Consider the following 72,089-nt stretch of genomic DNA (forward strand, 5'->3'; position numbering starts at 1 on the left):
CATGTAAAGCATCAATATTTTAACCTTGATATCTCCAATGTCTCGCCGCTGACTTGCCAACTATCGATTTTGGTATAGCTACATTACACCATTACTACGTTGTGGATACCCATAAAAAATTAGCATTAAACATTTCGACTTTTTTTGAGGAAACATAGCTAAATTTTAACCCTGACACAAGACCCCTCATTCTATCAGCCATTTGGTGACTTGAGTGCTACAGACAGATCTTGGTCAAATACAAATGGCACCCTGACTAGTCATATACTTTTTTGGCCAATTTGATTGTTACCCTACCCGACAAAATCACATTTAACATAGAAACCATTTTATATGAAAAATCTAATTGGCGGGAATAGTATATGGTTGTGATATTATTTGAGAAGACACTGCCTCATTTATGTATGAAAATTAAGGGCTTAAAGCATACATACTGACACACACACACACACACACACACACGATTTAAACACTGCTGTTGGTCTTACTTTTCTTATTTCCTTCAGCAGCATACTGTACCACTTCTATATAAAAATAAAATTTCATAAATAATAATAAATAATTTTATCTGGTCTGGCTTTTCAGTCCTCAGTTACTCATTAGTTTTGAGAAGAAAAATTTAAATAATTTTTGTTTAATTATACTACAAGGTTCACACGTTTTTTCATTACCTTGAGGCCAGGAGTGGTTTATTTACTTAGCTTGACCATAAGGTTAATTCAATGGACTGGAATGATAGAGCTCTTGGGAGTGAAATATTTGTGACAATGTTGTAATGAAGGTTAAAACTGTTGTGCTTTGTCAAGTGACTGATGGCCTTCACGGCTTTTTATTGAAAACTCTGCCTTGTTAAATTAGTGCAGAAAGCACTGTATTGAAACCAATCTCCAATCATTTTCTACAGGAAATATGAAGGTTCCTAAACAGGTTAAATAGCTGCTAAATCCAAACGCCTTGACAACCGAAAATATCCAATAACAATAAATAAATAAATAAAAAAAACTTAATAAGATATTATTATATAAACAGGCACTTCTCGCACAGAAAAGATGGTGGACAGTTTCTTCTTTTTTTCATACATTGTTGTATAACAACACAATACCTTTTGTTCAATACCACAATCTCATTCCAAGCAGTATAGTAAAACTGTATAGACATGCATGTAAAACAATTGAGTTGGACTCATAGATCAAAACTGAACCCTTGTCTTATTCTTTTTTGCATAATGCACGTTTGGTTAACAGTGGTATGCAGAATAGCATTTACATCATTCATGTCAAAACAGTTTAGGCGTACGCAAGGTCAAAATGGGAACCAGATTTACATCTGAATCCAAAACACACTTGACAGCCTCTAGCAATAAGCAATTAAATAATGACGGCTTTTACTGTCTGAAATACACCACAAACCCAAACAAACCACAGAGATGCATGTGGAGGAAAGGGAGAAATACAGTTTCATGTTGTCAACAGTGAACATGTTGTATTTATTAGTGCATTCACTGCACTGGAAGTGACCATGTGACCTTACTGAATCCCTGCTAGATCTAATCCCAGCCAAAATGTTTGACAAAACATTTTTAATTCTTTAAAAAAAAAGGCTTCCGGATCTCCGTATTGGGTTGGGCTACTGTGTACTGCCAGAGGACGCCTCCTATTAGTGAATCCACAGACTTTTCTTTGAGAGCACTATTTGCTATTGGTTAAACAGTCTGTGGACAGTCCATCGCTCAACCCAGATTATGATTCATGAAGCCCCATTTTCTACCACTACAAAAGCATCTTATATTTGAGTAGAGATAAGAATACCCACTGCAACGTGTCAGTTTCAGTCAAGACTACTGTTTTAAAGAAAGAAAAAAAAAAGTTTACTGGCCCATGTGCAGCTCAGTGGAGCACAACAAGGGCTGATCCATTTAAGGATTTTGTGCCAACTGCTGCTCTTAATTATTTCATTAGCTCAATCATATCTTGATCTGACGTTTGTATAAACACCAGCCACAGCTGTAGACTGCATGTGTATCCTAAAGATTTTACTGCGCTCAAGTACGGGAATGGACCAGTATAGTTTATAGATCTGTCAGAAAGCTAAAACTAAGGTAATTGCGTTGAACGAAAACCAGTATGTAGACCTAAAAAAAATGTTTTAAATTGCAACACAAAGTGGGAGTCACTTATCGAGAGAAGTTCTAGGCAGATGACTAAGTGGTAAAAGAGGAAATAACCAGCTGATGACACACTAGATGCTAGACGAGGGTCATGGAGGCCTTCAAATTTATATTCATTGCACACACACTGGGTTAAAATAATATTGAACCACTTAATACACAGGCTTTCATTTACTTTAAATACTACAATTTTATAGAAATCATTAAAAAATGAAATATGAATTAAGAGGAAAAAAAGGGGTGAGTTGAAACAGGTGTTATTAGAAAAACACTCGGTGGAGTGTATTGGTTTCACCTTGGCTAAATTAATCAGCCATGCTTTACCAGCGGAACATAATTCAAAATGGGTCCATTACCTCACATTTCTAAAATAACGGAGAAGGCAGAGCCTTTGCTATTTTCTAACAGCCAAATCATGTTGTAAATTATCTTTTCTCATCATAATATGGGCAGGAGATATGTCACTAGAGGCCTGTCAAATCGTTAAATAGACGCATTACAAAATACTACACTTGCATTTAATTCATTTAGCAGGAGTTCCTATCCAGAGTGACTTACAACAGAACGGTAACACATGTGCATTCACCTGGTTAGCATGAGCAATAGTTCCAGATGTGTCTAACAACATTCCCCGCGTAAATTCAGGAAACACTTCTTGCTTCATTCCTACGGCATATCTGTTTCGATATATCTGAATTAATATGCTTTATTTTCCACTTAGTGGCCGTCAAAGTTGCGACAATGTGTGGAAATAAAATAAATGGTTAAATCTAGTGGAAATTACCTTGTTAGCACACGGGCAATTGTGTCTGTGGAAAATATCATCATGTGTCCATAATGTAAACATTATGAGAATTTAAATGCCTGCTCACTGCTAAGCAACACATGCATTTTTAGCATTTCTCTTGCCTCAACATGCGATGTTTTCTCATTAGACAATGTCCACAGGGTCACCCAATATATGCAGTATGCAGACTGTGCCATTTTATTTCGGTATCATGCACATGGATCCAGCTATGTGGACAGGTTTATGTGTCAGAGGCTGTGGAGCATGACTTCCGTGCTGCTGGTGTAATTAAAAGGCTGGAACTGAAGACATGTCTCATGTATTGAATTTGTTTTATAAGAGAGAGAGGCGAATAAGAGAACAGATATAAAAAGTATAAGTTGCAAGTCAAAACCATATCTCTTTATTGCCATTCATTCATAATCAAAGCATAAATCAGGTGTCATATAAATAAAAAAACTAAATAAAATAAGATAAAAACAGAAAGGAAGGGAGGTTTGGGAGGGAGAACAGAAAGTAGGTAACTTTATCAATCAAATGTTCCTCCAGTGAGGCCCTGAGACCTTAGAAGAGATAATAAACTTCTGGATTGAGAAACATCATTTCCCATTTACATCTGGACTGATCATACATCAGCCTCAGCTGCGGTTGCTTGTAGTGAGGAATTAACTTTTCATGCCACAGCATCTCCTAGGATTTGGGTGGGGGAAGCTGCGGAAGAGAAGGAGGAGTGCTCCTCTCTGTTCTCTTCTACCACAACCACTAGTTTTAGAGGTACATGTGGCTGTGCCGCTGCTGACAAATAGCACCAATTTTTTTTCTTCCAAATTCTTCCAAATATCCTTTCACCTAAGTAACTTTATTTCCTAAACATTAAAATGAGGATGGTGCTTCAATTGGCTTTAACATCAGACACAGGTAACATGTTTTGCATCAGCACTCAATCTTATCTGTCATGGTCCTGTGTTCCTGTCTGTGTTTCCCTTGTTGGGCCGCCAGATGGCGGCACTTCTGTTTTGTGTCCTGCTCCCCCCCTGTTAATTGTATGATTGTTTCAATTGTCTCGTTATCCCATCATGGTTCCCACCTGTGTCTTGTTATCCCCTCCTTCTGGTTTGATTGTTTTTTGACTTCACCTGTGTCTTGTTACCCCTTGTCTATTTAAGTTCTCTGTTCCCTTGACTCGGGTGCTGGTTCCTTGCGTTTGTTCTGCCTTGTGTGTGTTGCCTATGAATGTTCAGACCATTGTACCTGCCTGTGTTTTTTACCTGTTTGTGTTTGTTTCCTGACTGTATTATACCTGCCTGTTTTGTTTGACCTGCCCTTGTGCTCTGTTTGACCTGCCCTTGTCCTCTACCTGCCTGTGTTCTGCCCTGCCCATGTTTGTGAGTTCCTCTTGTTTTCTGTTTTATTTAGATATTTTTTGAGTTTGTGTTTTTGCCCTTCGTGTCTTTTTCTGTTCCCTGTTTGTTTGCCTTTCTGTAAGTAAAGTCTTTGTTAATTTTCTCCCTTTTGAGTTTCGTGTTTTTTTTTCACTCTGCGCCTGGGTCCCAGCACCCGAACCGTCACAGAAGGAACCAGCCAGTTTGGGACCCAGCAGAGGTTTTTTTTTTTTTTTTTTTTTTTTTTTTTTTTTTTTTTTTTTTTTTTTTTTTTTTTGTTTAAAATGCCATCGGGGTGGTGGGAGCTTGAACCTCCCAGTGCCCGGGGCGGGCGGTCGCGGAGGCGCCGTGGTCGGGCTGCCTCCCGGTCGGCCAGACCTCCAGCTGATCAGCCGGCGGATCCTGACCCTTTTGAGGGGTCTCGGCTTGCGATCTTCCCAGGGTCCGGCCCGCGGGGGTCCCGCCGGTCCCGTCCGGCTGCCCAGCCGGGTTCCCTACAGCTGTGGTCTGTGTTCCTGTCCCCTGCCCAGCCCAGATGGCAGGGCCCTCGGCCTGCTCCACCCCAAGTCCCAGAGGGACCTTCACGGCCTGCTCTGCCCCGAGTGCCGGAGGGACCTTCACGGCCTGCTCTGCCCCGAGTGCCGGAGGGACCTTCACGGCCTGCTCTGCCCCGAGTGCCGGAGGGACCTTCACGGCCTGCTCTGCCCCGAGTGCCGGAGGGACCTTCACGGCCTGCTCTGCCCCGAGTGCCAGAGGGGCCTTCACGGCCTGCTCTGCCTCAAGTCCCGGAGCGGCCTTCACGGCCTGCTCTGCCTCAAGTCCCGGAGCGGCCTTCACGGCCTGCTCTGCCTCAAGTCCCGGAGCGGCCTTCACGGCCTGCTCTGCCTCAAGTCCCGGAGCGGCCTTCACGACCTGCTCTGCCTCAAGTCCCGGAGCGGCCTTCACGGCCTGCTCTGCCTCAAGTCCCGGAGCGGCCATCACGGCCTGCTCTGCCTCAAGTCCCGGAGGGGCCCCCAGATCCACCTCGAGCCCCGGAGAGGCTCCCAGATCCGCCTCGAGCCCCGGAGAGGCTCCCAGATCCGCCTCGAGCCCCGGAGAGGCTCCCAGATCCGCCTCGAGCCCCGGAGAGGCTCCCAGATCCGCCTCGAGCCCCGGAGAGGCCCCCAGAGCCGCCTCGAGCCCCGGAGAGGCCCCCAGAGCCGCCTCCAGCCCCGGAGAGGCCCCCAGAGCCGCCTCCAGCCCCGGAGAGGCCCCCAGAGCCGCCTCCAGCCCCGGAGGCCTCGTCTGCTCTGACCCTTCCGCGGAGGCCGCCTGCTACACCCAAGTTTCGGGCTGTACTTGTGCCTCGAGCCCCGGGGGGGCCTCCGGAGCCGCCTCAAGCCCCAGGGGAGCCTCCGCAGCTGCCTCGAGTCCCGGGGGGGCCTCCAGAGCCGTCCAGAGCTCCGGAGAGGCCTCCAGAGCCGTCCAGAGCCCCGGAGAGGACAACGGTCTCATCTGTTGTCCCGCAGGGGCCGCCGCAGACTGCTCTGGCCGCCCCGCAGGCTAAGCCGCCTGCCTTGCCCCCTAGCGTTCGTGCTCCCCCTGGCGTTCGTGCTCCCCCTGGCGTTCGTTCTCCCCCTAGCGTTCGTGCTCCCCCTAGTGTTCTCGCGCCCCCCAGTGTCCGTTCTTCCCCTAGTGTTCTTGCTCTCCCTAGTGTCCACACCTTGCCCCCTGGCATTCGTGCTCCCCCTAGTGTTCTCGCGCCCCCCAGTGTCCGTTCTTTCCCTAGTGTTCTCGCTCCCCCTAGTGTCCACACCTTGCCCCCTGGCGTTCGTGCTTCCCCTGGCGTTCGTGCTTCCCCTGGCGTTCGTGCTTCCCCTGGCATTCGTGCTCCCCCTGGCGTTTGTGCTTCCCCTAGTGTTCTCACGCCCCCCAGTGTCCGTTCTTTCCCTAGTGTTCTCGCTCCCCCTAGTGTCCACACCTTGCCCCCTGGCGTTCGTGCTTCCCCTGGCGTTCGTGCTTCCCCTAGTGTTCTCGCTCCCCCTAGTGGTCGCCCCTCCCCCGGTGTCGTCGCTTCCCCCAGTGGTCGCCTCTTCCCCGGAGTCCGTCCTCCCCCCAGTGGTCGTCCCTCCCCCGGTCTCCTCGCTCCCCCTGGTGTCCATTCTCCCTTTGGTGTTCGTCCTCCCAACCGTGTGTCCGTGTGTTCCCCGGCCCCCCTGTCTAATTGTCTGCCCGCCTGTTTGTCTGTTAGTCTACCCGTAGGTGTGTCAGCCAGTTTGTTGGCCTGTTTGTCTGCCCCCCAAGCCGTCAGCCCATCGGCCAACGTGTTTTCCCGCCTGTCTGCCTGTCTGTCAGTGTGCCAGTCCGCGTGTGTTTTGTCTTGTTTGCCTGTGTGTCAGTCGCTATGTCAGTTGTTGGGCTCCCCCCTCGCCTTCCCTGTCTGCCTGTCCCTTTGTGTGTCCATCGGTGTCGCCGTGTGCCTCCCCGCCTGCTTGTCCCTGTGTCTGTCCTTGTAGGTCTCCCGATTGTGCCAGTATCTGGCAGTCTGTTTCCCCCTCAGTCTTGTCCAACCCAGTCCGGTGTTGTCGTGCCCCGTCTCAGTCCTGTCCTGTATGTCTGCCTTGCCCCTGTCCAAGTCCCCCCTGGTTTCCTGAGTCCCCCCTGGTTTCCTGAGTCCCCCCTGGTTTCCTGAGTCCCCGTGTCGCCCGAGTGCGGGCCCTGAATTTCCCCGTGTCGCCCGGAGTGCGGGCCCTGAATTTCCCCGTGTCGCCCGATGTGCGGGCCCTGAGTTTCCCCCGTGTCGCCCGATGTGCGGGCCCTGAGTTTCCCCCGTGTCGCCCGATGTGCGGGCCCTGAGTTTCCCCCGTGTCGCCCGATGTGCGGGCCCTGAGTTTCCCCCGTGTCGCCCGATGTGCGGGCCCTGAGTTTCCCCCGTGTCGCCCGATGTGCTGGCCCTGAGTTTCCCCGAGTCCTGCCCAGCCCTGAGTCTCCCCGTGTCGCCCGAGTCCTGCCCAGCCCTGAGTCTCCCCTGTCGCCCGGGTCCTGCCCAACCCTGAGTCTCCCCGTGTTGCCCGGGTCCTGCCCAGTCCCGAGTCCTGTTCCCCCGTCCGAGTCCAGTCCCGAGTCCTGTTCCCCCGTCCGAGTCCAGTCCCGAGTCCTGTTCCCCCGTCCGAGTCCAGTCCCGAGTCCTGTTCCCCCGTCCGAGTCCAGTCCCGAGTCCCGCTCCGTTCCTGTCCAGTCCAGCCCCGAGTCTTGTCTTGTTCCGTTCCTGTCCAGTCCAGCCCCGAGTCTTGTCTTGTTCCGTTCCTGTCCAGTCCAGCCCCGAGTCTTGTCCTGTTCCGTTCCTGTCCAGTCCAGCCCCGAGTCTTGTCCTGTCCTGTTCCTGTCCTGTTCCTGCCCCAGTTCTGTGTCCAGTCTCTGTTCCTGTCTGAGTCCTGTTCCCCTGTCAGAGTCCGGTCCAGAGTCTTGTTCCTGTGTTCTGTCCCTGTTCTTGTCTCGTCCAGTCCTGAATCCGGTCTCCAGCCCCACCCTCTGTTGACTCCCTCCCCGGGTCGGCCTCCTGGGACGTCAGGAGCCGTCCCTTGGGGGGGGGGTACTGTCATGGTCCTGTGTTCCTGTCTGTGTTTCCCTTGTTGGGCCGCCAGATGGCGGCACTTCTGTTTTGTGTCCTGCTCCCCCCCTGTTAATTGTATGATTGTTTCAATTGTCTCGTTATCCCATCATGGTTCCCACCTGTGTCTTGTTATCCCCTCCTTCTGGTTTGATTGTTTTTTGACTTCACCTGTGTCTTGTTACCCCTTGTCTATTTAAGTTCTCTGTTCCCTTGACTCGGGTGCTGGTTCCTTGCGTTTGTTCTGCCTTGTGTGTGTTGCCTATGAATGTTCAGACCATTGTACCTGCCTGTGTTTTTTACCTGTTTGTGTTTGTTTCCTGACTGTATTATACCTGCCTGTTTTGTTTGACCTGCCCTTGTGCTCTGTTTGACCTGCCCTTGTCCTCTACCTGCCTGTGTTCTGCCCTGCCCATGTTTGTGAGTTCCTCTTGTTTTCTGTTTTATTTAGATATTTTTTGAGTTTGTGTTTTTGCCCTTCGTGTCTTTTTCTGTTCCCTGTTTGTTTGCCTTTCTGTAAGTAAAGTCTTTGTTAATTTTCTCCCTTTTGAGTTTCGTGTTTTTTTTTCACTCTGCGCCTGGGTCCCAGCACCCGAACCGTCACACTTATCTATTTGAAAAATGAAAGCAATTTGAAAATAACCAAAAAAATATAATATTAAATTCCAACATTCGTAAAGGTTTTAACCGATAAACAGCAGCCAACTAAAACAATTTAATAAAAATGAATTAGAATTATTGAAAGAAAAAAAAAAAACTAAAACTAAAACAAAGACAAATATGCAAAACAAGCATCAGTTCACCTGAAGAACAAGGCAATCTAATATTATCCTAAGCTTTGAATTTAATTCACTGACCGTGCATAGTTCAGGAACAATATTGGAAATGACATGTTTGTATTACAGTTGTTAATCATGTCTTATTGAGTGCAAGCCTGATGTGGGTGCACGGGCTCGGAAGACAAAGGGAAACCTAATGTGTGTCAATAAGGCACATCTTTTGCTGGATGGAAAGCAATTTTACATCCCGTGCCCAAACTACCCCATTAATCTCATGCCTCTTTCAATGCATTCCTTTCTGAAGAGGGCAGATCATATTTCTCCCAGGCAATGTATGGGTTCCTTTTGTCTTTAAATAAATGCATGTTCTGCATGATGATGATGATGATGATGATGACGATCAGATAATGTGGTTTGTTTTGTACAGAGGGGAGACCACCTTTCTTCTTGATTCTGCATTCTGCAAATCTTGATTGATATTTATTGCACCAGACGAATAATGTTTACAGAATTCAGCGAATTTTCTTTTTCAAAAGTTGGTGGATTGATTTGTATATACCAAGTAAGTGAAAATAAGATACATTTTATGCATTTATCCTACCATACAACAAAGATGGACATAAGCAGGAAATTATTTGAATTTCCCTCTGAATAACCTCTAGCCCTTCCAGAATTAAAATAACTTTCTCAAATATAATCTTGCAACGTTCCCTGATGGTAATCCCTAATGGTGTCCATGATACATGTCACAAATAGTATTGCCTGTTATTTTAAATGGTTACTGTATTGTCCGGTGTAACTTGAATGAAGATTTGTTTTTCGCTACACTAAATAAACTTACTTTGGAACAAACCATGCAAGGAATTTAAATCAGTCACTGTGACAACAATGCAAAATGAAAACCTTTGCATTTTGTTTTCCTCAAAGTATTTTGACCCCAGTTCCCACTCTGAAAAATAATACAGCCGACATATTTTTATAGAATCTTATTCTCCCAGTGTATGAATTGCATCAGAAATCTAAAACGAAGGCATTTCCATGTAAGTCCAGCAATACGCTTCCTTCAGTCCCCTCCACCGCAAGATGATGCATTAGTTTAACAAATTATCAGGGCTGGCTTTTCTTTTGCGAGTCCACGAATACCCCTGAATCCTATTTACCTGGGAGCGGGATTTATTTGTTCCCCCAAACGGAATTTTAAATTGCGTGTGAAACCTCCGCACTAAGTCTCGGAGGTCTGTGAAGCGTCACCCGAGTGCTGAAGTGCTCCATTTTATGCATGCAGAGCTGTCCTCTCCGCAGCTCTCTCAGGCCCTTCCGCAGGAAAGGGGGGGTGGTGGGGGGTCTGGGAGGTATTCACACCCGTCCCCCTTTCCCTCTCCTCTTCCTCTGCCGAAGGCCCCGAGGCGTACGGGGCCGCGGGCGTCGTGGCGACCGACGCGCGCCTTCCTCCGTTCCCGGGTCCCCGAAGCCCCGCCGGCGAGGTCCCCCATTTGTCACCGGTGAGGCACGTTGCGCGCGGGGGGCTGCGCTCGGTACGGAAAGGGGAGGCGGGGAGCGCTGTAACACCGGTGTGCTGGGATGCCGCGCGCGGCGTTTTTTTTTTTTTTTTTTTTTACCCCTTCCAGATGCTACCCCGCATGGCTGGGGTCGACGGCAACGGCGAGGCTACCCTGGGAAATGACCGAACGGCCAATCCTCGTCCGAGTTTTGCGAGGAGGGCCACCGCCGAGGGGCAGGTTCCACACACCGCGGCGTCGTACGAGCGGGGGGTGTTTTACGAGCACAGCTGTTGACACCTTCCCCCCCCGCACACCCTGAGCAACCTAAGAAAACTCCCGATGCATTTTAAAAATGGTTTTAAACACCCCTTGCTTGATAAGTGCTGATGAATGGGCTTGGCTCGCAGCAGGCTGGGAAGCGGGGTTGAAATTACAGTGCGGATTGATTGATCTCCACAGCTCCGCCACGCAGCGGGGGCTACAGGTTAATCGGATGAATGAAGATTTGTGCGCCGGGGGTGTGGCTGAAGGACGACGCCGTGATTGTCTGCTGATATGACCTTCCGAGGCTCCTGATTGGCTGAGCTGGCACTCCATAGGCAGCAGTAAGCAAGGAGTAAATTTAAATTTAAATTTATGAGTGTGTGTATATATATATATATATATATATATATATATATGTATATATATATATATATATATACATTAAGAGCTATATACACAGTGCTTTTTTACTGAGTAAATTACTCAGTATTTTGATGATGTCTGTAAGCGGATTCATTGTGATATATATATATATATATATATATATATGTTTTTTAACATTTGCACAATTGAACCTCCTTTTGAGGTCTCGGAAAATGTTATGACTGTGAGCCTCACAACAGAAAGGAAATTTATGGATTCATGATTCTGAGGTAAATACACTGAACAGCAGCAGTGGAAGCCACCGGATGTCTGGCAGGCAGGAGCACATGAGGTCAGGGCAGCCTGCTGCATGGGCTAGGGAGGAAGCCAGTCCTTACTCCAGCATCTGGCAACCTTGTCCCTCCGGGCCCTTATTTAAACACAGACACTTATTTGACAATATTTATTAAGCAAGGTTGCCAAATACCATGCTTCCGTATGAGAGCTGAGGATTATGGGATTAATTGGCTCCGATGTTAAAAAAAAACTAAACAAAAATGAAGGAGCAATCCTATTGGTTCACAGACTTGGTACTGCACAAGGCCTTACACAGGTGTTGGAGCTCCAAAGATCCGGGCCCCATCTGTCACATGCCATCCTATATTGAACTGGCACCGAAATCATTACTCAAGAGGGAGAGTCTCTCATGGGTGATTTAACTCAAATGTTATTGTATCCATTATTCCAATCAGATGCCATCAGCATGTCATTACGTATTCATCCCGGTGCTAACCTTGCACTTTTTCGAATAGATGATGCAATGACTTTTTTTTGTTTGTTTCTCCCCCTGTGTTTCTCGAGTTGCGCCTTAAAGAAGGCGCTCTGCAGAAACTGAGGTGTCCCCTTGTGGAGGGAAGTGGCATGTACACAAAGGCGGGAGAGAGGAGCAGATGACCTCCAACCGCAATTTTCCGTGAGCCCACTTTCAGAAGAGCCTCGCAGTGTTCGCAAACCAACACAACATGTGTTCATACAAGCACGCACACGCACACACACACACACACACACACACACACACACACGCACACACGCACACACACACACACACACACACACACACACACGCACACACACACGCACACACGCACACATGCACACACACACACACACACACGCACACACACACGCACACACACACACACACACATGCACACACACATGCACACGCACACACACACATTTATGATCATCTCCTTGATGAAAAGACTTTTTTTCTTGATTTGGCTCTGTACTTCACAATTTTAGATTTGTAATCAAACAAACAGATCATCAGCGATTTAGAAATCACAGCAATTTTACATATACAGTATATATATATATATATATATATATATATATATAGGGCCCCCCAATTTCAGGGAACCATAACGTTTGGGTCCAATAGCTTCACAGGTGTTTCTGATTAGTCAAGTGTGTTCAATTGCCCTCCTTAGAGCAGTTATAAGAGAGCGTTCGGTAGTGCCTCTGGAGTCTGCTCGTGGTGCATGTTAACGTGATGACCGGAGTAGTACCAGTGACAATCAAGGAAGCCATTATGAGGGTGAGAAATAAGAAACCATGCAAACCACTAGTAAGCCAGGAAGAGCAGGATGGCCAGGTTACGGTTTGCTAAGAAGTACCTAGAAGAGCCTGCTGAGTGCTAGAAAGGGGATGGATGAGACCAAGATTCACTTCGAGTGAATCGAGTGACGGCAAGAGCAAAGCGTGGATGCCAAAAGGAACTGCGCCCCCTGTAACCCCCTAATCTATGAAACACTGTAGGGGTGTCATGGTTTGGGTATGTATGGCTGCCACAGGTACTGGCTCACTTGTCTTCAGTGATAATGTAACTGCTGATAGCAGCAGCAGAATGAATTGTACAGAAATATCTTATCTGCCCAATTTCTAGCAAATGCCTCCAGACTCACTGGGTGGCACTTCATCCTACAGCAAGCAAAACAGTGATCCCAAACCTGCTGCTGAAGAAACAAAGGGGTTTTTCAAAGCCAAAAATGCATGATGAAATGCATGCAGATATTTTATGCTTCAGCCCGATGGTCAAGAACCTGCCTCCCTCCTTTGCATATTCACTTGACCCAGTAATGACTTGCGTCCCTACGAACCACTCAGTTGCCTGGGTGAACAGGTACAGTCATAAATCTCACAGTTTGCCCCATGAGAAGTACACTGCAGCAGAAACGTTTGCCGTCAAAAAACAGGTGCACCGAATAATTCGCAAATGGCATATTGACTTTCATTTCTGTTTGTGGTAATTAGCAATAGAAACCGGCAATAAAAAAAGAGCAAAACAGGACAGTTTTTTTTACATTCTGGAATCGACGTTTGTCATTTAAGGCAAAAACCAAAAGCGATAATTGCAATCAACAGCCACCGGGTAACAGCAGTGGGTACAATTACGCGCCATTACACAGCCTTGGCGTGGAGTATCTTGAAAGCAAGTGTTCCGTTTAATGATTCCGGCGAGCGCGGCCCACCTCTCAAAAAACTTCAAAACGGCCTTTATAAGGCCGCCGCTTTTTTTTTAACCCGCGTGGCAACCTGATAGGCTGGTGTCGGGGAAGCATTAGCTTTCATCCGCTCTTCAGAGGTAGGCCGATTTACATAATGATTAAACCAGCGGCAGATGACCTTCCACTTCTGTTCTCTGAATAACATTACGGTGCAGCTGTTGCTCTATGCAAAAAGGGGGCCTCTGCGGAGACGAGACAAAAGGATGAGAGACGCTGCTGCCGTCTCCCGCTCGTCATCTTCAACCTCAGGACCCACCTTCTGCAGCGCTGCAGCGTCCGCGCCCTGGGAAATGCGTGTGCATGCGTGTGCATGCGCATCTGCCTTTTCAATTCTATCGCCAATAAGCGCTGCCTTTTTTTTTTCTTCTTTTTTTCTTTTTTTTTTTTTCTCAAAAAAATAAAAGTACAACCGTAACATAGATTGTGGAAATATAATCGAAAAAGGTTAACAGTCAGTAACAAGTATGAAGCTTGAAAAATGTACCTTTTCCTTTTAAACGTGTCACACAAACGATTTCTTCATGATTATATATAATCAAATTAAACCCTCTTTCAAACTTTGTAATGAATAAGAAAATGAAAGGGCAGAAATAAACTTGATCATGCCATTTTAAAAAATATATTCTGTTATAACAGCACCACTGTTGACTCAGCCTCACCAATGTGATTTTGTTCTTTCTCAACGGAGTGTCCTTTGTATCTACAGGACTACCTCTGTGACACATGTGCTCACATCTAGTAATTAATTGATTTAATTGATTTAATTTTATGTAATAATAGTTTATGAGTTACACACATATGGGGCGAGAAATTGAAATTCAGTGGAATCGATATAGAAGCTTCCATTATAATCCATTCGCAACAAAGTAATAAAAGGCCTATTATCCAGAGTAATAATGTCTTCTGTATCAATGCTGAAATATTAAAGGGACAACTCTGATAATTGTAACAGGCATGGTCTAATGTATTGCTTTCTTTCGATGTCTGTGGAACAACATTTAGTATACAGTGGCCTGGGAGAGTAACAATGTTACAAATGTATTTACTTACTATTGCTGTTGTATCCAAGCAGCCTCTCATGTCTTGTGAGTGCTGGTAAGGGTGACCTTATTTCTCTCTCTCTCTCTCTCACTCACTCATTCACTCACTCACCACACCCCCCCCCAAATGAAACAAAAACAAAACCATAAAAAAAATTCTATGTGGAGTAGTATGTGTGGAGCATATCTTGCAAATGGGGGCTTGCTGGTTCAAATCCCTGAAATGGGCATGTACTTAGACAGCTGAACTGAGCACTTCTTTTGAAATGCATCAGTGCATTTCCAGCTGTGTCGATGGGTAATAATTAGAACATAAGCTATTGTCTGTAAGTATGCCCTGGATAATGAAGGCTATAATTACTTTTTTTCTAATCGACTGCAGAAGTATTTTGACTGTCATAAGTGTGTTTTTTTTTTCAGATTTAGCAGCAGCAATTTACTGTTTTTGTTCTTTTTTGTGCAATGATTTTCAGTCATGCACAGAATCTCACGCAATTGTATCAAGGGAACTTGGTTTTGACAATGCAACAAATCTTCCAGAAATCTAACAAATTTAGTGCTATCAAGATAAAACATTCACCCAATACATTTGTGTCACGAATATTTGGACTTCTTATGCTACATGTAGACCAGTGTTTCTCAACCCTGATCCTGGGGACCCACTGCCCTGCATGTTTTAGATGTTTCCCTGCTCCAACACACCTGATTTAAATGAATGGATCGTCATCAAGCTCTGCAGAAGACTGATAACGACCCATTCATTTGAATCAGGTGTGTTGCAGCAGGGAGACATCTAAAACATGCAGGGCAGTGAGTTCCCTGGACCAGGGTTGAGAAACACTGATGTAGACTGTCATGATTATCTGACAAAGATCAAAACAAAACCCTTTTTTCACCCAATGTGTAAATGACTAAATAAAGAAATTAATTAATTCATAATATTTCAACTGTTATTAATTTTCAATTTTCTGGGTGTGCACTGTGTGTGAAAACATACATATTTCCATTCGAGTGCTTTTTTCGCGTCACTGAGTATGTCTTCTCATGTTGTGCACATGTGCTGAATGCACAAGCCTACGTACTCCCAAGTCACAAGTGAAATTGATAGTAGAGTTATACAAAAACATCAGATTTGAGAAAAAAAGGAAAGATTTAACTGAGCCAGACATGCAATAGATATGCAATAGTCTTAATGTAGTCTTAACAACGTGTCCTTATCTTTGACTCTTTGTGTTTTCTTCACAAGCCCAATCTGGGGAATTCAGTACCCAGAGGAACATTTCCCTGCTCAAAGTTTACTTTTCTATGGCTTTCCTATGTTTCTCCTAAAATTCACTTGGAAGAAAAAGAGTACACAAAGAAGAGACATAAGACAACGAGCAAAAGGAGTCATATTTGAGATTTAAGCTTTGAGACAAACAAGAAACGAAGGAGAACTCATGTCAGTTAAATCCAATTAAAGTCTTAATTTTTCTCCTGTGGGAACATAATGGAGCAATACAACCGCTCCTATGGAGCACCATGGTAGTCTCAAGCGATCGTAGTCTCCCCCCCCCCCCCCCCCCACCCCCCAATTCTCAAGTCCCTACTTGCTCAGCGACTCAGCAGGTACAAGGGTACATGGCAGAATGCCAGCTGGTGGTAGTCCGGTTGGTAAGTCCTGCTATGACATACAACGTTTGAGGCAAAATGCACACTTGCGAAAAACATTTAACTAGCATTGCTAGTTGGTCTTTATTTCGTGAATCAATTGTTCTGAAGTCCTCTCTGGCAGTCCATTGAAAACCGTCTGAAGGCTAATTAAAAGAGCTTTATTAGCACTGAAGAACAAAAAGGTATGAATATACACACAAATGTTCCTTCAGTATACAGTATCTCATATACTGACACATTTGGTACATGCATATATTTCCAAACGTGCATTGGAAATACACAACATATGTTTCAAATACTGCAGAGAAACAAAAGGTTGAAAGATTGACATAATATTAAAAGTATAGTCTCAGAATTTAAGTGGAGACTAGCAACTGGTCCAAATAATTGCTGTGACAGCGATTAAGAGTTTAGAGAACTTATTTTTATGAGAATGTATTTATTTATTTTTTTACTCGCTTACTTATTTGTTTCTTTGTTTATTTATTTTCAATAGGAATCAATACTGCATTAGCACACACAGTAACCCTAACCACTTAGACTTCCTGGCTTTCTTGGAAGGGTGTGTGAACTGGATATCATCTCAAAGAGAGAGAGACATCATTCTAACCTAACAGTTGACGGAGTGTAAGTCCATTACAGCCATCTTATTATGCAGTGCTCGCATTGGCATCGCATGGAGGAAGATCATTACGACGTTATGTCACACACAGGAGGTTAGGAACGCGTTCGAGCTCCCTCGTCCCTCGACGGACCTCCACCCACGATCTCCACGCGCCGCGTACATATCTTACCGCTCCGCTACTTCCTCGTCTCAATCTACATATTTATGTCTGTGAGTATGATCGATGGGGCAATCCGAGCGGGTTCTGCTTAGGGGGACAGTGCCTCAAAAGAGACAGGCTAAGATAAAGAGGCTGAAATCCACACATTCATTTTCTTTTTATTCCCCTCCCATTTAGATTCCCATGAATCTCTGCAGTGGCTCCCTCAGGACTGAAGATTTGTAGGAGAGGCAGCGATGCTCAACTTGGGCCCCCCCAAAAAAAAAAAAAAAAAAAGGGCCCACATCACATTTGCACTTGAGGCTTTCAGCAGGCAGTCTAATCCGCAGTAACTTACACACGGGTCGTATAGCCGGGTATTTACTGAAGTAAATCAGGTTAAGTGCCGCGCTTAAGGACAAGGCGGTGTCACATCTGGGAATCAGAACTCCAAACCATGGGTTATAAACCCAGTTAACGTAGCCATCGTGCTACACTGTTGCCTAGCATTGCATCCCACTGGTGCTCATTCACCACAAGCTTGTTACGCATGATAATGATCCTGCAATAGTGCTTGTCTTTCTGTGGCTGCTCAGCTTTCGTCGTATTATACCGTATGGTTACAAACAGTCTGAGACAGAGCATACTTGGGATTGCATTCGTCACATTCCGGCACATGTGCTTCTGAAACTGTTTACTGAGAGAGGTGCAATCATATTTGATTTCGCTTAAAAAATTGTAGACACTCCTTTCACACACACACACACACACACACACACACACACATATATACACATATATGTACATATATATAATTTTGTACACTTTTTTTTCTTTTATTCAGGCTGGTAAAAAGCAGTCAGAAAATGCCTTGGATTGATGACAGGTGGGTGGAGTCGCATATGGCTTGATGGTCTGCTGCACTACAGACTGTGGCAAATATCTCACAATAAAAATCTTTTTTTTTACAAACTAGGTAAATTGCATATGCAGTCCAAGAGAACTGCCGATCTAAACTCGATCAAGGAGTGATGCGTCTCGGAGAATGAATGCTTTAGTGCAGTAGATCTACTGCTGGTCCAGCGGCTGCATTATTGATTAGGCCCAATTTCCCACTTTTAAATGGCCAGGACTGTTAGCAGCAGGTGCTTTAACATTACCAGACAGACCTGGTCGGGGTGGGGAGACATTTTACAGAACCTTCACAAACCCACCTTCAGACCGCGTGACAGATAAGCGTGCTTTCCTCGATGTGTCAAACATCGTGACTCTAACACTGTTTATCAGCATCTTCATCTGAGCTAAGCTGATTTTCTTTAAAATATACAGAGAGCCTGGTATCGATCGAGCGGGTAATTCCTCAGACCCTCAGCGCTGACTGACAGAGACTGACAGTACGGAAGGAGCTATCAAATTAACTTCAGACTAGCATTGCTAAAAAATGAAAACGCATTCTCCATGGAAATGCTGGTGGTTCTCCAATACCTTTTATTGTAATTACAAAGGGTGCAATTGAATTGCAGCCATCACAGACATTTAGCTGAGACATTTTTCCAACCATTGTTTTTCTCGATTCGTTTTTAAGTTCTTTTTTATTAGTCGGTATTTGTGTTGTTTTGCGAGTGGATAGGCAAAATGAATGCTTTTCTTGTTTTGAGTTCTGAGAAATTTTGAGTTTCTGCCTAACATCACTATGATTATTTTAAATGATAACATGATTAAAAAATGAATTAATTAAAAATAAAAAATAAAAATAAAAAATAGATAGATTAATAAATAAATCAATCAATTTGAAAATCATGGTTTGAGGGGAGTAATTGTTTTTTCATTTTATAACGCAACGGAAATCATAAATTAAAATGTGTTTGTTATGACGGGCAGAAAGCTGTCAGGCACTTCAGTCCTAATGTTCCTTTTTGGCTGGTGGCATTTTTTTCCGCCGCTCACAGACCGACAGGATAAACAAACATGCGGAAACGCGTCTCCTGGCGGGAAACGCACCTTCCCATAAATCCTTTCATAAAGAGGTGCCATTCAGCCCGTATTGCATTCAGGCAAATGCGACGGCGCAGCTGCATTGTTCTGCTGAACTGCAGCGTGACTGAAACCCACTCCCCCTTCCCCTTCCCCATCCCCTTCCCCGCCACGCCAGGGGAGGAGAGCTGAGCCGACTCGCCGCCTGACAGTCAGACGGAACAGGAGCCGAATTTAATTTCTGGGCCAGCCTCCCCGTGTAATTACCTATTACGCCGCGCACAAAGGAGCTTCACATTGACATAGTTGCTCCTCTGCAGCGGGAGAAATAAACAGCCAGGATTCAACAGACTCATTGTTTAACCCCCCGCGGTTATCCGCGCTGCCTCTTCTCTGGAATAAAGCGTTCTGTCTGTTAACGGAACGCGGGCCTTCAGCCGGAGGAAAGTGTGTACAAAAAACACCGCTTCTGTTTCTAGTCCTTATTCGAGGGTTAAGTGCATAGCAGGACCGAATACAACGCAACACATTCTAGCTGCTCAATACAAAATGGAAATTTTTTTAAGCAATAAGAATTTAATCTGGACTGCCCTGAGTCTACTAAATAGCATTGTTGCATTTGATTATTTCCACAGTCAAAAATATTAGTATGTATGTGTGTATTTATATACTGTATGTATGGTGGCTTTATGAAAGTCTGGAGTGAAAGGACACAAATGCAATGTGTTGGTTCAAACAGTCCAAAGTGCACTTGGCATATGTATGTATGTATGTATGTATGCATTTATGAGTGCAGGCATACATGCACAAATATAGGTATGGTGGAATTATGAAAGCTCGGAGTGAAGGGGTAATGATGTGGTGCAGTGGGGTAGACCAGTCAAAATTGCACCTGAGATGTATGTATGTATAAATGTATGCATGTATGTATAAATGTATCTATGTATGTATGATTGGTATGTATGCTCATTTTCCCAGCATCTTCTGTCAGTACTGAAGGGCCACACACTAACATACGCATTGTCTGTCCATCCACCATCCACACTGCAGTTGGTGAGCCGTACAGCACTGTGCAGCTGGACCAGGCACACAGCAGGTGCCTGGTTACCAGAGCGATAGGGGGGAGTTACCCTGCCAACCAAAAACCCTGACACACTATACCTACTGGCAATTGGTTATGGTAAGCAGGGTTTTGGTCAGTTCTATTCCAAATTCAATCAATTCACTAACTAAATTGGAATCCGAATCATGATTCAAAAGCACCTCATAGACCATTCCGGGCATTTGTCAGTTTTCATTATTTTTTTTAATTGACTGATTTGAAATTGGAATTGACCCAGGCCCTGATGGCAAATTATTATGGAATTAAAATGGATTCTGTACACCTCACTGAACTGAAGTTATGGCTTTGTCAGGGATGGTGATCGGGAGCCAGTTCTGTTATATTTTGAAAAATATCTTGGGGGAACGGCCATTAACATGTATTGACACACACTGCGTAGTGTGTGGTTCTGTACATGGGAACGGCAAAATTCGCAGTTCCCAGATAATACAGGAAATCAACTTTTTCCTTGTAGGGTGGTTTACAGAAGTGCCCCTTATCAGACCCCCCAAAGGAGAACTGAGTGTGTTTACGGAGCTGACACGGAGTCAGTAAGGTTTGATGAAGAGACAGCGCTATTGCCCCAATAGCATTGCTGCAATCATTCTGCTGGCTCTGCGGAATGCTCCCACAACTACTGAATTGAAACAGCATTACTGTAAACCAGTGTAAACATGTTTGGTGTTGTTGGAAAGCCAATGCCATGGGCCGATGTCACGACAAGTTGGTGTCATTGATGGTGTGGTACAGTGGGCACTGAATAAAGAGATACAGATTGAAAAGTGAACAGTAGGTAATGAAAATTCAGCAGTCAACTGTGCTTACAGAGATTTAGGCAGCAGGGTCATTTTTGTTACTGCGCTTTTGTTGTGATTGTGTCTTTCCTCGATGAGTTGGAGTTTTTGTCTGGTCTTTGGGTGTGTAAGGGGAAAAGTGAAATGGTTCCAGGAAGCTGGTCAACATGATCTTGTGTGTGCCATTGGCATATAACCATTCCACCTCACTCACCTTTTGCACCATTGCATATTGCCATTGTTGTAAATACTGTATGATAAATTGCATTGACTGTAACCTGACATTCCTCTTTGACTCTTATCCACACAGACCTAGTGGTATTACGTCTCTAACATACACATAAAACTCAGGATATCTGCACCCTATCACTTATACACCGGTGTGGTCACAAGACACACAATGAATTTTTGTAGGGTACATAAGCCAGAAGCATGTCTGTGTCTACCACAATAGATAGCTGTTTAGAGCCACACTCCATTTTGGTTGCACCAAGTAAGACCTTCGCCACTCAGATACTTCCGCTGTTTGATGAGTCTGAGGGGAGACTTACAGCCTGACCTTGCTTTTATTTTTTTAGAAATAAAAGCAAGGTCATTTATTTTTGTATTTGACATATTATGATTGTGTACCATGGCTGCACATTTGTAACATCAGATACAAACTGATATAGGAAACTTGCCAGAGCTACTCAGTGGTGACACAGACATGGCAGTAGCAGGGATGTTCAAACACTGTAAAACTTTTAAATGTACAGTGGGCCAAGAAAACATTACATTTTCCTGAAAGATAACACCTGCTTACCCAATTGCGCTTACATTGGCCATAGCTTGTTATAGAGCTGGATTTCACGGAGGAGATAACAATTATCTCAGTGGTGAGAACGATTCAGGGTTAGTCCTAATTGCCACGGTAGATCATAGCCACCATTGGGGGAAATGAACAGCTATGTTAAACCTGTAACTTCATAATTCTGCCTGCATTAAAAAGGTCCCTTCTGACCAGGTTGAGCAACATTTTATCTGGAAGAAAAAAAGAAAAATGCTAAAAAACATTTGAGAGAGAAAGAGATAGACAGAGAGAGAGAGAGACCTTTATAGAAACATAAACAGTGAATACTGCTTATATTGATAATATGCAAATGTTTTTTTTTCTTCTAAACACAATAAATATATTTCACAGCAGTAGGATATAATATCTGGAAGTGGCAGCAATTTGACTTTCTGCCCATATATTGTGAGTAGTGTCGCAATATCCGAATGATATATTTTATTTTAAAACATTTTCAGTATATTGCATTTCTGTAAGGGAAGAGCAGACAGAGGCACAAACATCCCTGTTCCAGCTTCGGCAGTTTGTGTGCCAGCGTGAGCAGACTACCCACGAATCCCCCGCAGGAGCGGGTTGGACCCCTGGGACGGAAAACCTGGCTCCAGACTGCCATCTAACCGGTGAACAGCTGTGGGAGCCATCTGCTTGCACTTTATGGTAGATACCTGAAAGAAGCGTGGTGCCTTTTCCCATTTACCCTGGGCAGCAGCAGCCAGTCTGGGCTCTGATGCTTCCGTGTTTGCTGCTGTACCCTAATGGCAGCTCCTTAATGAATCTGTTATTCTGTACCCCGCTTCATTCCAGTGGTTCATCAGCCACTAATCCAACCGAGATACTCATCATCCATGCAGATTCAATGCCCTGACTGTTGCAAAGCATCTGAAATATTTCCGTTCACACACTGTTCTATTATATTTATAGCTTTTCTGTAAATGTTACATATAAACCATTCACTCATTTCCTGCTAGGCATGGTGGCTCGCAGGTCTTGATTAAGCAAACAACACTGATTTGTCTTGCATAACAAGAGCAAATGTATTTATATATATATACTTGTGATGAGAACTTGAAAACCCCCCAGTCTAAGTGTCATGTCTGATATTTTTCAAAAAGACAAATTAAAACATACATTTCTTTACACGCTGTTGGATGTCAAAATGAAATTGCGCAAAAAAATGAACACCTGCTCTTTTGAGGCGATGCACAGACTGATCTCCATTTATCAAAAGTTGCTGTGTCATTACCTACCCAAATGAGATGGTGTTAATTGCGATGCATTACAGTTGCTTTTGATGCATTAGTGCTGCTCCACCACACACAGCTGCTTGGATTTTTTGTAGCAGCGATTTGGTGCGATGCAGCAAATCTGATGGGGTTCCCTTCATGTTTCTCTGAAGGCATGCTTCGGGATTCTTGATTTAAAGGGATATGTAGGCTGTATTTATTTCTCTGGGTAGTGACATGATGGGTCACTCTGGCCTACTTTCAATCAAAATATAACCTTAATGTTGATGTAAAAATAAACTTGTGAAAATAAAAAAGTGTTTCACAAGAAAGTAAGACATTTCCAAAATGTATGCTATACAGAAAGGTCACAGTATGATAAGGTTCAATCATTGCATGTACAGAAAACCACACAGACTAGTTAGCTGATTGACTTAAATATGACTGAGCCTGCTCCTGACAAAAAAATGGAATCTAACTCGAGTTCATTATTCAAAGTAATTTAAGACAGACAGTCAGTCAGACAAAGGTTACAGACAGTCAGTTCAAAATATTCTCATTAAATTGTACAAAGTGGAGGGCAGATTTCTCTCTCCCTTATGATATTATGCATTTAGTCAATATACAAAAATAACTTTTCGCATTCTCATTGCAGAGTTTTCCATCAAATCCTGTGGCCAGCCGAAAATTGGTGTGAGGCAATCTTCCCTTCAAGCTGCCATCTACATGTATGCCAGCGCCTTTCCTTCTCCTCGCCTTTTAACCTGCTGAGTACGGCAGAGTCAGGAGTGGGGAAGCCATGGGCCCTTCAAGTAGACTTCTGATTTAGCTCCCCCGACCCAGAGGAAATTGAAGTCAAGAGTTTGCAACACCTAATACTTTTGGTGAGTGGGGGGGGGGGGGGGTAAATAAATAAATAAATAAGATTAAATTTAAGAAAAAAAAAACACTCTGGCTGAGCTTTGGCTTAAAGGGAAGTGAGGGGAAAGGTGTGTGGGGTGTGGGGTGTGGGGGGGGGGGGGGGGGGGGGGGGGGGGGGTGGGGGGAAGGGATTAACCTGTACATTTACTGCTAAATTAAAAACAATGATGAAGGAAGGGGTCAGAAATGGATCAAACCGGAATAACGGTAGAGGCTTTAGAGAAGGCCCACTTCCTCTTAATCCCATTAATCTCCCGCTAATGGCCTGTAATTCCTTAATCACAGTCTGCAGGTACGAGTGAGAGACGTGCCTGAACGTGTGAGCGGGCGTGAGGCGAATGTGCGCGCGCGTCTGTAACATCTCAGAGAAAAGCACCCTGTCTACGCCATCATCGCTCCCACTGTTCGCCTTGACGGAATGGTAGTGATATGTTTAAACGACTGTACTGCATGTGGTGAATGTTGGCGAGATGGATAATAAATAAATTGCCTCCCTTCTCTATAAAGCTAACTATAAAGACACTGCATTAAAATAATTATTTGTCATCATTGGCATATCTGCTGTATGTGGTAAATCGATGTCATGATGGGTTTGTGGACTTCTACATATTGGAATAGCCAAGTCAAAATCTGGACCTTATCCCTTGTCAAATGGTGTGAAAGCACCAGAAGGGAGTAGCTTGTGCAATGATGACAAAATTAAACAAACTGAAGCAGTTCTGTGAGGAAAAATGAGCCAAAATCAAAGCTGATGCAAGAGGATTGATGAGGACTGGTTCAAAGAGGTACTACTAGATACAAAATTCAAGGATTTGCATACTTTTTAAAATAAGGGTGCTTAATGTTGGATCATTTTTTAAGAACACAATTCAATTTATTCAAATTTAAATTAGTGTATAATAACATTGCTAAAGTCTAAAAAGTCCTAAGGGGGTTATAGTTAGTTTTTCGTGAAATTGCATACACCTACGTTAAAATGAAACTTAAAACATTTAAAACATCAGCCACGATTTTATAACCATTGTTCCAGTTTGTTGAAGAAAATTTTAATATAAATAACAGTTAATGCATTGGCTTGTGGTGATCCTATTTTTCTTTCTGAATGAAAACTCAGTAACCTTTCAAATGGATGAGCTAAGGAACAAATTTGTGCACGTTATATGTCCTTAGGCCAAGTGGGACGGGATCCATTGAACATTGCTCGTACGTTGCTCACACATTTGTTTAAAAAGCATAATTTCCAGTCATTACTCAAGGAACACAATGAACTAATGATAGTCTCACATAAATTGCCTACTTCAAAGAATGCCGGGGCGAGTTTAATTTCATTTCCGCGGACCGCTGTAATTGCTTGGATGTGCCCTTTGACCCCGGCAGAACGCTGAACCGAGGCAGCACCCGGAATCTTGATCTCTGGAGCTCGAAGAATTACCAAACCCTTAAAGCAGAGATCTCCATTAAAAAGGAGGTAATCATGGTTTTTCTCGTGATGATGTCAGCATCAGCAACTTTCAGGGCAAGGTTCATTTATTTATTTATTTCATTGCAGTTTAAGGGCCGTATTGGCCTTGACACTCTCAGTGCCACAAAGATAGTGATGAGTGTTACATTGTACAAGATGGTGCCATAATATATATTAAATGCACAAATATGTCAATCTTAATTACAAATGTACATATGTTAAGAAAGAGAGAGAGAGAGAGAGTGAGAGCGAGAGAGAGAGAGAGAGAGAGAGAGAGAGAGATGAATGTACATGTGAAATGTAATGTAATATCTGAGAAATGGCACAACAGGGCCCATTACTGTATGTGACATTTAATGGTTCCTATCTTACATGTACATTTTTAAACCGACACAATGAAAATATATTTGAAAGAAATATAGCACAGCTAACAGCTAATTAGAATAAATGCTGTATATATATATATATATATATATATATATATATATATATATATAAATATATGCAGTATATATGTATCTGCCATAACTTTGAATCCAGGAGCAGCAAGCCATGTCCCTACGGCAAACACATTTCCCCATTAAAACAAACTGAGGCAGGGTAGTTGACAGAAAAAAAAAACCCACTTGGAGAACATTGGCTTGCAGGCATCACCTGAGGAGTTACTACAGTAATGGAATGATTAAGGATACATCTCGGCCGATGTCAGCCACTTGAGTCAGTCACCAGATTTATTGAGCAAAGCCGTGCTTTCCTGAGCTTCAATTTGAAAAATCCATTTCATACCTTTTCCAGAATAATAGACTCTTGACATCCTCAGCACCCTGACACAACCTTGCTGTCTCTTCGCCTACTCCAAAGCCTCTTTTCCATATACAGAAAGTGTCAGAGAGAGAGAGAGGTAGAGAGAGAGAGAGAGAGAGAGAGAGAGAGAGAGAACTACTAACAGGGGCCAAAACTTTATGGTGTGTTCAGCTAGTGCATTTCTGCTGCCAAAGCAAATAGGACAGGGCTTGAGAGTAAATCATTTTCCTGAAAAATATTTGCTTCCATAAATTATAGCCTCCCATGGCTCATCTAAAAACTTGCGATAATATACTGGTCGTGACTTAGTTAAATGGCTGTTTCTGAGAATGCTTGAAGAAAGAGGATAGTACAATGTGAAATTGAAAATTTTGAAACACATGTTAATAGATATATTCCTACTCAATTGTCAAAGAGATTGCAGAGGCTTTTCTCTTTGCTCACCTGCAAAAATATTTACTGGGACATCGGTTCTGGAATGTTCTTGTAACCAAGGCAACAGACTGCATGCTCCATCTATGACCAGCCGCGGTGTCTGTGAGCATCCAGGTGAATTTCTGTCCTCCGGCTCCAGACTCATGTGGTACAGGATGTGCTAATACACCCTTCATCTCATCTCTCTGAACAATAACACAAACCCAGATGCTGGGTAGCATAGAGCATTCTAAGTAAAATGTTCTCTTTTTACTTATATGTGAGATTACTTACAGTGCTTTTATGTTCCCGTCGGCAGAGCAAGTGGATTTTTAAAAAAATTTATTGAAAAACTAAATGAAATAAAAAATCTTCATTTGATTATTTATTTGGCAGATGGTTCTATTCATTGGTACAACTCTGATCCTCATGTTGACAAATCACAGACAATCAAAAGCCTAGAATCAAGATTAGATGCTGAAAGCTGTCATACCTGAAGTAATGAAGCAACTGAACATACATGACTAATTAGAAACACCTGCAAACTCCTTTGTTTCAAAAATGATGGTGTCCTAAAATGGGGGGCCATGTATAAAAGTGCTGCGATTCCTACATAGGGAAACAAAAATGTATAAAAATACCTTTTATAAAAGCAGAGAACCTGCACTTTAACCATGTGTGAATTGTTTGATTAAAAATCAAAAACTGTGGAGCCCGTCTTTGTATACATTTTATATAGAAAAACCACTATTGTTTCGGGACTCAGTCCAACTGACAGATTACAGAAAAGGAATAAAGCAGGTGCAGCTCAGAGAGGCATTGTGGAAGGTGCCAGAGGTTTTCAGCAGGCAGCGGGTGAAATGATTGAGCATTTATCTGAGTACCATGGCTTCATTCTGTCACCTTGGCAACCTAATGAGTTCACCTTATAGAACAATTAGGGCCCCTGGCTACCTCAGCAGTCACCTTATTCTGTGCCCTGTCACTGACAAACAGTGATGTTGTCAACCTACCCAATACCTGCACTTTCAGTACATATTATTCTAAAAGGTGGCCAAATTGCTTCCTGTCGTGTTGATCTATTCAGCAAAATTTGCTTTTTATTTATTTGTAGTAAAAAGTCCTCTGCATATGTTGCCTCGTGTTGATTAGTTGTCCACATGATTGTTTGCTCTTGCAGACGTGGGTCACTTACCGAGCTTAAACATGGACAGTGTGGGTATTTTATACCAATTCCGCCCTGCTCAAAGGCACTAGGTGCCTTGCCTGGGGCTGAGGGTGTCACCTTCTGCTGACAGACATGAGAAACTATTTATTTATTTGTTTATCTCCCCCTCTTAGCAATTTTGACAGTCTGAAATCCCAAATTGTCAACTGTAACTCTGTTGCATTACTATATCCTCCACAAATGCAGTACAACAATTTTTTTTTCATATTTTCATTGGCCTTGGCACAAGCAATGAATGAAAAATGTAATGAAAACGAATATTTTTCCCCAGTCAAGTGCTTACTTAACATGCCTTTAACCCACCTACTCAGGAAAAATACTGAGGAAATCCTATGCTAAGTAACTACTGAGGAAACCCTTTGCTAAGTACATGTATTCCAGCCTGAGCCTTTCTGTGTGAATTTGCATGATGTCCCCATGTCCACACTCAGCTGCCATTGTGATGGCCAAAAAAAAATCAATTCTGACCAGTGACCAGGTTATGAGTTGTAACCGGTAATCAGACAATATGGCATCATGTACATGGAGAAGCAGAGCTGTCCCCTCAATATTTCCAGTATTGTGACTGTTGGAAAGAAATGGAATGTCAAAGCTTCTGGTCAAAGTGCGACCACGTTATATAAAGACATTCAAAGGGAGTTCACAGGCACAAAGACACTACCTTCAACCAAATAAAAGTAATCAGGAAGGCAACAATTATGTGGTAGTATCTACAATTATTGTTTCACGAACACGGTCAAGTGTCAAGTGTATTGTCTTCATGAAATATTAACTTTAAAACTAGCAAGCAGATTTCCAGCAAACTTAGGGTTGGGGGGAGAGGCTGATTCAATGACAAGGAATTTCAGATATTTTTAAGCCCGTCCATCAGTTTGACAAATTGAAATGTTTGTAAGCAGACATCCTGGGTTCCTGTACTAATAGCTGAGCGTGGAGCACAGATGCCTCCAGTGCATAGCAACAATCTTCTCAATAATCCTCAGGTTGAATGACATCGCAACTGTCACACAATGGTTTGACCAGTGAACCTTCCAGCCTGGTCACTTCAGTATGCGATTATCATTTCTGTTGCATTATATATATATATATATATAATGTATGTATAATGTATGTTATATAAGTATCTTAACTTACTTTTGCGCTGCTGAAAATGGGAGGACTCAACACAAACTATATACTAATGTAAATACCTTGAAATGGAAGCAGATTTTCAGAACTTGTCTCTCACATTCATATTTTGACCTCAAATCCAAGTGATTTAATTATCTAGTAAAATAGCGAGAAAAAAATAAATAAATCTCAAAATTCGCTCTACCATTGACATACTTTTGGAGGGCACTGTATTAAAAAAAAACGTGACACACGATTTACTGACCTTCGTGTGCTCTGGCTGCATGCAGTTTAGTATTTGTAAGAATGAAGAGTGTGATATGAAGCAGAAGGGCCTGATTTAGCACCCCGCAACACTGTTGTGCAACCACATCTGTGACATATATAACGTTGTCAGAGTAACAATGGTGGATCTGCTTCAGGTTTCGGAGCGCGGTGTCTGAAAAGCACAACGAGATAAGATTCACTTGTCAAGCTGAAGACCAGTGTCCCCCGCAAAGGACACTAATTGCGCTCTTTTTCTGCCTCTGAAAAACGGGGGGAGGGTGGGTTTACGCGTGAATCGGGGTGAATCGGGGTAATGTAATTCTGATAGATCAGGCTGGAGAAGGTTTTCTGGTTTTCTACATAATGTACCTGTCCTTTGTGCCATCACTTTTGATGTAGCACCCTTGAATTCTTGAGTGAGTCATATTTGAGAGGAAGTTCCAAAGGTACATATTCACTGTGCCTTAGTAATGCATATTGTGATGCACATTTTGTATAATATAGCAGGCTCTCTACAATTCAAGTGCACAAACAAGCTACAAGAAAACAGACGGCGTCATACTGTGCACAGTCTTTCAACTGGTTCAAAGAGATATGAACAAGACGACACAAAGCTCTTTGCATGCTTCCTACAATTTACAATTTATAGTTTAGTTACTTGACAGAATTCTTAGCCAAAGCAACTTACAAAAAGTACATTTTGGTAAGAAAACACCAGTAAAGCTAGAGATAAGCAAAGTTACAATCAAACAGTAAGTGCCAACATCAATGTGCATGCCTTAAGACCTGCAAAATAATGTTTATGCATAATAATGTTTAATTTCTATTCCGACCTGACTTAGTTAGTTGATTTAGTTCTTCCTCCACTTGTTTCTTCCTGTATTCAATCTAGTCCAGCTAGCAACTGCTTTTAGGTGAAACGGACTGACAGTATGTATTTGGAACCTCATGCTGTTCCTTGGTGGTTCCTAGTAGGCTAGGGAGAGCTACACTGGTTTGTAAGTGAGGCTTGTTTGATTTTATTCACACAAAAGAAAACATATTAAAGTGAAAACCCAATTATACTTATTGAAATCTATGGATCCCAACTTACTGTAATGACATAGTACATGCACACACGCATACACACACGCATACGCACACACACACACATGATCGGATATTTCAATTTAACAATTAGAAAATGTATGTCAATGATCCATAAATGTTTGTGATACTGAGAAATTAAAAGCGGAAGACCAGAATTTATAGCCATAGGACTGGGTGTGAGGGTCAACTGAGGGTGCCCCCACCGTCTGCAAATATTACAGGTCATTATAAGTGCACAACTAATGTTTCTAGCAATACTTCAGTCCAGCGCTTCGTATAAGCCATACTTCCTTCAACTTTCAGAGCACAGTGTAATAGGCCAAAGGGAAATCCTCCATTTCAAAATACTGCACTTTCTATTGGCTCTCTCAAAATACTGATTTCTTTATTCAGCTGCTATATCATTGATTAATCTATGCCTTCACATAACCATATGAATATGTTAATAGATATGAATTTATACCGACATTGCCACATGATTTACAGCAGTTTTATAGCTATAAAAATTATGTGAGATAAAGTTTAAATATCTGCAATCAAATCATTTAGCAACCATTTAGTTTTCAGATACTCCCGTCCTTTAGCACTGCATTGATGAAAAGCCCATTCACTCCTGTTTTTGTTTCTTACCTTCATTGAGTGATTAATTGAACTGCACAATTTGTACATTTGACTTTGAAAGAGCAACACATCAGTCAATAAATACATTGCAAATCCACTGTGTTGCAATAGCTAAGCACCAGCACATGATAGTATTATTTGAGTGGGCATCCGGAGGTTTGTCTACCCGCTGTGCCATTTTCTATACAGCGATGTCGTCTTTATCTGTTAACTTCTCTGCTTCTGAAAAAAAAACGAGAAGTGATCTGGTAAACAAGTGCAGTTTAGTGTGTGTGAGGCGCGGACATTGCAGCGGACAGCGGAGGGGTTCGGCCTCAGCTGCCAATCGCGCGGACTGAGAGCGTATCGAATGTGACAGGGAAGAAGCTTCGGTGTTGGTGGGCTGCCTGATTGCACCTCCCATCCTCCAGCCCCTCTTCACTCTGCTTATAGGGCTGCCTCCTATTTCCTGCAGAAATAAATTAAAAGTCAGGATTAATTTGCCTGATGGGGGATGCCGGTAGATTCCCCCCCCCCCCTCTTTTTTTCCATTGGTAACTTTCCGAATAAAAATTTTCCCAGCCTAGAAATGAATGGAACCCTGCACTGATGGGATATCAGGCAGAGAGGGAGGGGAGGGGGAGAGAGTGGCGATGCTTATTTTCTTGCCGTGACAGTTTTGTGGCACCAAAAAGCAGGAATCTGATTAAAGTGGACACACTGAGAGATTGAGGTCTTGTTCCACCAGCAGGTGGATCAAGGCCTCCTAATCCTATCTCTAACATTACGAAGATGAGCAATGCATATCGCTTCCCACACGCATCACCACAATCTTGGCTTGGATGAAATTTCTGAGAGGGTTGACGTGACATTGACAGGTAAATCTATTTTTAAATCTATATCTATTTTCTCTGAAATAGTACGGTGCAAACCACAAGGCAACTTAAAACTTTTGAACAAACGGTATCTACAGACAAAAAAGAAGAAAAAAAATCTGCCTTTTCTTTAGTTTCACTGTTTTAGACCAAAGGTTCTGGCTTCCTCTTAAGGTTTTCATACAGCACATGTGTATTGTGCCTGTAGAATATGAATGGCAGACATGCAACCTATTGCCTGAGAAAATATGTCTTATGATCTTGACAGCCCTTGTCATTCCGTGTCAACTGCTGCATGCTGGTGTTATAGAGAAATTCGGAAGACATGTTCAAATCTCCGTGACAGGTGTTTAGCCTGTTTGTCCACCTACTGCTGCCTCAGCTGTGCTTTTCACTTTGGACAGGCTTGGAATTCATAATGGTTCTGGGTTTGTGCAACTGCCAGGTGAGGCTGGGTAAGAGGGCAGCTGAATCCAGCATTTGTGGAAAATGACTCACAATTAACTGACACCAGGGATACTGACGCCTACTTAAATGAAATTACACGGATACCGTACATCATCACTCTCGTTTCATTCATGCATTGAATTGACATTCGGCCTTCAGCTGAAAGTAAGGCAGAAATGTGAAGAGGCAGCCATTTTCAGTCATCATTAAGAAATCCTTGGTAAGGTTTTATGCAATCTAGCCGATACAGTTGATTCTTTGCGTTGACATTTGAGCACAATTAAATAAGGGTTAGTTATGTGCTATATGTATACACCATTGGTGAAATGTAAGGAAAGCCATGGAAACTATTGTTGAAAGTGATGCTGTAATTCATTTAACATTATAGCATTATACTTACGGACAATGGAACAGTATTCTGCCCTGCATATGTCCCTTTCATACAGTCTGAAACCATGCATCATAATCAGCGCTACGTACATAATCAGTGTCACATCATAATCAGCGTGACATCACAATCAGCGTTACATCGCAATCAGATATCGTGCAGTCATCTTGATCTGTCAGTTCCAGCGGCTGCAAAGCTCACTGGAGCCAGTAGCATGTGGTCAGCAAACGCATTAGGGGCGTGACATTCCTGATAAAATATGACAAAGCATCCACAGGTTGATATACAGCCCTCCCTCCACACTCAGGGCCCGGTATTGAAAAATCACCATGGAAATGCATGAACAAAGGTGACCGGCAATAACAACAGTGGTCAAACATTAAGCCTAATTTTTAGAAGGGAAAACAGGGTCATCTTTTTTGTCTCGTGTCAAAAATAAGATTTGTGTGTAAGTCAGGATGTCAGGATTTTTTGTATAGTATTTTTTACCTTTCCCTCTAGACTTTGTGTGGTCTTCACTTTGCTAACTTTGCTGAATAAAAATTATTTGCGAAAGAAAATAAAATAAAGGCATAACAGTAAATATTTTTTGGCTAAACTTTCGATTTTTGTTTCCAGTGCGGCTTTGTACTGCTTGCCGTTTGCATTAGAATGGTTCCCTGTGAACCTTTCCCAGGGTCATTATTGAGAAATACTCCTGAACATCAATAATGTTTAATGTTTAATGTTTAATTTTTTTTTTCATGTTTATGTAAACAAGGGCAGTTGGTTTTGCCTCAAACCCGAGATCGTTCCTAGTGTTACAGTGGCAGGCTTTTGTTCGGGTGGCGCTGCTCACAGGTGAAGCTTGGGCCAGACTGAACCGCCCGGAGGCACATCCGATCTCAGTGATTAAAGGCCTGTCGGTGAAAAGCTTTGTATCATCGGCACTTAGAGACATCAAGTTCAAGCTTTCAAGCTTCATATTCAGGTGCCACTCAAGTTCACCCTGCAGGGGACTCAGGAGCTTCCTGTGATGTGCACCCCAGGCACTGTGACATCACCCCCTGCCCCCCCCCAAACACCCCAACCCCCCCCTACCCCCCCACACACGCCTCACTACAAAGCAGCCGACACGGAGGATGAAAATCACTCAAATCAGCCGTTAAATTTTATGAAAGCATTCCCCTCATTAAACCCCATGCGTTCGGACTGCTCTCACAAGATGAAGGTTAACTGTCCTAAAAAGTTGGCAACCAAATCTGCGGGGGTGAAAATGAAGATGAATCGCTCCAATTCTGTGGCTTTATAAACATCTGGCCCACCGATGTCTGTAAGCTGTTAAAGTCCCAGCATGCCGCATTACAGAACATTTCTGGGTGACGCCAACCTGGTATAAACCACTATTAATTGGCCAAAACATTTAAGTGGTGTTTCAGCTCGACCGTAACGTGCAACCGGTAAAAACTGATCCTAGTTTCGATGAAATTTGAGCCACTTTTCCTTCTCTGCTTATAGGTTTCGGGCCTTCTTTATTGCTTTATATCGTAATTTCACAAAATACAAGCAAAAAAAAGGCTCATAATTTCCTATCAGTGTTAATGGCAGTGTGTTCACATTCCCAGCACATTACCACTTCAGGGCCCATCCAGCCAGATCACCCTTGCTGGGAAGGAGACAGTGGAGGAGTGGAGCCCAGCTGCATGAGCACGTCTCCCTGGAGAGAGCGTCCAGCCGGGGCAGTCAAAGAGACAGCAAACGAGAGAGAGCCGTCGCCATAACAAGCTGTGCCACCCCCCCTCGGCGGGGAGGCGACGCGGAAAAGCGCGTTCCCCCAGGAGACCCGGCGAGCGTTCGCGCCGAACGAGCCGGCACGCGGCCCGGTGTCTCCGCATGGGTGTTATTAATGGCTGCTGTTGGGAACAAAATATTTCCGCTGTGTTTGTTAGCTGTAGAGCTAGCGTCCCCTTCTACGTACAAGCAAACACACGCGCACGTGCGCAGTGGCAGTGATTATTATCTTTTTTTTGTCTTTTTTTTTTGTAAAGATGTAGGGTCTGTCACTTGGATGGCTTGAAGAACTCTGTTCGGGGGTATATCGGCCTTGTTTGGGCTTTGATCAAACCCAATAATGTCAATTTCAGCGGAACTGCACTGAAGTATTACATGACGAAATTCTCTGAAAGGTATCTCTGCTCTGTGATTCATCTAAAAATAATCATCTGTCATCTTCTCCCTTTCAAGAATAAAATAAATTATATATATATATTTATATATATACTACATGGCCAAAAATATGTGGACACCTGACATCAAACATCTCTAAAATGATGGGTATGTATAAGGAGTTGGTCCACCCTTTGCACCTGTAACAACCTACTCTCTTCTGGGAAGCCTTTATACTAGATGTTGGAGCATTGCTGCAGGGATTTGCTTCCATTCAGCCATAAAAGCATTTGTGTGGTCGGGCACTGATTGGGCGATTAGGCCTGGCCCGCATTTGGCTTTCCAAATGCTCCCGACGGTGTTGGATGGGGTTGAGGTCGGGGCTCTGTGCAGGCCAGTCAAGTTCTTCCACACTGCTGTGGCCAATACCATTTCTGTATGGACCTTGCTGTGTGCCCAGGGGCATTGTCACGCTGTAAAGAAAAGGACCATCCCCAAACTGTTAGGGGAAAGGCTAAATCGTCTAGAATGTGACTGTATGCTGTAGCATTAAGATTTGCCTTCACTGGAACTAAGGGGCCTAGCCCAGACCATGAAAAACAGCCCCAGACCAAGGGGAGTCCAGACACTTTTTGGACATATTGTCTGTGTATATATATGCATTTAGATTTCTGCAAAGAATGACTGGAGCACACACAGCCCCCAGAGCAGATGCAATTTAGTCACACAAATCAAAATTTAAAGGATGTGAAATGACAGAGCCAGGTCAAAGGAAACTCAGCACCACAGGGTAAACACGTACCTGTGGCTTTTTAATCACGACTGAAATAAAACAAAGAGTCACAAAAGATTGTGTACTAATATGAGATTGAACCCATGAAGGGTGCATGTTCAGCATGATGTCAATCACTGAGTTATATAAAGCACTGATAAGACTTAGCTTGCGACAGGAAACTGTGATCACTTCAGAATATTGAATCATTCACCTCTGATATGGGAAACAGACCGCTTTAAAATAGAACACTTTTCATATGACACCCAGACAATGATTTCAATGAATCCACTGTTTTAAGTTCTATTCATGCATTGCATCCATGGTAAAGAATTCAGGCTGATTTTTATTTGTGTTTCCAGTGTGCCGAAGTACTGTATTCCTCAGCAAAAAAGACAGGAAACCTTTTCACCAGCTCAGTTCATATAGACCACGGATGGATTCCTTTAAAGACTGAGGCCTCAACTTAGCTCTTATTAATTTCAGTTTTAAATATTATAAAGAAGAATTGTCTGCATTATGGCCAAGATTAACGCCTTGTTAAATTACGTTGGCACAAACTCCAGCCAGTGTTGCAATAACCATCTTGTCAGCTATTTTAAGGATTATATTGCGCTTGTTTGTAGAATCACATTTACTGCAAGGGCATTTGTGTTTGAGTGCGTGTGCGAGTGTGTGTACAGAAAGGATGTTTTCAAGTCACGATAATGCAGACCAGTAAATGTAGTAAGTAAGGCCTCTCTCAGATCGCTCTGCCCTTCTGCCAACCCTCGGCATACACTATCTCTATGTCTTCAGTTACTTAGAAGAGAAAACGTCATTACAAAGCTCAGCATACGGCAGTAATACATCCTGTTATCTGTGAATCTTGTGCATATCTTAACTTAATATATATACAGCAAATACGTGTTGTAAATACATACCATTTTACATTTTAGGAAATGATTTATGTTGATGGAAAATTAATGAAATTAATGAATAAACTAGAAGATAAAGCAATGTTTGGTGTTACATCCCAAAAGTCCACCTGTGTTATAATAACAAGGGGGTCACAATGGACAGGCAACTAAGCAAAGGTAGGTTTATTTACTACACAAAAGATGAAAAGGACACGGAAGTGCAGAAACATGCATATGGATTAACGGGTGACACTGGAAACACAGGAAGGCCAGAAACCTTCGCCAATAAAGAAAAGGAAGAGCAAAGACAAATTGTGCTTCCACAAAAAAAAGAGACCAAAAAAAAAAAGAGAAAGACTAAAGAGAATTTGTGACCTAACCTAAGTCTATTTAAATATTCCTGTTTTAACAGCCTGGTTGTCCACTGCAACCTGTTCCAAGCTATCGTTCAATCTGGCTACTCTGCAACACTTCTCGGCCTCTTCAGCTCCATAGTGTCTTTTAACTAGGTTGTCCAGCAAAAGGACGTTGCCATCCTCAACTCCAGCTATAAAAAAGCAGCATCAAAACACAACACGTGGCAGGGGAGACGAAATAAAACACAGGAGCATGACATGGGAGATGCTTAATAGAAACAATACAAAATGCAGAATGAGTGGAGTAGATGAATAAGAAATGACAAAGAAAAAATAACCACCTGATAGCCAGGGATAAAAAAAAAAATTAAAAAAAAACATAGCCTACTGGATAGAGAGTGGATCCTGTAATGTTTTTGGGGCAACCCCTCATTCTGTGATGAATTTTGGTCTTTGTCATACCGTACATGCCTGTTACTGAGCCAGTTAGGCAACGTGAGGACACCTTATCTGGAGAAAGTCTTTTGTGCAGAACCTCAAGCTGGCTTTACCGAGCTTTTACACAACATCTGACAGACACTTCAAGTTCCAGCTGAGCATTTGTCTGCGAATGGAGATGAGTCAACATCTGGGCTTGAGGTGGCGATTAAGTTAATCACCTTCAAAGACCAAAAAGGCGAGCACTTAAAACACAGCACGGAACCGCTCACTGTGTGGGAGTCACATATCCAAGTTGAGGCTGGCTGTGTGCGATTGCATTTCAGAGTGACTCAAAGTGGGCTTTGTGCCGAATTATGTAAGCTAATGGTGCACAACACAGTCAATTTCAGAGCTGACTCCGATTCTAATTCCTGTCCTTGGAGTCGGCGCTTAGATAATAAAAAAATCCAGCGATGCCACTGGGTGTTAAAAAGCTGATAATCAGGCAGCCGGGAGGCTCGTCTTGTTAAGCAACAGTTTTAGCGTGTTGTCGGGCCCCACCAGTTTGGAACCGAACCCGGACCATGTCGACGCTTGCTGTGGCCGCCAGCACCGTAGGGTGGAGCTTAATTGGCGTAGCATCGTCTGGGGTGGAGGGGGGGGGGGGACTGCCTCCTCTGCTCGAGCAGCCACCCACAGCTTGCCTCCGACTCCCTCTCTGTCTTTTTTTAGCAGGCGCACTGCGGAATAAAACGAAGCGGAGCTTGACATCGTGTTTCGTAGCAGAGGGCACGCTTGTCTGAGTTTCCAAGACCTGACACAGAAGGTGGTAGTGGATGGCCATGGACACAAACAAGCTGGGAATTCTAAACTGAGAGAAAATAGTGGCTAGATTTTTTTCCCCCTAAAGTTTGATAAATTATCCATTCATTTTACAATTTTACCAACAATTACCTTCTTGTCACACCTCTTAAAGATATTGATTTTAAAAAGCTGCTGAACACTCTGATATGAATATTTAATCCTGTATTGGAAAGAAAATGAGGCCAAAGTTCAAAATAATCTATCCATATTACTCTCAATAATGCTATCTAGAGTGGATACAATATTCTGTAATGAAAGCTATTTGAAACAAAATATTGCTGATAACATTTTGTCCCTCAGTAAAGTGAACATCCTCCGGATGTGGACACTCAGACCATGTACTTATGGCATGATTGCCAGCTGTAACATGAATTTACATATTAAGGGGCTGCATCAATGCCAGCACATACAAACTATAAGGAAAGGGCAGTGGAAATGGACGTATGCAAATTTGCTTTAGTCTTTAGTCTGTATGCAAATCTTTCTTAGTCTGTGATTGCTTAATATTTCCACGCCTGTTTGCCTGTAAATCTAACATGAAACTTGAAAAAGAAACTTTTGTTAATTAGAGCAATTACTGCTGGCACTGAATTGCAAAACACAATAATAAAATACGATTCCTAACATAGTTTGTATGTTAAGGAGATTGTGAAGCAAGCCTGTAAGGTGCTGAAATTTAGATCTCCACCGGAGCCGAGCTGAATTTAAAGCTGTTGGCTTAGGCCATAAACACAAGGCAGCATCCTCATTTAAAACCCACAGTTCACTGTCATTGAATAGTCATTTGGATGTTCACCAGAGCAAACCTGAGATTAAATGCGCTGAGTCAAAGGGCATCACTTGTACTCCTTGGCAGGATGATAGAAAAGAAAAGAGCGAAGAAACATCGCTCCCGGAATCTCTCCGTGTCATGGACTGAGATGTCTGTGCTGAATAAAATTCACAGTCCCGCTACTGAGGTGGAGCACTGCTTAAAATGGCACGGTGTTTTGCCACCGTTACATGTCATCCGGGTGATTGGCAAGTCACCTATGGCAGCAGATCAGTGGTCACTTAATTGGATGAGTTAGAAGCTTGATAAAGCCAATGAGGAGACGTGTGCGTGTTGGGCTTGGGCAGAATATTTATAAACAAACACTCCCATTGCAATCATGATGAATATATAGAAGAGTTCATGTTACCATTACACTGCAAAACATATTTCTTTGTCCTCATCTTGTACTGGTTCCCAGCAACTTAACATTAACATACATGGCATTTGAGTACAAGCTTATTTCAAAAATGAAATGTCGCACCCTGCATCATCAGCAAATTGATGTGGCTGTCTAGCCTATACCGTGTATATACCAGGTAGGGGATAGATGTGTGATTTACAGTGCCATTACCCAGAATTCCCAGGACAGCAGACCAGGTCGACAGCGCATTGTAATGTTGTCACATGACAACGCAGTTTGCCAAGGAATGCAAATGAGACAGGAGTCTGCTTACAGTTTCTTGTCAGTGGGGGAATGATTGGTAATCATCCGTGTAATGTAAATGCCAATCTTTTTTTTTTTTCCCACAATCTTATAAAATTACAGTTGCATTGCATAAGATCCTGTTTGATGTTCTAATTAGGGAAGCTCTTGGATCTTTTATTCCCAATATTTCAGAGAAAAAAAATAAGCTTGTCTTTTTTGAGAATAAAAACAGAATATTATCTGTGACGGGCAGACCTGTGTTTTGAATAGCTGAGCCTGAACTTTAAGTGGGGAAAAAATGAAAAACAAACAAAACAAACAAAAACAAAAATGCTGACAAATCTTAAAAGGACATCATCACTATTTAAAAGGCTCTTCACTGCTCTTAAAACCTTTCGCCCCGTTGTGAAGAGTGCCGACCGCATGCACGAGTGACCCGCTGGTTCTGTGAGGACACTTAATAAGTACCCCTGTCCCCCCCTGGGGCCCTGGGGAGGGGGGACCTGGTCCCTTTGCTGGCTCTCTGGACCCACTCTGGCGGCACACCCGTCACCGTAACAGGAGCGGAGGGCTGTCTAAAGCCGTGCCTCCCCATTAAGGCGCGGCGTCGTCCGCCGCTGTTTAACGTATGCATTTATTCTGTCCCACCGTTTATTTATTTATCGGGAAATATGCCCCTGGAGTTGACTCGCGGGACAGCGGCGCGCCCCTGTAGCATGCCAGCAGCGCCAGGCCGGTTAGCACTTCAATCAAACTGTCTTTTCCAAGAAGGTCACACCAATTGATCTTAATCCCAGTCAATGTCAACCCTCGTTATGTTTCAACAAACACATTTGTTCGCATTATTAAGCAGTCTGACCTGCTATTCTGTGGGGGGGGGGGGGGGGGGGGACCACAATGTTCAAAGGCATTTGCATAGAGAGAGAGAGAGAGTGAGAGTGAGAGAGAGAGAAGAAAAGGGGTAAACGGTTGCCTGTCAAATAGCCAAATCTGCTGGGCGTCGCTACAACACATTTATGACTCTCGGAGAATATAGGTGCTTTGCATATGAAAGGAAATATTTTTTCTGACACATTCCTCTGGAAGAGAACATGCTGAGGGAACACTCGAAGGCATGTCACTTGAGTTTACTGTTCTATAGAGTGGATCAAACCTTCAAGGGGCTTACATTAATACATGGAAATATATAAAGGAGAAAAGACACTCACATCCCCTGGCTACTGGAGTCGAATCTTTATCATAGCCATGGCTGTCAAGCAGCAGCAGTCTTTAGGGATTTGGTTTAAGGTAAATTTAGCACTGGCCACTTGGGAATTAGGATTCAATTCCTTTTTGTAATACAATGGAACGAAGTGTCATGTCGTGAAATAAATTGCCAGCAGGTGATGGTGTGTGTCTGTGCGTGTGCGTGTGTGTGTGTGTGGTGAGTAATCCTGAAATTTTTAATAATTGAAAATGAAACGTGGATTTATTTATAGACATTTTAATAAGTACATGTATAAACCATACAATTTTAAGGCAATTAAAGCCATGGTTACACATATTAAATTAAAATGATCCAGTGGACTGAACATTACATTAATACAAATAATTATAATAATTATGGAAGAATTGCAAACACTAAAGTGAATTATAGTTAAAGTTATAAATCAAAATGAAAGGGAAATTCATGGTTAGACATGACCTTTAGAGTATAGGTTAACAGGGAAGGTTGATTATAGACAATAATAGCAGCAAGGGAAACGGATTCCACAAGAACAAATCGACTAATTATGAAATTATAGAGATAATGCAAAACAGAAGAAAATTAAAGAATAACCCTTTAATTGACTGGATGCAGAAATTTTTACCTACAACAGAAAACATATAATCGTGAGAGAATACAAAAGATAAAAGTGCATGGCCTCCATTTTTCATGCCCAAGTTTATCCCAAAGCCAAGATCGATGAAATCATACAGTGGGATTTGGAGGTGATTATGGGATTTTCTCCTCCTAATAGATTATGTGATTAGAGCCAATGTTATGAGCAGGATCAGGCTTTAAATTGGATTTAAGGCATGAAGCATGTGTTCAGCAGTTCTCTTTTGTTTGTATGAAATAGAAGTCAGGCAGGATACATTATCGATTTACATGAAAGATGTCTAATAGGATTCTGAAGATAATTCATGAGGTAACAACTAGGATTCAATTGAATGCTTAAATACAGATTAAATAAAAAAGAGAAAAAGTCCTTGTCAACTATCCACTTTCATTTTGCTCCACGGTAATGCAGATTGAAAGCGAGACTATGAGTTCACTGAGTTAATCAGGTTCACGGGAAATTAAAAGATTAGGATCTACTTGGATATGTATATAGAATCTATATATACTCAGTGTGTGAGATGGATTTAAACACACCTTTGCAGCAGGTGCTGCTAACACATCGCACCATTTCAAATAATTGCCACCCTCAAACTGACGTCCCCCTTGAATACGCAGCTTGTGGATAATGAGGGTTTTTGAAATAAACACCGTACCGCTAACTAAAGGTATTGCACAAGGTTTTCATGCACGCCAAGGGTTTCTGATGTTTACATCCCTCGCATGCTGGGTAACCAAGACAACGGCGGATGCTAAATGACCTCGACTCTTGGATGGCTGGTGGCGTGCTGGTCCTTTTGTTTATTTTGTTAAACTTCAAAGCAATCACAAGTAACAAGCAGCCGAGCATAAGAGGTGGGCTGTGTTCTGCTCTGGTCGATGCATGCATGCTTTCGACACCCCTGCAGTGCAGAGACTCAAGCCAGCACACTGCACCACAGTTCATTCTGCCCAGCTATACCCCTGCGCCATACTGGGATTTGCTAATTGGTCAAATTGGTTCAAATTATTGTTATAGAACTTAGTTTGTTCTTTTTTTATGCACAAGGGTCTCCATCCCATGGAGACATGACAATACACTGATATTTTTTCCCAGTGTAAGGTTCCAGAGGTTTTTGTGAAATATTATTATTTTCATGCTGTTTTTTTTGTGTGAAATATGTAGCGAAGGACTATCACTAGGTATGTCATATAAAACCACAGCATTCAGTTTTAAAGAAATGTGAAGTTTGCCACATCACATTTCAGTGCATATTTATTAATTTATTTATTTTGGCTGCATACCTTTGGAGAAAATAAATAGTTATTTTTTACACGCAAAATTACGATTTTTAAAATGAATATGAAGACAGTGATGGACTGGCAAGATGGTATCTGACAGAAACACAGACCACGGCCATCCATCTTAACATTGTTTTACAATCAAATTCAAATCTGGATTTATTTCTTTGCACAGTTTGGCAGGTTCAGAAATCACTAAAACATACCCACCGAATACAGTCACTGCAGAAGAAATTTAATGCTTGTGGTTACTTGTAAGTCAAGGCTAAGGAAAATGTTGATTTGATCCCAGGCCCTGTTGTGTGGTGTTGCATGAGCTGTCCATGTTTTTAAAAAAATGTAATTTTAATTTACCCAAATTTTCCACAGTGTTTACGTGTGTATGTGTGTGTGTGTGTGTGTGTGCGCGCATGTATGTGTGCGTGTGCGTTTTTTCCCTTCTACTGTGGCATGCTGTCTGTTCTCACCTGTAAACAAATAACTTTGGACAGTCGGGGGAGGGGGGTGGGGTTGTTAGTGTGATGTTGTTAGGGGAAACTAATGATGGCAGCAGTCTCTGATCGCCAAAATGGCTCTTTTAGGACACTGAGAATCACGGCACTTAACTCGCTGCACATTTACGGCTGACCTTCAGCATGTGCGGACGGGCTTGAGGGACAGAGGGAGTAGGAGAGGGGATGGGGGGACGGACGGGGGGAAGGGGGTGGCATGGTGGAGCGAGACAGCCAGGCCAGAGGCCCCGGCTGCCTTCAGGCAGTGTGGCGGACGGCCGTTACAGTCGCGGGTAAACAGAGGACCTCACACTGCTGACTGCCTGCCCTCAGTCAGCTCAGTGGATCTGTCACCAGTACCCACCCGCCCCCCCCCCCCCCTTACCCCCGCCCCCCACCCAGGACCTTAAAATCACCCACGCTAAAGGCGCACTTTGCTCTCACTTTCAAATGGGGCCTTAATGATTTATAGCTGTTTGCTTTAAAAAGCCATTGGCATTAATCCCATGGCTCATTAACTGTTTAATTAAAATTAAACTCGGTGTTAGGAGTTAAGCAGATTGTGGGAGCAGAGAATTCCTTCCTCGTGGGTGGCTGCTGAATTACCTCCATTTAGGAAAGGTTCCGCAGAGAGGAAGGAGTCCACTAACATGTTTTGAGACTAGTTTAGCGGTAACTGTGCAGAAATTAAGCACGGTCTTGCTTAAACCCAAAGTACTGTCCGTATGCTAATCTGTAATTGTGAAACTGGGGCAGGAGCAGGGGCAATTTGGTTGTAATTCTGGTTTAAGTGGCTGAAATTTAAATCAAATAGAAATTTATTTAAAATGCTGTTTTAAGCTATCTAAAAATCTACTACACTGCACTCACACACCCACACACACACACACACTACTATAGAGTACAGTGCATAAGTACTTGGCGTTCGCCTGACCCTTATGTGGTCCTCATGTTGACAGGCAACAGCAACAGCCTCCAAATTCAAATTCCACACCTAGAATCAACTGTAGGCCGTGGACTACACATGGACTAATGATACAAAGACCCACAACTGGCCAAGAAACAACTGAGCAGCTAATTGTCCAATTACTTTTGCTCCCCTAAAATGGAGAGACTTTGTATAAAAAGAGCTGTAATTCCTACACACATCACCCAGTATGGATATAAATACCCTCAAATTAAAGTGGACTGTCTCCACTTTAATACCAAAGCCAATTTACAATGTGCTGGAGTACTGTATATAGCCAAACAACAAAATAAGACTGCATATGAACAGACCGGTTACAACGCAGTATTGAAAGGCAAGGAAATTCAGCCCCAGCTTGCACATTTACATTGAATACATCCCATCTCTAATGCCACTCTGATGCTATATGGGAAATCTGTGTAGTATAATGGGTAAGGAGTTGGTCTTGGTCTTGTAAGCTAAAGATCACAGGTTCAGCACTGCCGTTGTGCCCTTGAGCAAGGAAAGTACTGAACATGCATTGCTTCAGTATACATCCAGCTGTACAATTGGACACAATGCAAATGCTATGTAAAAAAGTTGTGCTCTCGATAAGAGCATCGGCTAAACGCAATGTAATGTAAATCTGACAGAACTGGAATGAGAACTGAGGTGAAATGGAAACGAATTCACTCTGATGAGTAAAGGCTCAGCACTCCCTCACACAGTCATGGCACCCCTGTGGTGTACTCTTGGAATGTTGTCCCGTATTTGGAAATAATTCTTTTTTTTTTTCCCTTGTCATGAAATGCATTGCTTGTGATTATGAGCAAAAGACGGAACTGTGCAATGAGCGATAAATCTTGAGGTAAACCAAATCACAGTTACGGTTTTGTTACTTTTAAAGCAATCACATATGGCTGTAGTTATGGTCATCAGATATTCAAAGGCTGGAGTTATTCATTAGCATATCGTTCATTAGCATACTTTTTTGCATATTAATTTTATGCATTACCATATATTTAGCATTGTATTATTTTTCAGGCAGATATGGCTTGCAGCAGTACTTGACCCACCTTTGAATCCAAGCTGTTCTGGTCTGGAATCAACAGTCAAATTATAGTCGAAATCACAGTTTTGTGTTCCTAACAGCGAACATTTCTGAAGGTCAAGTTACATAAAAATCTATATTTTTAAAAAATTCCTTCATTAATATGCGATGTCCATGTATAAATCTCTAAATTACACAATTAAAAATATTTAACTGTATAAAAGAGTTTTTAAATTCAGATTAAATGAATGAAATGAATAAAATGTTCTGCAATCAACTTGCAAATTAGAAACAGTTACTGCCAGTGATTATTTTTATTTGTGCGTGGCACAGTTCAGGAGCTTAAATTAAACCTCATTCTCAAAACACGTATTTCCTCCGAAAGGAATGTGTTTTCTCCCTGTCAGTCATCCTTCGAATGGATTCACTCTTTTATTTATTTATTTGGTTGTTTATTATGAAATACAAATTTCCACTGTCATTTTATTTCTTTATTTTCACAAAAAAAAATGTTGGATGTTGGAAGACGTCCACAATGGAGGTTGCGCCGTCTCCGTTTTTCTGAGTCCCTCCTGCTGGAAATCCAAATCCATGACTTCATCACGTCTCTACTAAAAGCAAAGCTCAGGACCAGCTTAATTTAAGACCTGCGGTTTCTGACGAGGGGGGAAAACAATACAAAAGAGGGACTAAATGAAATATTTGAGATATTTGTGACTCTATGTCGCGGTGATACGGGCTAATTAAGAGGCAGGGCTTCTTTACATTCAGCGTCGGGAGCCGAGAGCCTTAAATTGCCCTCTAAATGGGGTGCTGTTACCCAATACTCAGCTCTTCATAAGTGTTGCAGTGATCTGAGTGAGGGGTGGATGGAGGGAGAGAGAGGACGCTGATTGATTGCTGAAGTTCCTCCTTGTAACTCTACCCTCTCTCGTCCGCGCCCCAGGTTTTTAAAACATTAAAAATAGCGGCCGGGTAATGGCAAACACGGGTACTTTGCAGAACAAGCTGCGGTTTTTTTGCGCGTTGCCGGTAAACGCTGGAAGGTCACGGGAAGAGGAGGATGGCGATGGAAATGCGGAGGCTCGCCTCTCTGAAAGGTTACCCCTCATCAGGCAGGCCGGGATTCAATCAGCGTTTTTCTTCGCTTTGATTCATACGTAAATGCAAGCGATATTTTTTATTTATATATTTATTTATTTCTTCTTTTTTTTCCCCCCTCCTGACAAACGCAATTAGGCAAATTAATGCTGCCAGTTGCTCAATTTGCCAAACTGTTTTTGTGCATTTACATGCATTTACTTGCATACCTGAGTCAAGGTTGAAGAGGAATGTCGACTGAATGTTGAGATACCTCATACACTCATACCTCATACCTTCCAGTGAAGAACACGTCTGTAGGTGGCCAGGCTAATACTTGTCACTGGGGTTTCAGCAGATGGCACGTCAAACCATGACCCACACCTTTGCCTCCATCTTGTGAAGTTTTTCTGTAACAAGACCAGGTCAAAACCTAGTATATGGCTGTACCGAACTGGCCGACCAACTTCATCAGTCAGTCACTCAGTCACAGACATGCGCGGTGTAACTTCATCACTCACTCAGTCACAGACATTTGCGTTTATAGGGCTGGCCCTGCTGTTGCGGTCCAGCTAAAAAAGGTATTGCTGTAGTAAGGAGGAACTTATCCATTTTCAGTCTTGAGCTGAATGCTCCTCCACACAGCATAAAAAATAATAAGACCTCCCCCCCACCAGATGGGACATTCAATTATGAAACCACAATTTGTCAATAGCAAAGTTCCTCGTCAACATTATCAGTTAAACATATTGATAGTCCTAAAGCAATGCCCAACCAATGCACTAATTACCATGGCTGTCAATAACTGCCCTGTAACCTCAATACCCTGTATATTTGACTTACGCTTCCCTTACTCACAAAGTCTCACTCAAACTCTCACCCTTTATCTCAAATGGTATGCCAAAAAACCAACAGCTTGATTCTGGCTGAGGCCAGTTTGGGCAGTTTTGGTAAACGAAAGGGTCCCACAGTATCACATCGACCACAGTGTTGCACACGGTAACATGCTAAAATCTGACGCGTGTCACGCAACCCGACAGGAGAAAAAGGTGGCTCCGGAGACGAGACCGAACCCGTATCGATCCGATGCATTGAAACCAGGCACATCCCCTGTGGGTTATAATTGACTTGCGCAGCCCGGTCGGTAAGCAGATCTATTTCAGCTGACATCTCTGACACTGCAAGCGGTGCTTGTGACCACAGGCTGTTGGTCTGCAAATCAAAAGCTGGAGCCTCTAAAATCTAAAATACTAATCTGTCATTCAGCTGAAAAATCAATGTGCTCCTGTACAGTACAAACAGTAATCCTTTGTTATGTCACTGGTGAAGCATGTTAGAAATTGCAACAGATGTCAAAATCTCCCAAGACCAATACGGTGATAATAAATGCCATCTACTGTAATTATGACACAGTAATGCATGCATTCCAGTGGAGAAACGCTCAGTAAAATAGAGTATGAGCTTACCTTAGCTCTTTAGGTTGTGCTGCAGCGGTACCATGGCCAAGAACAGGGAGCGATGGCATACATGCATGCTCCGAACCATTAATAGTCGATTACTATAGATGCCTAGTATGTTTTGTGACTTTAGGATTAGAATCTAATGCGGGTTGAAATATATAATAAATCCTGATCTTGCAACAGAAGTCAAACGTCTGGGCATCAGTCATCATTTAAACAATATTAATTTTTTGTCCACAATACATTTGACTGACTTATTAGACATCTCATAGGCTAGTCCTTGCCTCAATGCACACCCTTTTAATGAAATGACTGAGTGTTTAGCTTTTCATCATCATTTGTATATCACTTACTATTGCTGTGCATCTTATTAAAATGTATGCGATATAGACAGAAAAAATGATTACACATCAACCTTTTTTTTTTCAGTGTTGGCTTTCCCTGTTTTGCCCTGAATGCTTCAAATACAGAAGACAAACAATGCCATGACTACAACCTCTGGCTTGAATGATAAGAACGGTTGGACTTCACATTTTCCATACTAATTTATTTACTGAATCTGGCAGGGATCCAAAAAAAAAGGCATTTGGCAGACTTTGCACATCAATATCTAAACTAGCCACTCGGGCACATGAGGTAGCCTGGGACTGCGAAAAGCAGCAGCTGCTAAGTTGCTGTGTGTTCTTCCTGTTCCGTTGAGGGTATACATTAATTTAAATGATGGGGATTAATTTAAAGAACCACATCCATTATTTTATGTGAAGCATTAGGGGAAAAAATAGAGATTTTCCTGCTGGGGCTCTATCAGATTGAACCATTTGATTGCATCTTGCATCGTGACAGACCTCGTGGACCCCATTACTTAATTAAATGACTCACTTGGTCAATTGGACAGTCGGATATTGTTTCAAGGTGTATCCAGTTTGTGACAAAATGGACAAATTAAATTCAATAAGACCAATCAGAACTTTGGCAAACAGTCTAGGCTATATGAAGCATATAATACTTTACAACCTTCCATTGCTCTTAAAACAAACAAACAAACAAACAAACATTAAACAAGCTGGAATTTTCTCTTCATGTGCATAACAACAGTTATGTCAAATACACGTATGTGTCTAGTATGATCAAGTGCCAGGCTTTATGTATACAATATTAAATATAATGTTTACCAGTAGAACAGAATGATTTGTTAACTGGTTTGATTTTAAGTGTTTACTAATTATGGAAAGCATATGCTGAATCATAATGTCTATCAACATTATACATGACTATTTTCCTATAACTATTAAGTCATACCAACATAATGCGCTGAGTATTTTAAGTTAATGTTAATGCAATTAGTCTTTTCCCTGTCTTTGAAATGTTTATCCTCCTTGTCATTCATAATGTTACCAAATATTCCTTATTAAATTGCAACATGACATTCCCTGACTCCTCAAAATGTGAAAATGCTAATAATATATGTCTGTTTTGGAGAGCTGGAAGTGTCACTACAGTATGAAAGATATACTGTCCATATAATCTGACAGTTAAACTCACACACCTGCCATTTGGTAAACAAAGTCCTCTATCATGGACTGACATTTCCTTGCTGTATGAAAAATGTCAGTGTGTGCATAATAAATGGTGCACATCTGCAAACAGTGCACCAGGTGCATGTGTGCACAAGAAAGGCTTTTAGACATTGTCATTCCTGTGATTACCAGTCTTGTTTGGCATATAATCCATTCACTGAATGCAATCATTTGGTGCATTACATCCAGCTTGTTTTAACTGGCCTACCTTTATCTGATTAATTACTCCTTAATACCAGACAATTACCGCGATTAAGCATGAAATAGATTGACTATAGATACATAGGCTTGGATTTAATAAACATCTGTCCTTAGTTGTGACTCATATTTAAATTAGTCAAATTATTTTTTCTTCACACCATGGCAAGTTCTCATAAACACTTGGACTCATCAAAATCTTTCTGAGAATTAGAAATAATACTTTCATGTATTTGTCAGAGAAAGGACACATATTAGCACTGAACATGTTGAGACCTAGACTAGTTTTAGGGAAAACACCCTGGGCCCATATTCATAATGCATGTCATAGTATGAGTGCTGATCCAGGATCACCTTTCATCCCAGTCCATAATGGAATTAGTTGGGATATGGGCAGATAAACCTGATCCTAGATCAGTACTCCCATTTTATGAATACAAGCCCTGGAAGGACATTGAAAGGAGAACAGCTCCCTGACTCGAGTGAACTTGTTCCAGATCAGCACTTGTTGGCTAAATGTTTGCTGTACACTCAAAAAAAAAAAAAATATATATTTTTTAAAAAATTCACTGTTTCTTCTCAAAAAATAAGGCAAAAATTTGCATCACTAAAAAACGATCCCCACTCAACACTAAAGCTACTGCTAAGCACATTTTACTACTGTAAAACTTAAACGTTTTCAGCAACTGTGACAACATTTATTTTGAATCTAATTATTATCAATTATTCCAAATAATTAATCTCGAAGAACAACTTAAGAAAAACAAGTAGACATCTGCCTCTGTTCCAGAGTTTACCAGAGTTCTATTTTTCGGCACAGCACGATTCAAAATAAATTTTGTCACAGTTTTACAGTAGTAAAATGTGCTTAGCAGTAGCTTTAGTGTAGCTAGTTATTGAGTTAAGTATGAATACACATCAGGTGAGAGTTTGCTGTGTGTGGGAAGGAGCCCCTTGTAGTGAGCTTAATAAAAACCCTTCTCCCACTGCTAAACGCGGGCATGTTTTTTGGAGGTGTAGTACCTGAGCCCTGACTGAATGTTGCCCCCATGGGTGCAGTGACTCAGAACATATCCACCATTTTGTTCTGGGAGTGCTCCGTGGCCAGATGGGTCTGGGGCTTCGGTGTCTCCTCCGTCTCCCTGAACAGGTTGCTACCAAGGTCCTCCCTGCCTGCCGCGAGCGTGTCCTCTATGGTCCCAGAGAAAGGAGTAAAACCGTGGCGCTACGGGTTCAGTGGAGGACAACCAACACCATCGAGCAGGTCCTGCGGGAGGCGAGGAACAGTCTACCAAAAGACACCGGCGGACCCGATCGCTCGCAGGAGGAGGATTCAAAACCTCCTCCAGGATGGCATTATGGCAGACCAACACAGAGGTTTTGATATTTGGTGGATTTGAATAATTTAAAAAAATGTTAAAAAAATTGTTGCAATGGAGGAAGTTCATATTTCAAATATGCTGAAGTTTTTTCTTGTAATTTGTTTTTTATATGTTTGTCGTCACATTTACTTAATTTTTATTAATGCAAATGTAGCAAGATTTCAAAGCTTTAAATCAAAGGGGTGGTGGGGTGGGGGGGGGACTTCAGGATAATTATCTAGCTCCATTATAATACATTCCAGTTGGCCTTGATGCTTCTCATCAACAGATGTTTCATTTCTTATGTGATTTATTAGTCGGAGCTAAGTAAAAACTTTCTTCCTTTGTTGTGTTAGTCTATCATAATTATCCCTGTGAAAAACTTACAAAGTACTGGATATGACACTGCTTTCCTAATTAGGAATATAAAATATCTGAGGCCTATCAATTATCCATCTGTTTCTCAGTGCCTCCATTGCAGTGATGCAACTCTCTCCACACACACACACATACGCACAAGCACACGCACACACACGCACACACACACACACACACACCCATGTACTGTTAGTTGTCCTCAGTCCGCCTCGATCCAAACCCAGGGCCAGCACGCGGAGGCAGCTTAGCGATTTTCTCAGCCGCGTCGCGGCGAAGGACGACGCCCCGTCGCTCTTCCTTTGCGTGTGTGTGTGTTTTTTTTTTTTTTGTGTGTGTGTGTTTGTTTATTGTGATTGTCCACTCCTCTCTGATATCGTCTCCTTCCTTGTTTTTCCCGTGGAGGCTTGGGGGGGGGGGGGGGGGGGGGGGGGTTGAAGGGGTACAGCGGCCGGAGAGACCAGATTGGCTTTTCATCAGCGTGGTTCAATCCTCGGGTGCGGCGGGATCCGCGGGTTTGCAGCGCCGGGCCGGTCGGGCTCTGGCAGCGGCCGATTAATTTATCTGCCTTTGGCTAGCGCCGTGTCCGGGGAGAATCGGTCCTGGATGTCGTTTGTTTTGACCACATTTGGCAGTGAAGGATTCTTGGCTCCGTGTTAATTCTGGATTGTGAAAAAAAAAAGAGTAAAAATGAACTGAATTCGTTTTTGTTGCTCATGTTTGTAGGGATTACACTATGTTGTAATGTATATAAAAAAATAAAAAATAAACACACTGGGTTGAGTGTTTTGGCCTAAAGCATGGCTTGTAACACACAATATATTGTACAAAAATTGGGAAATACTGAGCTACTGAAGGAATGGAAATTACTTTTTTCTCTTTCTCTTCACTATATCTGTAACTGAAACATAAGACAGTGCCGTGAGATGACAAGACAAGTGTTACAGGAAAATCCGTGTTCTGTAATACCTACCAAAACTAGATACCTCAACCAGAATTATGCACCCACCTACAGTATGTTGATTGCACCACTAACGGAATCACTCTCTGTAAATTTGTCTTTGTTTAAAATATGTAAAATTCCGGTTTGTCAAGCAAAAAACATCCAGTGAGCAAATGTGATATGCTAACACATTGAACCCAGCATTGTGTAACACGGATTGTGGAACATAAGGCTCTCTATATGCCGAAAACCTGGGGACACATTTCGAGTTTCCCCTCAACGTGTGTTCGATGTTATCGCCTAACATCTTCCTCTGCGGGAGGCGTGCACTTGATTGTTCTGGAAAATTCCAGGGTTCAATCTCTTTAAGGCGTCATGTGGCAGGGGAAGTGAAAGCACCGTTGGAGATGCACCGTTTAGTTCCCGCTTTATCTTCGTCTCCAGACAGACACATAGCTGTCACTCCAGGTCCCACAGAAAACTTCTATCAAGTGCTCTTCAAAGGATATCCCCATAGACCCTTGTTTACCGATACTGATTCAGGTAGTTTTTTTTTTTTTTCAAAAGGAGGCTGCAGTTGCTAATGCTGTGCATGCTTCAAGAAGCTCCTTTCAGAATAGTACACTGTACCAATAAAGGAACTTTAGAAATGGAACAGCTTATGATTCTCTAATTAGACAGATTGTTTTAGGGAATTATAGTCTTTTCAGGTACTTCCAACCCTTTATATTACTGTATGACTTACTTATCAGAAGTTCCGCTTCAGAAGACTGAAAAACAAAGACTCTGTTGTTTAAAACTTTCCACACCATTGATGTATAAATAATATTTAGCACTGTGCTAATTAAATAAATTAATGCTTCAGTCATACTCATTTTGTAGGATAAGCCAGACACATTCATTAAATTGTAAATACGGTGACACGGAAATAATTTATCCCAGTGAAACATTATTATCATTACTCCTAAAAGCCTCGTCTTCTAGGTAAATACAGTTTTTAATACACACTTTTACACCTGCCTACAGTTACCAGGCCTCCTCTTGTAATCCAGCTTCTTATCCACCTGACCCATCCTACTTCGCAGTTGCATAAATCTGACCACGGCCAGCAATACCAAATATACACATTCAACTGAGCCACAGCATGGGTAAAGGTGTCTGTTTATTTAATATTATACCTGTTTTGAAATTTAACCAAGTGCTTTTCAGAGATAAGGGGACACGTCTGCCCACAGCTTGACAATTTGGTTTAGAAAAGGGGTTTTAAACCTTTGCTAGTTCAGGGACTGCCACCAAGACTCAAAGACATCCTGGGGACCCCCATTGTAGAGTGAAAAGGGTTATATTTAAAGGTTTTATAAAAAAACTGCAGTTATGGAGGTTTCAGATTGCCATCATAATCTTGGGGGGGGGGGGGGGTTAGGCTGGGGTTTGGGTTCAGATTGTGATAGCAGACCCCTGTTGAAAACCCAGGGTTTTAGGACATGCTCGAGGTGAATGTGGGAGCAGCGGGTCTCAACAGCGCATTAGCTATTCCCTCATTCAGGCCGCTGCATTTCCAAACACAGCGTCGGGTCACAGCCTTGACCTGCCGAGCCGAGAGCCGACCAGACGACCCGTTTCCATAAAGGCCTGTTTCAGGAGATTCGCCGCTTCACTTATTCATCAACTATTTGTAAAGCCAAGGATGCTTCCCCAGGTTTGACAATAGCTTTTTTAGAACCCACTCACGACATCTTTGTGAATTTTTCATTGACGTGTATCAATATTTTATCCACCTATCCAAAATTCATGGATATTTAAGCTACCCCGATGTCTAGCGATAAGCCAAGGCCATGCGATGGCTGTGGGTGCATCGTCTCTGAACTGAAGAAAAGACTCACGTGCCTTCGAAGGCTAAAAACCTTTTGAGTATAAAGTGAGAATGAGCTGTATTACATGTACTTAGCGCCTGTCTCTGACCTCATAATATGTCCTGACTTATAATTACATGCACTGTATAAACAGGCTGGGATTCAGGCCAAGGCCTGTATTCAATCAACATCTATACCAAATGTGTTCTTAAATTATATTTATAAATGAACACATTGGATCTATTTAATTTTTTGCTAATATAATATGGCACATTCAGTAAACATCACAGTCAACTCATTAAACTGAGCTTGTTACGTGGAAAAATGTTAATATATATATATTCTATAATATCTTTTTTCATGCTGTGAGAAATTACTGGTTGCAATTATCAGTCATTCTTCCCTATAGATTAGATTATATGGATACCTTTCCATATATCCCTTGCCCCGAAGTCACAAATCCCCTTTCTGCCTCGTTGTCCAGGGCAGGTATGATATCATTAGAATAGACAGCAAAAAATATTGATTTTCATTATAGTATTAAATGGCTTCATGCGGACATTCGTGTGTTTAATGTGCCTGTATAATTTCTGCAATCTCCATTTAAAGTCAGTGAGCTGAAACAAGATGTCAAGGTCAGGAGACAAATGTGTCTCAAACAGCAAACAAACAGTGAAAGATAGCTAGTGGCTTTGTCAGTTCACTGGCAGTCTCATCATTAAGTTGTGGGTGGGGCGAGTGAGCGGGGATTGCAGATAGCACTCTCCTGGCATTGATATCGACCCAACCCTCCACCCCCCCACCATCTCAATTTTGCGGGTTATGGATATTTATTCCCTATGCCTTCCAAATCATGTCATTAATGTGTGTGAGCGCGTGCGAGCGTGCATGTGTGTGTGTGTTTCCCCCCTCTAGCCAAAATAAGTTTTCATCATATCGGTTTAAATCAAAGTAAGTTGTCATGTTAGTCTAAATTAGTACATGTTCTGAAGAAGAAGGAGAAGAAGATGAAGACACAAGGGCATGAAATTCTACATTTATGACATAACTTACGGAACCAGAAATACTAAAACAAAATTCGAATCACTTTTTACAGTTTTCTCCATTCAGAATATGGACGTACAGAAGGGTTTTTCAATGGGGGATTGTGAATGAGACATGCACGGGTTTTGTAGCCAGGGGGGTTACCAGTATAGATTTCGAGTGGAGTACTGATGTATATTTATAACACCAGAAACATCTTTCTGTGTAAGGGAACAGTATGTACAATAAACACTATCTAAATCAGGTTTGATAAGTGCCTTTGATAAGGAGAGAAATTTCTCAAACAAAAACAAATTAACGTGCATAAATCATCAAACAATTTGTAACAGTGATGTGGTCATTTTGCCTTGACTACTGTTTAACTTTTTTAATGAATTTATTTATTTATTTTCTATTATTGATTTCGTAATTATTTTAATATCCCCTCAAATTAAATTGATTTTAATTAACACAGGACGTGCATTAACACAAGCGTTAAGACAGGGATTCAGAGGTCAAAGAGAAAGACTTTCTCAGAAAAGAGATATAACTGGGGAGGGCAGGGATTTGAGTCTTAAACATAACTGAGGCATCAGATATGAAAAATGCATGTGGAATTTAAAGCTCAAGGAAAGAAAATGTGCTTTTTGTGAGCTGTGTCAAAACCATACCCAGAAGACTGAACCGGAAGAGGGACTGAATATTACATAGCATACATTTTATGTAAAAGTAAAAATACTATTTATTGCCGTTTATAAACAAACAAGATAAGATAAATGACTTGGATTTGATTGACGTCTGCCCTTAAAGCCTTCACAAAAAACTTCAATGAGTAAGTGGTGAACAAAATTAACTTTTCAAACTGTGCTTCTGAAGAATTAAGCTGAATTGTTTGTGTTTGTTTTTGAGGTCTCACATCCTAAGGATACATACGTGACATGAATTTAAACATCAAAAACAATGGGTTATTCATTAGTGACATTTCATTTAATTTACCCTGTAAACAGGAAGATCATATCAAAATATCATGACTGATAGTGTGCCTGCAAAATGCCATGTATAGTCCACATCGAAACTGCGTGTTGTTTTTCCTTTTTTATGGAGGATCTGCTAACAAAATGCATAATGCAGGTCAGTCATGCCCTCTCCGGACCACAGAGGAAGGTCTTTTTCTGATTTAACAGGTTGTTCAGTCAAGGTCCTGGCATCATAGCAATGTAGTCCTTCGATCATTTGAAGGGTTCCTGCCAAGGCCGATTTCCTCACCAGGCTGGAGTCTGCCCTGCAGCAATAACAGTGGTTCTGCCACGTCTGTGCCTGACTCATCCTGTCTGAGGAGGTGAGGGAAAAAAAATCAGCTAAAGGGAAATGTCTTCTTCTTCTTCTTCTTCTTCTTCTTCTTCTTCTTCTTCTTCTTCTTCTTCTTCTTCTTCTTCTTCTTCTTCTTCTTCTTGTTGTTGTTGTTGTTGTTGTTGTTGTTAGGAGTCCAAGATGTGTAGCTGCTGGAACTCTACTGTGTTTTTTTTTTTTTTTTTCTTTTCCATAAAAATTAATGGGGAGCAAAAACCGTAAATCACAGAGCTTGAAACATAGCAGGAACTGTATGTTTGTATACCCCCTCTATACTCAGGTTATTGCAATCATGCCTACCGGCTAGATGGTGGTGCTGTAACTCAACCATTTGGATAACTGTGTGGTCTAAAATCAAAATAAACTTTTTCCTTGGCTCATGCTAAATAAAAAAGTTTATTCCTGATTTCCACCATATTGGATTTTCTATTTCAATTTTTTTGAGATGAATACGAGTGAAAAGGATGTGGTGCATAAAATCTGAATAACGCATGTGACCTGAATGAAACTTACATTCCCATTTTTTTTGTCGGAAGTTCAAAAAGCACACTGAGTACAAATAGATGTGCTCTATACCGCTGCCATCCAATAAAGTATGCATTTTCCATATTTTTGAGTCTAACTCCTCAACTACTTGGCCTACATTCAAAATCCGTACATTCCCGAGATTCATCAGTCATCAAGAGACATGTGTTTTGAGTCATTCATTACATTCTGACAAACGATACACACAAGTGTGCAGTTGTGCGTCACTTGCCCAGTGCTGCTCGGGCCCCGTTAATTGTCGTAGACAGTCTGGCAAATTCATTGTGCAGACGGCTGGAATTCACAAACTGGTGTTTGTGAAGAAACCTAGAACTTGCGTTTCATTATAATGTTGATAGCATTCGGGCCTGAGAGAGTTTGAACACTGTAAGTGGCTGAAAGGCATCTGTGCTATCTCGGGTCCTTCCTCAGAAATCACTTTGAGTGTCACAATTTGCCGAAGGAGAGAACACGCGTGGAGTCCACAGAATCTATTTCATATTTCTGGTACCGTTCCTCAGGAAACGCATCAAGGTAACGCCAAGGTCTTTTACAGCTACGTTTGGTGCAACTAAGCAATCTTCAAAAGGAAGATCGCATTAAATTCTCTCATTTTTTTCCCCCCCATCTTAAACCAACATTTCACTTTTATCTGAGTTTTGAGAGAAGAAAATTAAAAGTACTCCAGACTTTAATATCGGAAATACTCGCCTCTGATGTGAATGTGGACCTGGTGTGCAGTAGAGTACTACACCCATGTGTGCAGTAACATTTGGAATCCTGTTTGACTTTTAGACTTTAGACTTCAGACTTTTCAGAGAGGCAATCATTTAGATACTGATTTCTGTCAATGTTTCTTTTTTATTTTCTTTTATTAAAACACATAAATCACTGGAAATACAGCTGGGAGTGTAACCGAGAGATGAAACAAAAAGGTTTTATCACTGTAAAAAAACACTCAGCAGTATTAGGCCTCTTTCAGTCCATTTGAAATGATTTCACTGGTGCGTCAGAAGGTGTTTCTGCCATCTGGGTACTAAGATCACACGTGTCTGTATTTCCTTACTTTCTGTAGCATATATTTGTCGAGGCAATTTTAGATGCAAATGGTTTCACAATGCAACTGCCATCAAGATTTTCCATACAAAACGTGTAATCATGTGCACTCTTTCATGCAATCTTGGTTGTTGTATCAAGCATGGGACACCAAAGCACATTTGGTACAGTGATACAGCTACAAACTACCAACACATATGTAAAGGAATCAATACACACTACAGCATACATTTTAACATTTAGCCACTTCTACATGCTATATATCTATTTAATATAACCCTATATTCACTGCAATGTAGTTACAAAAAGGCACTCTTTAATCTAAAATTCATAAAGAACTGCATAAAACAAGGCTTAAGAAAAAGAAAGAATGTTTATCAGCTCAATAATTTATAACACTTGCATTGCTGCTACAATAGCATAACAATCGTACAGCAATATTAATTAAGCCCTAACTCTCATGTGTTGAAAATTTGATCAATTTGGAGCAAGGTTACTCTGCATATATCCCACTTTAATATTGGCTACTACCATGTGATAATTGATAGCTCCTTAACACAAGTATTGATGTAACGGTTACCTGGAGAGGGATCAGATTTAAGCTTTTATACTCAACTGATGTAAAAAAGTATTTGTCCCCTTCCTAATTTCCCCTATTATATGTGACACGAGATGGTTTCAGATCTTTAGACAAAATGTTATTTTAGACAAAGGCAAATTGAATAAACGCAAACACATTTTAAATTATTATTCCATTTATTTAAGGAAAAACAGCTATGAAAACACCCATATCATCCATGTGAAAAAGTAATAGTCCCTTTGGTTACTCAATCAACCAATTAACCAAATTTAATTGATTATCAGATTCAGATGATTTAACACAGCCAGACCTAGGGAAGTAGTCTCGTCTCCACATTCTGCAAGTGCATGATGCGACAATCAAAAGAAATTTAAGACGAGATGACAGAAAATGTATTTAAATATATCAGTCTGGGAAGGGTAACAAAGACATTTTAAGGCTGTGGGATTCCAACAAACCACAGTGAAAGCCATTAACTCCAAATGGAAAACACTTGGAACAGTGGTGAATCTTTCCAGGAGTGGCTGGCCTACCAGAATTTCTCCAGTGGTGCAGCGATAACTCATGCAGGAAGTCACAAAAGATCCCAGCAGAACATCCAATGAACTTCAGGCCTCTAGCATCAGCTTAGGTCAATGTTTGTGACCCAACAATAAGAAAGGGACTGGGCAAAAATGGGATTCATGACAGAAACCACTGCTAACCACAAGAAACATCAATGCTCGTCTCACATTTGTAAAATAAATAAATAAATAAAATAAAATTTCAAAATAATAATAACGATAGTAATACTAAAGATATTTATACACGAGGATGGTGGACTCTGTATAAATGCTCGGAGTCCAGTTTTCAGACACCCGGACCACACTGCTTATGACGAGCCTGATTGTAGTTCAATGTAGTTACATGTGCAGATGTATAAATTGTTGGTGTACAACACAATGAAAGGAGAACACACTTAATGTTACATTAAAAAAAGTTTATTACCCGTTCAAAGATAACCGTTACAAGACATAGATAAGAAGAAAAACAAACTGTAAAATATCGCTACCGCTCATCCAAAGCAAGCTGCTTGGCTGTCTGGCTTCCTAGCTAACCCTCGTCAAAACTTTTGTATCCTATAAGCTATAGCTAAGTTAGTCTATAGCTAACTTACCACTGTTCGCTGTAATAACACAGCTATGAGCTAGCTTATAGTAGTAACAAGAGAGTAGTCGTGATAATGTTACTGTACACTAAACGCCGCTGGTATAACGTTACAGTAATATTAGGATAGCTAGGTTCACATAGCCTAAAATATGAAAGCTCGAGTAGCAAAGCTAGCATAGCTAACGTTCATGATTATCTAGTTTTGGACAAAACTAGCTCTAGCTACGGAAGTCTTGAAATCATGAATATGTAGCTACAAGCAGGTCTGAGTCTCTCTGGTACAACTTATTCATATAAAAACCAAACATAGAAGCCAGATACAGTACTCCTGATGGGATATGTAGTCCGATCAACAGTCTTGCCTTTTTGCGAAAATAGTGTGACTAGAATGCTCGTTTTCGCCGTATTGCTTTCCAACGTAATCCAGTTAATAGAATTCATGTTTAGAACATTCGATCCCTATTCAGTTATAAGCAAATACTAATAATACGGACTCCATCCGGTTCTCTCTAATGCAATGCAATGAGGAAAAATAGACAGATCCTCTGTCTAAATTACTGTCTAAAACTGGACTCCGGATATCGGGGTTAGTTGTGCCTCTCGCTTTGAGTCTCTCTGGTACTGGTACTGGTACTGGTACTACTACTACTACTAATAATAATAATAATTGGTCCTTTGCCTGTATGGACAATGGCTGCACGTTATATATTTAAATTTCAATTAACCTAGCTGTATCATAGACATGCATTTGAATAATACCTCAATGGTGAAACTGCTTTTTTTTCTTGCAGCCATTCTGTCTAACCCTGTTATAGAAATGACATTGTTACTTTATTGTTAAAAAGAAAGAAAGGAAAAAGAAAGGATAGCCAGGTCCATTTTCAGAAAAATTGTATCCAAAGCAACACGTACTGAAGAGTGGCTCTTTCATGTGTTGAGTAGGTGCTTACTGCAAAATATCAGAGGTGTCCCAGATTTAGAAATGACGGTAGGACCAATGCTGTAAATGTTCACTGAATTTTCTCAGCTACAAGATGGCTTTGATGTTCATTATCAAACTGAGAAGAGAACTTTTATTTTTTTTAGCAGCAAAATGTAATCCTTTCCTTTCATGAGTCTCGCAAGCCTAGAAATCAGCTGAGGAAATGGACATGCAGCTTTTGAGACTCTCATCTTTTTTTGTTTACCTCTTGGAGACAGAGGAAATGCACAGGCTTATTGTGAAGTATCATGGGAAGTAATGAAATTAATTAAATGGAGATGCGATCTAAGTCGTCGTCTTTTGCAGTAACCACTATGTGCTTTGTCCTTATGAAGCCACTACACTGGCTATTCTTTTCATACATAAAATGAGTTCTTCAGCTGTTGTCCCCAAGACAAATAAATAAATAAATACTTTCTTAAGCCAACTTAAACAAACAGGTTTGTGGTTTGTGGTACTAGGCTTCCTGTAGATCTGTAGTCGTAGGGTTCTAGGCCACAATGTGTCTCAGATATGTGAATTAATGCGAGGAGCAAAAAATGGATCAACAACAGTGCTACAACATTGAAGAGATCTGGTGCCTCACTGATGGCGCAAGGCATATTTTCTGTCTTAAGTTGCATGTCCTTGTCAAGGTCAATGTCAATCATTACTTAATGGCACTCAGTAATGTCCCCATCAACAGAGCATGAGTAGTCACCCATGCTTGGAGTAGCATGGCTCTTACATTGTATGTCACAGCCTTGTCAGTCGCCAAATCTGATCCTTAATGAGTATGTATGTGATATTCTGGAAAAATTCTTAAGACGGATGTGAGTTGATTGACTTTCTTGTGGAAGAGTGGTGCTGTATTCCACAAGATGGCAGACTGATTCAGTGGCATGGTGCATACAGGTCGCTATGCAGTAAAACACCTAAGGCATTCATTTTGTAAATCAAATATGTGTCTTACTCGATAGATTTCAGCATCATACAAGTAGCAGTCCTGAATTTGAAAGGTGAGGAAAGGACAAGTATAGATTAATGCAAACGTTTCTGATAATAAGTATACAGTGCGCACTACAGTTGCCAAAATGGTTGTCGAACTACATGACTTGGCCTTTTAAGTTTTTTTTTTTCTTCTAATATTAACCTATTTTTTAAGATGTTACATGAGTGGTTCATAAATAAACGGCATCAAGGGAACACAAGGCCAGTAACTGCAATATTACCACCTGAGCGTGTGCCCCACCTGAATGTCTTTGCAATTAGTGTCTTTCACAGACATTCACAATCACAACTAGTGAGCCTAAAATAGAAGATTCTGAAAACAGACTCAAACTGATTGTTGCTTTCTTGTTTCAGATCAGTGAATTCTTTGTGGTGATTAAATTGTTTACTAACTTAAGTTTTATCTTACCGCATAAATACTGTGTTGTGACACAAAGAAAAAGAACTCTGCCACTTTAGACACAAATTAAATTTCCTTCCAATTGGTATGTACTGCTCTGGTGTGGTTTTAATCAACCAAAACAATCTGAGACTAATGGATGGTTTAAACGGTTTAAACTTAAGCCTCCTCTTTTAAACTGTTACTTAATACCAATTCCGTTTTTTGCTAAGTTGTGAAACGCATTCAGTGGTCATAGAATATTGTTAAAATTATTATTCAGAGTCAAAATTCTGATGTTCTAATGTGCTACGACTGAATGGAATTCAATATTGTATTGGAAACCCCACTTAGTGTGTAATAGTGGTTCAGATTGACTTCCAAGGAAGTAAACAACTCATGCTGTTCCCTTGTACTGCACTGTACTCTCTATTGCAATGTCCTTTATACAAACCCATACCTTGAGTAATGCCTAATTTAGATATTTTGAATAGATTTAGAGACACTAACAGACATCATGGTGCACAGCTTATTTTTTATTTCATAGATCTGTAGTAGTTCTGAATATCACCCTCAGATATTGAGCACTTGTGAGTTTATGATCCAGTTTATGATAGCTTAACCTGTTATATATGTGTGTGTGTGTGATCTCTCAGTATTTCATGTCAAACTGAAGGAGGACAATTTCATTTTTGCATTTTCACAAAGATAATTGAATCTGTGACACTTTATTTCCACCTAATTTATGAATATAATCTAATATAATAGCATTGCAACTATTGTAAATGGTACAAGTGTCATCCAAGTCCATGTTATGCTCACATCTGGAGTTATAAAGCCTTAAGTAGAACACCCCCTAAATGGGTGAGGATTGCCCAGACTTGGCATCTCTGCAAAGGGGTTTATTTTATGTTTATTTTAGGTGACCTTAGGCTTTAAGTTGGTTATACTTCAGGGTAAGAAGAAGAGTAGAGAGGGAAGAGTATAAAACATGATCACTTTCTTTCAACCAAGCCCCAGGCAGAAGATTATGTAAAATATAAAATGATTCAATAAACCTGTTCAATTATTTCATGGCCTTCCTGGACACAGTGTTCCAAAATATTTATGCATGTATTTATTTATTTTGGATAGTGTTAAGAGCTTGGCTATGAGCTACTGAAATATTGCTAAAGTGCTGCATTAAATCTATTATATAATCAATCAAAGGCATTCCACAAGCAAATAAACCTTAACTTAAAGTAATCATTGAGCATAGGGGACTTTCCTAGTATATTGGGCTTTCAAAAGAGAGGGACATCAAAAAGTTGCTTCCCACACTGTGTGTACAGTCCAGAGTCAATATACTTATACTTTTTTGTCTTTGAGTGAGAAAGTACCAGTAATAAAAATAAAAATAAATTTTTTTTTAAGAATGTTCATAGGAATGACCAAGGGCGTGAGGCAATTAGATTTACCATGGGATGTTTATTTATTTTATCCAAACGTATCACCTTAAATAGTTCTCCATATACCATTGTCTTTTCACTCAGACAAAACCAAAGTTCAAAGCAATGTTCGAAGCACTCTAGTAAGAAACATCCCCTTGGGTAAATACAACTCATGTAGTACAAGCAAATCCCTTATCTACTTCTTGTTTTAGATGGTGCCATTTTGCTTTTAAGAGGCGATTTGTTAACCCGTACGCTTGCATTATGTTCATATTAAATGGCGCGCCGAAATGTCTCATTTCAGTTCGAGGATGTCTGAATGCGGGGACATTTGAAACGAAGGACAGGCCCCCTGTTAGGTCTCGACCTCCGGGAAGTCTAGCAGCTGCATCACTGCTGCCTCTATTCCCTGGAGGCGTTGGCCATTTCTGCTGCATTCTCTGAGAAAGCCTCCGACATAACCGCGTGTCATCGTGCCGCAATCTCCATAGACGAGCAAACTGTGACGCCCTGTCACTCAGCGAGGAATTTCGCGTCTGCCGGCTTGAGTGCTTTGACCTCCCCCCGTATTCCTGCGTGCCCCCCATTTGGCAGAATCCAACGGGCTTCTCTTTGAAATTGGTTTCATACAGAGGGGACGGCGGCGAGCAAAACTATTCCCCCCCCCCCCCCTTTATTCTGAGAGGGAGGATGCAAAACAATGCGCGTTCACCAGTACGACTTCGCCCTTGCAATTGACTTCACCCAGCGGATAGATGTGACACTTGCTTTGATCGGCTACATTCTATTTAAATTTTCAATGCCTTATATGGACATTTCCATTGTAAGCTGGCAGTAGTATTCATACAAAGTCAAGGCAGACTTGCCTTACTGTATGCATATAACAGCCATTGAACTTTTACTTTGTGGTCGATCATTTATAATAGAGTATATCTGGCAGGAAATCAGCTTATGCAAACCACAAGAGATCCATGGATCCAAGTGTTTCATGGACTTTGGTACTAATGAGTGTGTTCTATTAATACTTACCTCAAAAAAAGAAGCAATAAACACCTTTTTTTCTACATCTGTCAATAAAGATGAAATCTGATTTAGATTTGAATGGGGAATTAGGCCAGAAAGACTACAAACATGTGGAGCTGGTGGTGGGAAAACAGAATCCAATAAACATTCGGATTCAGACTGCAGATGGGATGGCTTTCAATCGACAAAGCCTTGTGGATAGCGATGCTAAGTGAAGATTGCAAGGAAATAGATTAATAACTTCAACTACTGCAGAGAATATTGAGCTCTAATGAAAACATCACTCAGTCCCATCCCGGCTGCTTCACCTGGTTTTGCTGATGAGCTATTTAAAATCCGCAAGAACTTGTGGTGGTGGCTGTAGGAGAGAATGTAATTGCTTGGGAACTGATGTGAGCTCTGCGTGCAGCACATAATCCAGTCTATCGTGTCTTATAAATAATCTGAATTTGCCCTAAAAGTGAGTTCAATTATTGTCTTTAAATGGCGGTAACACTTCTCGTGTGGCAGCAGGGTAGCCTGCTCTAGAAGCTGCAGCTTTTTACGACTACCAAAAAACAACCCAAACTGTGGGTTAGTTTTAAATATTTAAGTAGTATAATCATTTTCTAAAAGGCACACAATTACAAAATTATATCTTTGCTGTGTAATGGTAGGCCATAATTTAAGGGTGCCAAATGTTTTTTTTATTTTTTATTTTAAATCAATGAACCCAATGTATTTTAAAGATGTGTATAAAGTAAACACAGTTATTGCTTTTATGTAATCGTTAGGCACATAACAAATTTGTAGGCTGCGTTGAGGAAAAAATGTAATTATGTCAGAATGGCTGAACAGAAAGTACACAATTGTCAGTACATAGTATGTTTAAAAATCATAGAAAAATATGTTTAGCAGAAAATACCAAAAATTGACAGATGCGGCCATAAAACAGCAAACACTATGCAAATGCAATAACTAATACAATGCAATAGTATTACAAAATCAGGTAACAGGATAAAGCAAAGGACATTTCATAATAAATGCACATACGTGACAAGTATGTAATTATTGGAAGCCATCTTAAACTCTATGTTAGACTGTATTGTGGGCCATCTTGTTGGAGAAGAAGGCACAAGCATTTGTGAGGAATTATTGCTCATCCACTTAACTGTTCTTCCCAGGCTTCTAACAGGTTCTACTGTCAGCCACAGTATTCTAACAGGTTATTAACTGCTTTGTACAATCTGTCTCCAAACTTCAGAGGGCTTGGACAGTACGTGTGTTTATAACAAAGGGTAAAACAGATTGAATTGAGGTGTAGGTGCTCGTAACATATCTAGAGAACCAGAACAAGTCACATGCTCAGAATAGTTTGACGTTTCTATCTCCAATTGTCTCCTTTTCTCTTAACGGTGCCAAATGGGCCTCTGGATATCATTGGCTGTCTCGTCGCTGCATAATTCATACAAGGCCTCCAACAAGTTTGGACATGCAGTCAGGTGTGCGCTCTCCAAAGCAAGCCCTGCCAGCTGTTTCTACCTCCATCTCCGCAAGTCCCCCAGCTGAGCTGCGCGGTCGTTGCGCTGGGGCGCTGCAGCACGCTTCACGCACCGTTGACACGGGTCCGAAGTGCAGCCGCTGGCGTGCAGCGAGATGAGGGCCATCACGCTGAATCCGACTGAAACCGATCGGGCACCACCCTGTGGGGTCAGGCTTCCACATCAGAGCACATCACTCACTGACAGGTTGACCCACCCGGCAGCCCACCGCCCCCCCTCTCAAGAAATATACAGTTTCAGCTTCAATGGGCGCTGCCATTTTACCACTGGACGGAGCGCTTACCCAGGATGCCTCTGGAAATACGAGCTGTGTAAATGTCTGTCATACAAAAACATCAGCTATGTAAGTAGGCCTTGAATGAGGCCCAGACTGAATGCCAAAAAAAAACAGCAGAGCTCAAATCCCCTGTAAAGTATGAGACAGACAGTAAACAGTGCAGCTTTTTTCCTGATCCTCTCAATGAATTCAGTTCTTGTGCAGTTTCTGAGGCGTGTGGGAGTTGGGGGAGTTTGAAACGGTGGGCTGACGGAGCGAACGCTCGTTGAAAGTACCGCTCGGCTCTACCAGGGGCGCGAGCGGCGGCGGCGGCATCCACGCGGAGATGAAAGGCAAGCCGAGCATCTGGCGTAGCCGCGCGACAAAACCCGGCGGAAAGAGGCACCGCGGCTCCAGACGGCTCGCTCTGATCCCGACCGGACAGCCAGGACCGACATCTGGCTCGGATGGGAGCGACGGCCCAGACAGATGCAGGCCTGTCATCGCGAAGGCCCGGCCAATGGCGTCGGACGCCAAGGCTCTGGACGTCAACAGCCGCTTCATAATTGAAGAGGACTTGGACGGTCCCGGGCCACAGACGATTGGCCATATTACACGGCTTATTTCACCATGTGCTAAACTGTGGCCATGTACTACAGCTTTGGTGCTATGAAGAGTCTTGTGCAAACTTATTTCAAATATTAAGAAAATAAGACAAAATTCAATTTACTGTAGTGGATCCAATCAGTAATAGTCTTTAACTTGGATTCACAATTTATCACAATTAAATGTATTTATTTATTACACACACACACACACACACACACATATATATATATATATATATATATATACATGTGTGCTTTAATCTGACTTACAAAAAAATAGTGTTCTTTTTTATTCTGTACAGGCACTGTTTTGCCATGAGTTCAGTAATCACTGATATAAAAAGTGCAATCCACTTAGTATTTAATAGTCAATGTTAAGGGGAAATGCTGTTTTAATCCACTTCCATGTCTGATATCAAAGGGGCATGTCAAATGTTTTTAATTACCCAATTTCCACCATGGCTTTCAGTCACTATATTGTGGTGATGCAGGGTACAGATACAGAACTACTCTAAAATTACATCATTACATTATCATGCATTATGCCCTTTTGAATCATATCATTCTACGGTACCCTTTACTTGTGAAATACATTTTCTAATTTTCCAAAATGCTGATACGTAATAAGATATTAATCGTAGTCATAAACGAGTTCAGTAAAATACCTTCCATATGGGCTTTGAAAGTCATTTGCATAATGCAATAATTCAATCACATAATGCAATTGCATTGTTCACGAGACCATGCATTGGAAAATGATTGCCTGGGACTGCAACAGAAGATTGTTTTCCACAACATATCATTGTGAAATCAGAATACTCTGTCAGAGCATGGCTTCTGCTAATTTAAATTGTGTTAGCGATACTTTACACTTGTGTCTGAGGTTTCAATTGTATAACGCACCACCGTACGCCCTGGGAAGACCCACCATAGAAAGAACTTTAACACATCTTCCAGTTCATAATTATCAGCATTAAAACTTCATAGTAATAAAACAGTGATTTAATGATTCACTTATCTGAATGAGCACATTCCTTACTAAACACATAAATACAGACTGCGAGCAGAAATTTTTCTGAAGTTAATCACAGGTTTAAAATAACCTTTTTTGCCCAAACCCATTAAGTGGCAGCTGGCAATTAGCACCTATCTTTTATTTTGAACAAGAAAGTAATAAAGATGCTTATCCATCCATCCATTATCTCTACCCGCGTGTGCTGGGTTGGGTCATGGGGGGGGGTGCTGGAGCCGATCCCAGTGTGCACTGGGCGAGAGGCGGGAATACACCTTGGGCAGGCCGTCAGTCAATCGCAGGGCACGCACACCATTCTCTCACACACTCATTCCTACGGACAATAAATATCCATTTAGCCTACCTGCAGGTCTTTGGACTAGGGGAGGAAACCCACATGGACATGGGGAGAACATGCAAACTCCACACAGAAAGGCCCAGGCCAGATATGAACCCAGGACCACCATGAGATGCGTACATATTTACGCATTTTTTTTTTTTTTTTGTAAAAAAAATGTGATACAGTCAGCATTGCAGCAGTGCAGAGCGTTAAACAGCACTGACTACAGGAATACATTTATTTTATTTTGGTTTGTCTTGGATGAACATTCATTAAGTTATATCAAATGTCTTCTATGGAACAAATCACAGCAATTAAGTCCACGAACAATGCTATTTGCTCTTAGGTTGAAAACCAATAATAGTTTTTAATATAAAAAGCTTACATTTTTTAGTATTATAGAATGTACTATTGATGCTTTTCAACTTCACATTGTGTTTTGATTGAACTGATCATTTTCATTTACATCATCTTCCCAAATCAAATACATACAGGTCTCGAATTTCCATGGACGCTATTGACTGGTGTTTGATGTGCGGATGAAAATTTGTTTCAGCGTAACTCTCACAAAATACCACATGGGAAAATGATTCAGTTTATCCATATGCTAGGATTAGACCACTAGTCTTACAGCAAAAATATGTGTTCCTGTGAAAACAAAGTCATACATCTGTCCTCAGATGCCGTGTACGTAGATCGCATTTCATTTTACTTCCGGAGACAGGTAGAGCCTGATTTACAACACCTCAGGACTTTAAGCAGTCCTTATGATATGTAAATAGAGGCTTAGCCTCAGCGATAGGGGAGTGCTTTTGAGGTAATTGCTCTGATACTTGTGAGGCTCTGGGCTGGCAGTTGGCCTCTGCGGATTTGTGTGGGCGAGGCCCCACAAGGTCGTTCTGGAGAGCGCCCTGGACACGGGGCGTAATTGAATGCCCTGGCGAAGCACAGTGGGCTCAGACAGCAAGGTTGCAACCTCACACGAGCTATGCTAAGCTCCTTCTATCACAAAGTGCGCATGTGTGTGTGTGTGTGCGTGTGTGTGTTTGAGAGAGAGAGAGAGAGAGATTGGAATACAGCTCTCAACCACTGTGGGCATGATAAATCCACCTGTAAATATCCCACCCCCACCCCCCCCCCAAACCCCCACCCCTCCACCCCCACTCACCAGCCATCCAGGTACTGTAATGACTTGCACGACACCATACATACATACATACATACATACATGCATACATACATACATACATACATACATACATACATACATACATGCATGCATACATACATACATGCATTCATACATGCAGACCTCATCCTGTACATTCTACACCCACCCTCACCCTCCCTGTTAAGTTAAAGATGTGTGTATATGTCTGGCTCTGTGACAGAGAAGCAGGTTTTTAGTGCCGTTGGGGATTCGCTTGACTTGAGACTGACAGTGTAGTCGAGGGTAGGTGGGGGTTGGGGGGGGGGGGGGGGGGGGGGGGTTAGGGGGTGCTGCTCCCAGTGTGAGATATCGAATGCCCTCCCCACCATGTCAGCCAGCCCTTCCCTGCTACCCACGCCGTTCACGAAAATTACCAAGGCGAACAAAAAGAGCAGCACAAAAGAACAGCAGTGGTAAAGAATGGGGGTTATTAGTTCTCCATTTGCTTCTCACTTTCCCATCATGAAATTATTCTCCTCAGTGACAAAAATGTCACACGCTGATTTATTTTTTTTTCTTCTTTTTTTATTTTGCTTGTTTTTTGGGTAATAATGGCAAAACAAAACGTGTTTTTCCTGGTTACTTGGATCAATCTGACATTTCTTTGTTAAGCCTGAAGCCCTGTGATGCACTTGCTGGGAAAAACACAGCCCCTCCCTTCATGCTGCCAAGAAAGCAGGGAATATGACAACAGGGGAAGCTGGTCTTACTCTGCTGTCACACGCACATAAATAAATACAAAAAAAATAAATAAAGATAAATAAAATCTCACTCTCCTGGTCACCTGCAGAGGATCCCTTTATCTATACGAGCAGTGCTGTCCAGCACAGTGGGCTTCAGCTGCAGAGGAGCACCCTGAACAGTCACGTGACCACATCCCGTTAACAGCCCTCTCCCAAAGTCACCTGACTTCTCCGCAAGTCGGCATAGCAACTGCCCCTCGCCTCTTCGACGGCACTCTTTTACCTCCTGCTGGGCATTCAGAAAAGGTGAGCGCATGAATACAGCTGAGTGCGGTTCAGTCTCCCCTGAAAAGATGCGATCGGCTCTGCCACTGCTACTTCCTCTGTGGCTGTGAAATAGAGGATCCGCAATCCATGCAATTATCACTGGGCCTTTAAGTGTGTTGATCTATAGAAAAACACATATGAAACATGTATTCGTATACATTGTGCCCAGGGTGTTCACTTTCAAAAGCTCAACTCAATCTGATTCATCGTGAGATAAAACATGTAACCGTGAGGCTGGACAAATCAGGGCCCGCAACAATAAGGGCAACCAATCAGTGTGTTCAACCAATCAGTGTGTTCAACCAATCAGTGTGTTTTCCCCATAGAGACACACAGGCATGCGCGCACACACACACACACACACACACACACACATATATATATATATATATATATACACTATATGGCCACAAGTATGTGGACACCTGACAACCAAGATCTCATTCCATTCAGCCAGAAGAGCATTAATGAGGTCGGGCACTGATCGGGCGATTAGGCCAGGCTTGCAGTTGGCTTTCCAATTCATCCCAAAGGCGTTGGATGGGGTTGAAGTCAGGGCTCTGTCAAATACTGCCACACCAATCTCGACATAAAACATTTCTATATGGACCTTGCTATGTGTCTGGAGACATTGTCATGCTGAAACAGGAAAGGGCCTTCCCCATACTGTTGCCACAAAATGCCATTGCATTAAGATTTTCCTTCACTGGAAGTAAGTGGCTTAGCACAAAAAATGAAAAACAGCCCCAAACCATATATATATATATATATAGGAAATAGTCTGAAAGACCCGTTTGACATGCCGTGATGACATCACCCCAGAGACCTGCACTTTGCGCTGCGCTGACACGCGGTTGTTCAGCACAGGGTCCCTGCTAAACCCGTGATGTTACTCCAAACCCCGGCGAAGGGTCCTCACACCCTCATTATGCCCACAAAGGACTAATTATGAGAGCTGTTTAAAAACGAGAAGCCGAAGCGAGGTTCGCCATGCGTATCTCCGGTCAGCAGAAACCCAGCGAATCCTCCAAGGGCCCAGAGAAACCTGTTTTTAGTCCTCCTCCACCACGGATGACAGAGACCGAAGTGATTTTCCCTGGGTGTTCCTGACAAGAGTTTCACTGGGGAGCCTTTTGTCATGCACTGTGCATTCAGACACCTTATATAGTCATTAGCAAGAGGACTTTCAGTCAACACAGCACAAAAGCTGCTTATTCAAGGCCTCTTGGCAACAACATTGAAACTATTACACATCCCTCCACACACACACACACACACACACACACACCATTTTAAAGCATATTAGATATTTCTGAAGCACAGAAATACTGGGGCATCGTGATTTAGATTTTTTTTTTTTGTCATTTTTTTGCGCGAGCTGCCATTTTACGCACCTCCTGTCTCTCGGAAGTGCACAGGTAAACACCGCGCCAGGCGGGGCGTCACCATGGCCGCTTCCCTGGCAGCTCACGCCACGGGGCAGTCTGCATGCGAGGGGAAGAGTGAGAAACACACGCAGCGAGGGACGCTCGGCGGGGGGGGCTTTTAATCCCTCTCTCCCCCGCTCCTCTTCGCAGGGAGTCTCTTTCTGGGAGCCCCGGCCATCTCCATCTCCTGTCTCAGCTGACTGACAGCTGGGCATCGTCACGGAGCGAAACGGAAGGAGGAGAGTCCTTTGATTTTAGTAATTTCAGAGAGAGCGTGTTCATCCTGTTCTATAGTGTTCACTGGCTCTGGGCTTCTTTGAGCATGATTTAAAAACATTTTATTTGCTTATTCTTTTGCTTATTTTGAGCATGGCTACTTTATTTGCATTGTGTAGCTTACTTCATATCCTGGAAGCCC

Source organism: Anguilla anguilla, chromosome 5 (genome assembly GCF_013347855.1).
Source record: "Anguilla anguilla isolate fAngAng1 chromosome 5, fAngAng1.pri, whole genome shotgun sequence".
Lineage (NCBI taxonomy): Eukaryota > Metazoa > Chordata > Actinopteri > Anguilliformes > Anguillidae > Anguilla > Anguilla anguilla.